Raw genomic sequence first — 72089 nt, 5'->3', positions numbered from 1 at the left:
TTTACAATAATATGACTATACTCTAAGTAATATAAATATTTTTAAATTAGAAAGATTGAAAATCATTGGAAATTAAAGTTGCATATACCCCGCCTAAAAAAAAAGATTTTTTTAGACGATTAATCACCGAATTAAGGTAATAGTTCTATTTACCATTAATTTCTGTCATTTAAGGATGTCGTCCTTTATCTTTGTTATTTGAATTGTCATGGGATCAAGATTACTTGAACATCACTACTTTTCTCCTATTGTTGATGTGTTCTCATATCCTTAAGATTATAGTTCTATGAGTTGCACATATAAAAAATAGAAGATGATGATGATGAAATGCGTATGGGTAATTGGGTATGGATTAAAAGAAATGAATGAAAACCGAATGATTACAACTAAACACCAATCTTTTTATTACTTTTCTTCTTTCACCCCTATCTAGATCTATATTCTATTTGTTTGATCTTCCTTAATACTTTATTACCATATGTCATCAAATATTTCTTGTATTTGATTTATAAAGAAACTATTGTTTACAAATGTTTTTTAATATATAATACTCCAAAGTAGAGATATATGTAAATGACGATCGTCCGATTCAGGCTAATTTAATGGCTTTTTGTGATGATTATTGTAGGTAATCAGCTTTATTTACGATTCATCGTCATCTTAAGGTAATATTATTGTTATTATTATTTTTTATTAGTAATCATATTAATGTATCTCGGTTTTATTGTTATCATATTAATATATTATTATCAATGATTTCCAAATCAATGGGTTTAGAGATCAATGCTATTTTTATATCATGATTTCTTTTAATTATGATTTTAATATTTGTTATTAGTATTATTGCCAAGAATATTAAAATTATCAGGTTTATAAACTTAAAATTCGATGATTTAGTTTTATAAAAAATTTACCTGCTTGATCACTCACACTTTGCACATATCACTGCAAACTGTGATTCTAGAATCATTGAAAATCTGCACTAGGTCTAGAAGTATTATCACTCACAATTAATACTAATGTGTGTCTACATTATTTCTTTTATAATTGACTGAGACTGTGTTTTTAAGACAACAAGATGTGTTAGTAATTGTCAAGAGATATAACAATATCCAATGAAAACCAATGAAATTATAGATGGTGAGATTATATATAGTAGCTTGTGCCGGTGACCACTTTTGTGAACAATGTTAGCAATACCAATGGTTTTTTGGTAAGATTATTCTTATTGTAATTCATTTACGATGGTCTATATAAGAAAACATAATAGCCCGCTGCAACGCACGGGTATCACTTAGTTAATATATATTAAGTTTGAGATTAACCTAACCTTTTGTAAGGATATATGATCATTAACATAACATTTAATCATTTATGTTAAGTTCAGCGAACGTGTGCTTATCCTTTGGGTAGAAATCTAATTTTAAATCTAATAAACGTGTATTACGCTGTATTAGAAAATTAGCTTTTTCATGACCGACAAGAGTACTTATCAATCCACACATTTCCAACGCATATTGGCCACTCACTTTACTTCAAACCACCTGCGTTATTAGCCTCTCCTTTGAAAGTCAAACATCCTCTCTACCTTTGACCAAAATTTAAGCTTACTTTTTTGGTGTTCTGACTTTGTTTGGTTATCAATACATATATCACTTTCGTCCTTATCCACCCTACTTATATATTCACGATCTTCAAACCTCATAATATTATTCACAACTACTTCACCAAAAGCTCCAAACTTTCTCTTCAATATACATTCAAGATTCACATAAGAACCTACAACTCTCAATCTTTTCTCATATATATTCATTTAGGAATATTGTATCTAAATACTTCATTTTATAATGGGTGATTCCGAAAATGGTGTAGAAGTCCCTTCATATTTCATATGCCCAATTTCCTTAGATATTATGAAAGACCCGGTGATTCTATCATCCGGGATTACATATGATCGTGAATCTATCGAAAAATGGTTATACACAAACAAAAATGTCACTTGTCCTGTAACAAAACAAGCCCTTACGGATTTAGAGCTCACCCCAAACCATACTCTTCGAAGATTAATCCAATCTTGGTGCACCATCAATGCACCATTTGGCATAGAAAGATTTCCAACTCCGCGACTTCCAGTCTCAAAATCGCAAATCTTGAAGCTCCTACAAGATTCAAAGTCTCCAAATATGCAAATGAAGTGTTTGAAAAGACTTAAAGCAATTGTAATGGAAAGTGATATGAATAAAAGATCAATGGAAGCAGTTGGAACAGCTGATTACCTAGCTTGCATCATAAGTAACCCGAGTAGTAGTATGACATCATCTTTACTTGTGGAAGAAGTTTCATCCGGAGCTGAAGAAGCACTAAGCATTGTTTACCACCTCCATTTATCAAAAACCGGACTCAAATCGTTACATAAAAAGACCGGTGAATTCGTTGAAGGATTGATACGTGTGATGCAACGTTCCACGAGCTTCGAGTCACGTACTTACGCAATCTTGTTACTAAAGTCAATGTTTGAGGTGGCTGAGCCAATTGACATGATGTCACTAAACCCTAACTTCTTCATCCAGCTTAATCAATGCCTAGTAAATCAAATATCAAGAAAAGCCACAAAAGCCGCGTTGAAAATCCTCATAGACGTTTGTCCATGGGGAAGGAATAGAATAAAAGCAGTAGAAGCAGGATTAGTTCATGCATTAATCAACATACTACTTGATTATGATGACGAAAAACGTATATCAGAGATGGTGTTGACTGTCTTAGACCAAATTTGCTTGTCTGCTGATGGCCGTGCCGAGTTACTAAAACATGGTGCGGGTTTAGCAGTTGTATCCAAGAAAATATTTCGTGTTTCGCAAGTAGCAAACGCGAGAGCAGTGAGGATACTCTACTCCGTGGCTAAATTTTCGGGCAATACGAGTGTGGTACAAGAGATGTTGCAGCTTGGCATTGTGGGGAAACTATGTTTTGTGTTACAAGTAGATTGTGGGAGTAAGACTAGTGAAAGAACTAAAGAGATTCTTAAAATGCATGCTAGAGTTTGGAAGAATTCTTCTTGTATACCTTGTAATTTGATTTCTTCGTATCCATCTTGAATTAGGACGTAAAAAAGTTAATTATGTATCAATAGTCAAGAGACAGACTGTTTAATTGTACAAAAAAATTTTGAAATATACAAAATAAGTGTTTTGCATAATACCAATATTGGATTTAACGAATTGATCAAAGATTTGTATGATTTGCTCCGATTTTTTGTTATTGTCAATTATATTGTCCAATATTGGATTTTTTGTTATGATTCCGGGTGTAAATCGAGTCTAGCGGGTTAAAAATATTCAACCCAAATTCAACATGAAATAAAAATTAGGTTTGAAACTCAACCCGAATCTGCAATCTTGATAACCAGATTCCAACTGACCAACCCTAAAAAATCAAGTTGGCTGGTTGGTTTCAGGTTGGCAGGTCATATAGTTAACGGGTTGGCGGATGACTTGAGGCAAACAAGTCATATGAATTATGGGTTGACGGGTTGACTTTAGGTTAAACAAATTAAGTGGGTTGTTTGGTTGTTGGATGAGTTTTGGGTCATATGAGTTGATGGGTCAACCTTTTAATTAATTATAAAAAAAATTAAATTAGTTTCAGGTTGTTGGGTTGATTTGTTCACCTGAATGGCCAAGCCAAACCTAAAAGCAATCGGGTTGGCGGGTTAGCTACACAACCCATATTTGGTTTTTTCACGTCTATTTCATATCAGGTTTGATGTTAAGTTGAGCATTGACAACGCTATCCATAATATCTCTATGCTTTGACCCCTCTTTATATTTAAATCCATATTTTTATAATTATATTCATATTAATAATCAAACATGGATACGTGGAAGAGATGCTAGCTAGTATGCTATACTCACGAGCTTCATGAAATTTTTTCTCTTTTTAGGAGAATCAAAGATGCCAAAATAAATATAAGGTTGTGATCGCATGCAAGTATGCAACTTACAATAGTCCAACTTGCTGTAGCAGCCACCTACTGTTGTTTTAAGTATCTATATTATTCGATTTTAGATGTCGCTAGATGTAATATACTAATATAGAACTCAAGTGAATTATTAACTCTTTTGGGTGCTTTCGATTTTGACCGATTATATAAACCTAAAGTAACTTCCAATGCTACTTTTTATGGTCATAAAAAGAGTGAGATGTATGCAAGTTTACTCCTACCAAAGCAAGCTAGAAAGACTATTTTTGATTTGACTTAATTGTGGAAAATACTTCCGCCCTTGTAAGAAGTAAAGACTGCATGGTTGATCTTTATCTTCGGGTGTTATTTAATTAAACAAAACTATAAGTTAGCCTAAAATGAACATCTAAAAAGGGATTGATGAAGTGTTATGTTAGTAGGAAGAAAAAAAAACAAGTATAATTAAACTGGCCATATAGGGATGCCAATTATATATTCAAGACTGAAAAATGACTGATTTTTTTTTGGTCCAATCTGATGTTTGCTTGAGCATATATTCTTACTTTCACACTTGAGAAGGAAACATGCGCATAGAGTTAAGTAAATAGTAAAAACACAAGGTCACGACTCAAAACAGGTTCCGTCTTCGATTCAATGTAACAATTAACATGCATTATTGAACAAGAGAATCAGAGATTTGAACTTTCAAGCTGATGCACGCTTATCGGCCCTATCATTGAATGTCATGTTCTATATGCAACCCAAATACTGATCAGAGGTATCTTCGCTAGCCTTATATTAGTGTAAAGTAACGATAACGAACAGAATGTTACGTTTTTTGGAGAGTTTTAAAGTGTTTTTTGGCTAATGTTAACGATTTTAACAGTTTGTGACACTTGTTTTATTTCTCATTCAATTATTCAAGCATGTCTTCATAAATTTTTTTGATGGTATCTTAATTATTTTCATATTTATCCGCAACACCAATAAATATTAATAGACCGCGAACCATTTAATTTCACTAATGTGCATTAATTAACTACTTTGTTGTCATTTTGTATCTGTAAACATTGATTTTACATTCTTAATTTCTTATAGCATGCGTACATAAACTGAAAAATAGGATATTTTTGATTCAATAGTATATTAGTTCATCAGTATTAGATAAATGAACATAATCCAACTAACTCCATTGTTTTCATTCGAAGAAAGGGATGGGTTTTTGAATATATTATACCTAAGCATCAATATACGTAAATTGACCATGTTTCATATATCATGTTATAATATACGTACACTACAAGAAAAATCACCTTTTGCAACGAATTTTTTCATTGCAGAAAACATCATTTTCGTGCAAATTATTTTTTGCAACGAAATTTGCGACGAAAATATTCGTTTTTAAAAAGTGGTTGCAAAAAAGAATTTGTGACGAAAATTGCTGACGAATTTTATGTGGGTCCCACTTTTTAAAAGAAAATAGAAAAGAAAATAAAAAAAATTTGCGACGAAAATTTGCAACGAATTTTTTAGAATCTGCAACGAGTTTTTGTCGCAAAACTTTTTCCAAAAAGTTTTTTTGTTTTTTTGTAAAAAAATTTTTTTGTCGCAAATATTATTTGCAACGAAAATTCGTTGTAGAAATTTATACCAAAAATCTTTTTTGCAACGAAAATTCGTTGTAAATTTTTATGCTTTTTTTATTTTATAAATTGCCTGTTTTTCAGAAATCCACCCAGATTTTTCTAGGCAATATACATACCAAAAACCTGTCAAAACCTGTTGCTCACACTTTTATATCAATATCACGCCAACTAAAATCACAACACTAATTAAAAGCTAGAACTAAGATAACCAATCAAAAGTTATCATCGCATACAACTACACCTACAACTAGTGCATAAGTTCAACAACAACAATAATCCTAAGTTACCATCTTACAATACCGAAGTTTACTATCCTTCTAACAAAATATAAATCAAAAGTGTTCAAATACTAACAAATGTCAAGTTTATGGGTTAGACGACCCACCTTCATCACCATCTTTTTGTCTGGAGGTACTAGCATCATTCTGTTGGGAGGTACTAGAGCTCTTTAAGGCGTCTTGAACTTGAGATTGTATTTGATCTTGCATCTGGGACTGCATCTGAGACATCATTCTAGTAATCATTTGTTCCTCCCATCGTGATCGCTCAGCTGCAAGTCTTGTTGCTACAATATCTTCAACTTCGGCCTGTGAAACCATGTTCCCCTGATTTGGAGGTGGAGTTGGGGCTACATACTGCGAAACCAAGGTAGGAATTGGCCCGATGCTACGTTCCCAAGTTGGGGTCTCCCCCAAAGCCTTTCGCATGATCTCCTTCTTTGATAGATCAGGCCGTTCACTTTGAAGCCTTTTCATTTGATCCTATATAGTTTGCAAAAATCATAAACAATGTTAAAACAAGTGAATACATGAACCCGATAATATAATTGATTACACCACATAAAAATATTGCTTCATGGGTATACGAAATGATGATATAAAATCTATCAACAAATGCTCATCTTCAGTGTCTATTGAATCTCATCAAATGTGAACATGATATTAATTATTCGTATATGATTGAAAGATGATGTAACTTACAATTTATCTTCTGCTACAAGGATACCCCTAACATATTAAAGTGTTATCCAAAACCAAAACATGAATATATAAAAGAAATGTAATCAGCAGCAATATTGTATTGATTTGATCTAATCTCGTAGATCAATCTGAATCATTCATTGGAAAACTTATGTATAATTTGGAGTGTTCTTTGAAAACTAAATCATAGGAAGGTGACCTGGGTATTTTTTCTAATAAGGAATGTAAACTGACTCCATAATCTTGGAGATATTGACGGTGACTTAAAAAAAAAAGTCGATTCTTTATTTGATTAAGTGCAGGCAATAATTTAGGAGTAGTTAACAAGCTACACTCAAGAGTAGCTAATATATTCCCATATATATATATATATATAAATATATATATATAGGTAGATATTATAATTTACTTCATGTTTTTAAGTAAAACAAGTGTACACTACTTACATAGGCTGCAGCAACTTCGGGCTCATAGAAAGTGCCTTTGTCATCGGTATAGTAGTCCTTAAACCCTAGGATGGCACTAAACGGATCTGTCCGCTGTAAACACATTAGATAGATATACAATTACATAATTATTAAGTCTGAAAAAAGGCGGGTATGCTTTATAAAGTGAAACTTATACTTTAAATATTAAAACAACTTACAAACTTGTAACGACACTGAGCTAGAGATGTCCGCCCCCCGTGGGCCGTGACCTTCTGCTTCTTTTTGTTCTTTATGTTTGTGGCTGACCGGGCCTTGACCTTAGTTGAAGTGTAGTATTCACATGATCCTCCCATTCAGATTCACTCAAGTGCGGTGGCACGACATCTAATATATCGGGCCGGTCTTCTCCACCTTTCTTGATAAAGAACTTCTGCTTGAATCGGTGCTTGTGGCCTCGATACAAAGTCCCAACATATCTCATGATACTTGGTCTGAGATGCTCGTGCTCGTCCATCTTGAAATAACTCTGCAAATTATGAAAGTAGTTAGGTTAGTTTATATTATATATACTTAAACAACTTTACAATATTAAAATGAATGATCAAATACTTAACCCTTAACCCAGGCCAGATGGTCGCCTTCTGTTCCTGTGGTAGTTTTCCCCATGTTGCATGTAATTGGGGAAATTCACCAATGATGGTGCCAATGAGTGAAGCAAATTGGGCCGAATTTGTACCTATGGGCTTTTGTGTGTTATACGGACCCTGCTCGAACTCAATTGTCAACAATTCTCCAGGGGCATGTCTCTTGCGCAGCCCCAACATCGTTGTCTTTCCTCGTTCTCCTTGGCCTGCAAATTCAAGTGGGCAAATATATTTCACAAGTAACATATACAGATTTACAAAAATTACAAAAACTAGACAGAATTATAAACATAAATAGAAAAAGTTAGTCATACCTCTCACGCTGCCGCTACTGCTGCTGCCGTCCTCGGACTCGCACTGGCTAGGAAGCTGACGGGGTCGATCTCCATCAGGAGGACCACCGCCTCCACCAGAACCAGAGGTATCACCACCATGACTTTGACCTAGAACGTCTGTCATCTGTAACAGAAGATTATACAAGTATACGATACAACAAATAACGTTAATATTTATTTACAATATTTTGAATCATTCACTTAACGCACACAAATAATATAACAATTCAATAAACATAATAGTTCATACATAAATTCGAACTACGCAACGTTTAGAAATTAAGATCAATCGTCTTCATCAGTTTGATAAGTCGCCACTCCACTTTCATTGTTAGATTCGAGTAAATCGTCATCTGAATCATCATCACTAGTATCCATCGCATTCTCTTCATCTTTGTCTTCACTATCTTCTGTATCTTCATATGCCTCGTTATCCAATTCATCAACTTTCATTGGTTTGTCTATACTTAAACCGCCATAAGACAAATTTTCCAAGTCAGCAGACAATGAAAAATCAGACGAAGTGTTGCCATGTATTATATCATTATCGTTACTTTCCATGATAATATCTCGGTCCCAAATCTTCCGATGATTCACCTCTTGGACGACCTTCCAATATTTGTTTGATTGACCTCTTTGTCCGCCTTTAGAGGGTTCGTCAAGATAAAAGACTTGCTCTGCTTGTGTTGCAAGTATGTATTGGTCATTTGTAAACCATTCACTTTGAGTAGAAATACTCGTTATGTTATTCTTAGTGACACAAAGTTTGATGTTATTAGTTTTGAACCATTTACAACGAAACAACTAATGTGCAAAATCGAGCTTTAAATTTATTAAACTAAAACTACCTAAAAACTCTCTACTACGCACTCACGGGCAGTGGACCCGATCGTTTGTAATATAATTAAGAGATAAGTCTGAGTTCGTTCTCAGAGATTGGAAATGATTAGTTGCTTATGAAATGGTTTGGAAAACGGATGTTGCTTTGAAATTCCTCTTGACAATTAAAGTAAATAGGTTTGCAAAATAATTGCATAAACTTAAAAAGACTTTAGACAATATAATTAAAAGTCATCCACCTTGACTTCCCTCAACTTCAAATGTGATTGCATTTAATGAAGAACAAATTCTCTAGAGTTTAAAGATAATCGTGACAAGATTAAGATACTCACGTGGTACCACCAACCGTGAACAAAATACCGAATCACCTAACTGTTAGTTAAATTACCCAAGCCGGTACCACCAAAACTAAGACAATTCTTCTAACAATCAGTTTTATTGACTATCAAACTATCAATTGACCCTATGTGACAATAGCGTGGTACCACCAATCGATATCGATCACGTTGACAAATTTAATCTTTTCTTAAAATGATATGCATCATCATACCATGAACTAGTGATAATTACTTATAGACAAGTAACCGTTTTAAAATCACATACACATTCAACTGGTACCACCAACGAAAAATTATATGCAACCAATATCAAAATTAACTAATAAAAAGAATTAACATGATCAAGATCACAGAACAACGATAATTACATAAACTCTTTTGAATTAAAAATATTGCAATCACATTATCCGTCTCGTTTCATCAAGGTGGATGATTAAACATTTAGCCACTCATGATCAATCCACAATAATAAATAAATAAGAAGAGAAACATGATGTACCCATCATTTGATGAAAAATAAATTGCAAGACAATAAGTAGATACGATCTAGATGGGTGCCCGTGAATCTTCAACGAATCCGCCTAAGAAATAATCTTGATTGGAGGAAGAAGAAACCTTGTAGAACAGCTCCTAGAAAGAGTTTTGATGCCTTATTTTTGACCTAGGGTTTTGTTTATATACCCCTCCAAATTCTGATGCAAAAACAAGGAAAGACCTGTCCTCCCGTGCACCCACTGTGGCGCAGTGGGGTTGAGCCTTCCCTCACTGCGGCGCAGTGGGGTGATCTTGACTTTGACTTCATGGTGACTGCGGCGCAGTACGTTTCCACGACCTCCTTTCTTCTTTACTTGACTGCGGCGCAGTCAACTCCTAGCCATCCCCACTTCGGCGCAGTGGGGGTTTGTCCATTAATTTCCGTGGATCAGGATTGTGGCGCAGTGGGCATGGCAACCTCCACTGCGGCGTAGTCACGAGCTTGTACAGAGCCAACTTATTTCGATCTCGATTACTTGCCAAACTCTGCCGTCTTTTCCACTCAAATCAACTCTCATCATAATAACGCACTTCCTGGCCAATAATCATCCGAAAATGTACCAAATGAACGCGTATCCTGTTTAGAGCTTGTAAACACTAACAAACACCATAAATGCGCCAAATGCATACGAAATCGACTTAAAACATATAGTAAAATGGCCAATAACGATGTGGGTAATGGTTATAAATTAGTCACATCGAATCCCCCCACACTTGAGCATTGCTTGTCCTCAAGCAAATCCGGAATTTAAGAAAAAGTAATCCTTGACAATCAAACTATCAAACAAGTGACAAGTATCAAAAAGAAGCAACACCATGAATGTCAAATGACAAAGATCGGGTGAAGCAGTTTTAATCCTAAATGAAAACTCGAAATGTTTGACAATACCTGAACAATCCGCAAGCCACGATAATCAACTAAGCATAAATGAAAACAAACGATCCTATCCATATCATTCTACTCCAACAAACTTGCTTTCGGGGTTGAATATATGAAGAATCACTCATAGCTCAGTCGTGATGTATACTCTTTTACCATAGGCTTGAACCAGGATCGTCACTCCACCATTAAGGCGCAAGGATCAAGTACATCGTCAAAATAGGCATTAGGGGTGGTTGTTTAGTTAACTAAGGCTATGTATAATAGATATGTACGATAGAATATGGGAAATTTATTGGATGAAGGTGAAAGGTAAGAATTTATAGTATAAGTTATATTGAATATGAACAAAATAGTCTAATCAACCCATACCATTGATTGCCAACAAACCACTAACCCATAAGATGCTATTCCGCGAACACCTCCAAAGTACCAAGCAAGCCCGACACCATTGTGGAGTATCAACTTCAAATAACTTACAGTCAACTAAATCTTCCAAAATTAATGATACAACAACTTTCTAGACATTTTAAAGATGAGAAATACCTACTAGTAGCCCAAGTTCTTTCTTACTTTTTTTTTTTATCTGTTTTTCAAATCTTTTTATTCTTTTTGAACCGTTTTTACTCTACTAGTAGATACCCTCTAACAATGATAAACATGCCTATAGCACTTCACTTTCTTTGTTTGAACAATCTAAGACAGTCTTCAATAACTTAACCCATTTACATATTCTCATAGACAAGAATATTCCACAAATCAACACACTGAAACTCTCCCAAACCATCCAAACAAACCAATGACAATAAATGGTCCCCCAGATTAGACTAACGGTATAATTAGATGAAGTTTACATGAATAGGTGGATTTATACAATGGAAAGGTAAGTTATAGTGGTGTATATGTATATATATTGCTAAGGTATGAAAGAAAAGAAAATTGTGTGAATATAGACAAGTATATGTATAAGGTTGTATACTAGGGATATGGATATACAAAAGAAAAATAAAAAGAAGGAATTAAAAAGTATGGTCAAACCTAAATGCCAATTCGTCATCCAATGTACTCGTCACGATCACCAGGCCAAGTTCTAGAATCAACACATCACCGGTATACTCTTATCAAGAAAAGAACCCGGAAATGGCTTAGAAATACCTCAAACACGCACATCTTAGTTCAGGGCATCAAATGAAATTCCTTACTCCTGAATAAATCCAAGAGCCTACCTGACACACTATATATGAAATGATGAAATCTCACAATCGGGTGTTTTGGATATATATGAGTATACAAGTAATGTTATCAATCCCGAAGGACTAGCCAAATAACCGTTCAGGACACACTTCGCCAATTAAAATTTTTTGTCAAGGAAACATTTTGTAGTAAAATTGCTTAATAAGTAATCAATTAAGTGTCAAAAGCAATTTACCACAAGGACAAGTTCAACTCAAGTTTTAAAATTCGTATCAACTTCTATTATTCCGCCAAATTAATATCACCAGTTTTAAACATGCACATCACAGTTAAGAGTTCAAAATAGAAACTCATACCCCTAGATAGAATCCAAAGGCCTACGAGAGGGACACATCAACGAAACTGATAAAAATCTCAATGGCAAAACAACAAAAATGATAAACCCGGTAGCTTAAACCTATTTGCCACCCCCCACACTTAAGATGGACAATGCCCTCAATGTCCATATTTGGTGAAACAAAAGTAAATAGGGGTAAGCGACATAGAAAAATAAAAGCACATACCGGAATAAGGACACATTCCATTTTGAAACAAGTTATCGAACCCGTGTCACAAATGGCACTTTCGAAATAGGAAGGACACTTTGGTTGGTGGGATAAACAACTTGTACCAAAACAGAAGGTGCGAGAGTTGTGTGCATCAAACATAGCAATAACAAATATGGCGCTGAACTTACTGCCAGCATACGCACACCATCACACAATCAACACACTGATGCCATAGAATAGATGAGAAGAGAATCCAAGGGGTTCCCCCCACAATTGAGTTGCGCTATAGCCATCAAATGTAATAACCTGCTCTTATTTCATTAAAGCAAACCATCATAGATCAAAGCAATACTTATACCTACTGTTCATGCAATAAACTAAAAGAAAAAGAAAAAGAAAAAAAAATACAATGTTTCATCACCCCGTAGGGTGGATACCAACAAAAATAAAGAAAAAAGATAAGAAATAATGTATCGAATACAGTGATCCATCAACCAGATTGAATGAATATCAATCAAGATATGACCCTATCCCACGGTACCGGATGGAGGTCATCTTCATCATCACTGCTGCTGCCCATGATAGCCGTAAGGAGCACCGGGTGGGCCAAAGAGATCGTCCACCCAGCTAGTGACCTGCTCTAGCGTGCCTCTTGAACCTGAACCGCCATATCCGCCACCCGGCTGATCATCTGCCTGTCCAGAACCACCAGCGGCAAATCCTCCTGAGCCTCCAGCAAAATCAGCAAATCCAGAGCTGGCACCTGCAAAGAAACTAGGCATGGAGGAGGAAATCCCAGCATCGCCACCTGTGTATCGACCAAACTGAACTGGCCCTCGGGGAGATCCTCCCATGTCATGGGGCCGTGGGGACATCTGGGAAGGCGTGAAGAAGTAAGAACCACCATCCTGTCGATACGGTGGAACACGGATAGGTGGAGGGCTGAAGGGTGGAATCAGGTCAGGCCTCATAAACTCCGTCCCTGTAAACTGGGCCTGCCACATCGGCTGGTAATAATCAAGAGTGTAGTTAGTATGGGCCTGTTGCGACCCTAACCATGTCACCTCCTGATCTATACGCCGCTGATAGTCATCAAAAGCCTGGCGGCTGGCCTGCTGCCCCTCGTAGATCTGCTGGAGCTGAGTGCTCAAAGGGGTCAAGTCTATACCAGTAGGAGCCCGCCTCCTAGGTTGCTCCTGTGGAGCATCCCTCATCTCCACATCCTCAGCTTCCTCCACATCGGGAGGCGGTGCGATAAACCTAATCATCCAGCAGTCTAGAGTTCACCGTCTGTGTCATCTTCTTCACAATCTTGGCCCTAACCAACTCGGCCTCAGTCAATGTCTCCTGAAAAATCGGGCAGAAAGATCGGTCTGGCACTCATCCGTGTCAAAAATGCCCATTCCCCGATAAATCATCGTAACGAAATGCCCCAATACCAACTCCGAGTCGGAGTGGTTTCACATCCGATTAAGAACAACAATGGGTGCCAAAGCGAACCTCCTAGGCGCCCCCTCTACAAACAACTTCATCAACCAAAGATCAGTCTGGTACGCCTTGTCCCAGTGAGTGGACCGCTGTACTAGAAATGTGACAATCATACGATGGAGCATCCTCAACCGAACACTCCTGATCTTTGAAACACTACCCGACCCCCAGACGGCCAAGCTTCACCACCAGTAATCCGAGTCCAATATTGAGGAATGGACTCATCATCAAAAGCCTGCTTAACAAACAACCCTTGCCTCAACAAACTCCTAAACTCACTACTCTTCAACTGATCCAAAGTGTACATACCAGTATAATAGCCGAACTGGGGTATAGAAATCTTCCTAGCAACAACTCCACAGTAGAAGGTCACACATCGCTCCTCAAAAATATCCTTGACTTTATTCAACTATTTTGTAACCTACAGAGTTGAATAGAACTCCAAACACAGCTCCCTATACACAGGCTCCCGGTTATTGAACACATTATGCCACATGTCACTAACAACCAATCTATCACCTACTTGCGCCTCTATCCTGAATCATCCATTAATATTGGCTTGAATGCCGAAATGTTGAGCTGCAGTGGGAGCAAGATACCTGGGAGGGCAAACCACCTCCTTATGGATGGAGTACAACTCGTTGAGGAAGTTGTTCTTGTGGGGTTGTTTCACCCTGCTGAACTCCAGCCACATGTGTTTCTCGTTTAATTGTCCGGAGCAGAACTTAAGTGTAGGCGCCTCAACCGCCTCCCTTGTTGCTTTGGCCTGCTTTTGAGCCGACCCGCTTCCTTGGCCCTCTTCAACCTGCTTCCTCTTGTCAGTTCCTGAAGCATCCTACAATCACAAATCATAAAAACAAACAAACATGTTAAACGCGGAATACAAACCAGGAACCGTATTGAAAGCGAATAAAATCTGGGCAGGAAGGTGCCCAACTGTGGCGCAGTGGGCATCAACACCCCCTCACTGCGGCACAGTGAGGATAAGTCAGAACTGGTCGAGGATTACCACTGCGGCGCAGTGGTATGAGCAAACCCTCACTGCGGCGCAGTGAAGTTCTAAACACGTGCGGGTCACAAGCCACCCACTGCGGCGCAGTGAGCTAGACCCTTCACCACTGTGGCGCAATGGGATGGTGTTTCTAGTCATGTTCTTGGTGTTCATCACGAATTTCCAGATTAAGGGGATGCATTAAACCAACTAAATAGCAATCTTTCAACAATTTAACACTACAAATTCTTCCATTAACCTCCCCCACACTTGTTCATCAAAAAGCCCTAATTTTTTTTTGAAACCCTAGGTTTGATTTCGACTCAAATCTGGATGAACAAGTGTTAGATTCGTGAAATTGAACACTACATTATCATCTATACCCCTTAATTGACAAAACCTACCAAACAATTCAACAATTACACCCTAAAAATCAAGAAATCAAAATTAGAAGATTAAGATGAAAAAAAAACAAGGAAACTTACATTCTTTCCCATGGTAGTGATTGAAAGATGAATAATCTAAGAAGAAAAAGAAAAAGAATGCAAGATTTTGGTGGATAAGGGAGTGATTTTCGGAATCAAAGGTGTTCTTGGGGGTGATTTTCGGAATCAAAGGTGTTCTTTCCTTTTTTACTTAAACACCCGCTCCCCTCTTGACCAGTCAATATGCCCACTGCGGCGCAGTGGGCTAAGGCCTCCCTCACTGCGGCGCAGTGAGGCTTAATGCAACTGGTGCCGAGCATTTGGACTGCGGTGCAATCGTCTCTTCACACCCCCACTGCGGCGCAGTGGGGTGATGGTCAATTCAGGACGAGGAAATGGACTGCGGCACAGTCTAGGTGACCACCCCCACTGCGGCGCAGTAGGGGACTTTTCCAGAAAATTTACTTTTTTGCTTTTTTCGTTTTTAAACACAAACTTACCTCAATCCGCTTCACACCACATTTGAACCTGCACATTCTTGACAAAACAAATTAAAACTATCTAACAAAATGAAAATCAATTTTGACAAAACAAAATTAAACACGGGTTGCCTCCCGAGAAGCGCTTAATTTATTTACGAGTCGTGAGCTAGACTCGATCATCATATTCAAGTTTCTGAATCAAAAATGGGGATTTCTTCAACCATCCCCTCCTCCTGCTCTTCTTCCAAATACTCACTCCGTCCCATTTTAATTGTCACGTTGACCAACTTTGACCGTAAATAACTTTGTTTGTACAATATGTTAGTTGATGAAACTTATATGGAAGAAAAATACATTAAAAACCCAATCCATTCATATATTTTATACCAAGTGTTACATACCAACAAACAAAGTTATTTACGGTCAAAGTTGGTCAACGTGACAATTAAAATGGGATGGAGGGAGTACAACTTAAGCCTATGACCATTGACAATGAAAGACCCATTACCATCCCTTTTAAAAAGTTCAACATAACTGGACGGATACTCATTTTTAATCACAAAAGGACCTATCCACCTAGAAGTTAACTTTGGTTGTTTAATTTTAAATTTCGATAAAAATAGCAAAACTTTTGCTCCAACCTTAAAATCCTTTCTACGGATCCTTTTGTCATGGTAAACTTTGGTTTTCTCCTTATAAAGTCTTGAATTTTCATATGCACCTAACCTAAGCTCATCGAGCTCATGAAGTTGCAACAACCTAAGTTCACCGGCCTCCATCATGTCTAGGTTCAAATTTCTCAACGCCCAATACGCCTTATGCTCTAATTCAATCGGTAAATGACAAGTCTTACCATAGAGCAACTTGTATGGCGTAGTGCCAATCGGCATCTTAAAGGCGGTCCTAAATGCCCACAAGGCGTCATCTAGCTTTTTCGACCAAACCTTGGGGTTATCCCCGACTGTTTTCTCTAAAATTCTTTTCAATGCCCTATTGGTGTTTTCCACTTGACCACTGGTTTGTGGGTGATAAGAAGTTGAAAAATAATGACAAACACCATACTTCTTAAGAACCTTATCTAGTTGATGATTAGCAAAATGTGTTCCACGGTCACTAATTAAGGCTCTAGGGCAACCAAATCTACTAAACAACTGCTTCAAAAATTCAATGACTACCCTCGCGTCGTTTGTAGGCAAAGCCTTGGCTTCAGCCCACTTAGACACGTAGTCAACAACAACTAAAATATACTGAAACTTGTTAGACGGTGGGAATGGTCCCATGAAGTCTATGCCCCAAATATCGAATACTTCACATACCTGAATTCCTTGCTGCGGCATTTCATCCCGTCTTGTGATGCTTCCTTTTCTTTGACAAATGTCATAGGTTTCGACCAACGTTTGAGCCTCTTTGAAAATTGTAGGCCAATAGAAGCCTGCATCAAAACCCTTTTTACCTGTAACCGACGGACCATAGTGACCTCCAGTTGGCCCGTAATGGCAAGCATCCAATATCTCCCTAGTTTCAGCTCCCGCGACACATTTTCTCACCATACCATCTGCACAAGTACGAAACAGATATGGGTTATCCCAGAAATAGTGCTTAGCATCTGATATGAGCTTCTTCTTCTGTTGACCCGAGAAATCATTTGGTATTTCACCTGCAACCAAATAATTAGCAATATCAGCAAACCAAGGACCTTCATCAGAGTTAGAAATGACATTTAAATATTCATCGGGGAAGTTATCCTTAATCTCCCCATCTTGAAGCTCCTCCCGGTTTGGGTCCTCCAACCGGCTCAAGTGATCAGCTGCTAAATTCTCGACACCTTTCTTATCTTTGATTTCGATATCAAATTCTTGCAACAACAAAATCCATCGAATAAGTCTAGGCTTTGCATCTTTCTTAGAAAACAAATACTTCAAAGCAGAATGGTCAGTGAAAACAACAGTTTTACTCAATACTAGATATGAGCTAAACTTATCAAATGCAAAGACTACCGCAAGCAACTCCTTCTCTGTAGTAGTGTAATTTTGTTGGGCGGGATTCAAGGTTTTACTAACATAGTAAATTGGCTTGAAATGCTTGTCATCCCTTTGCCCAAGCACGGCTCCAACGACATAGTCACTTGCATCGCACATCAACTCAAATGGTGAATTCCAATCCGGTCCAACCATAATGGGAGAATTAGTCAACTTCTCCTTCAACACCTGAAAAGCACTTAAACAAGATTCATCAAAAACAAAAGGAACGTCCTTCTTCAACAAGTGGGTCATCGGACGAGTAATCTTAGAAAAATCCTTAATGAATCTACGGTAGAAACCGGCATGGCCAAGGAAACTACGTGCCCCTTTCACATTGGAAGGCGGGGGTAACTTAGCTATTACATCAATTTTGGCCCTATCAACTTCTATCCCGGCCCTAGACACTTTATGACCTAGAACTATCCCCTCGGTCACCATGAAGTGACACTTCTCCCAATTCAAAACAAGACGAGCCCTTTCACACCTTGTCAACATCTTATCTAAATTATGCAAGCAAGACCTAAAAGAATCCCCGAATACCGAGAAATCATCCATGAAAACCTCCATTGTGGTTTCAAGCATGTCCTGGAAAATGGCTATCATGCACCTTTGGAAGGTGCCCGGGGCATTACACAAGCCAAAAGGCATTCGCCGGTAGGCGAAAGTACTAAAGGGGCATGTAAAAGTGGTCTTTTACTGGTCTTTAGGATCAATGGGTATTGAAAGTACCCTGAAAATCCATCCAAGAAACAAAAATATTCATTGCCTGCTAATCTTTCTAACATTTGATCAATGAATGGGAGGGAAAATGATCCTTACGGGTGGCATCATTAAGCTTACGGTAATCAATACAATTCCGCCAACCCGTAACTGTCCTAGTAGCCAAAAGTTCATTGTTTTCATTTTCAATTACCGTCATGTCCCCCTTTTTGGGAACACAGTGGACGAGACTTACCCAAGAACTATCGGCAATCGGGAAAATGATCCCTGCATCTAACAGTTTAATTACTTCTTTCTTAACTACCTCCTTCATGTTCGGATTAAGCCTTCTTTGTCGCTGGACAACGGACTTAACATCATCAACAAAATCTATCTTATGCATGCAAAAATCAGAACTTATACCTGGAATATCGGTAGTTTTCCAAGCAAAAGCCCGTTTATGAGCTTTGAGCACGGCCAAAACAAGATTTTTCTCGTCACTCGAGAGTGAAGACGAGATAACAACTGGTAGAGAGGATTTACCTGCCAAGTAAGCATACTCCAAGTGGGCAGGCAATGGCTTAAGCTCCAGATCAGTAGGGGGTACATCAACAGAATTTGGTACCCTTGAGCTTCCATCAGCAACCACTTTTTCAAAGCTCTCATCTTTTGGAGGTGTCTCATCCAAACTCAATGCCATAACCTCTGCAAACAACTCATCATCATCAATATAACTAGCTCCTAAACAAGTGAGCTCTTCGAGAAAATTAAAGTGGTTATGATATTATGATATTATTAGTTTACATAGTCGTTTTACATATACATGAATTTACCTTTTGTTTAAACCAGTTAGGAAAATTTGTTTGCAAGTTAGTCCCAGGCGACATTTGAATGGTAAATTCAATATAAATAATGTTACTTGCATTAAATATAATCATTGAAAAGATAAATATATAAAATGACAACCCGAAATGGAAAAATACTTACTCCTTGTATCCTTCGATCTCAGAGCTATTGTTAAGCATATACCAATTAAGATTTGTCCAAAGCTCACGATCCAACTTTCTATCAACCCCTTGCTAATCGGTGTGCATTGTGATTGAAAGACATAAAACTCTCGTGTAGGAATTGGGGCATCCTGGTTTCTATCCGGTCGATTAAACCTAGTCAGTAGACCTTTAAGATACCTTGAACAGAAAGTTACAGCTTCATCTGCAACATACCCCTCAGCGATAGAACCCTCAGGCCTAGCCTTATTTCTGACATAAGTCTTTAGCTTTTTCATGTATCTTTGAAATGGATACATCCACCTCATGTAAACAGGCCCACCTTGAATGGCCTCCTCGGGCAAATGCATAACCAAATGAATCATTATGTCAAAAAATGACGGAGGAAATATTTGCTCGAAAGCACACAAGATTTTAATCAACTTATGCTTTGCAAGTTCCATGTCAGACGACATCAAGTTCCGAGCACAAAGTTGCTTAAAAAACTGGCACAACTCGATTATTGGCGTTGAAATGTTTTTGTCCAAGTATGCACAAGCACCAATCGGAAGCAATCGCTGCATCATGATATGATGATCATGAGACTTCATCCCCATTATTTGGGTATCATTATCAATTACCCTATGCTTAAAGTTTGAGCCAAAACCATCGGGTAGTTTTATTCCCTTGATGAATTGACCTAAAAGACTTCTGTCGTCATTTGTGAAAGAAAACTTGGGATAAGGCTTTGAGAGCTTACCACGATCGTTATTTACAAGCCATAACTCAGGTTGAATGTTCTATTTTTGTAACACCATTCTTGCCTTATCGGTGTCTTTGGATTTATCCTTGTGCATCATCATCGCATTCAACAAACTCTCGCAAACATTTTTTTCAATATGTATGACATCCAAATTATGTTTTAGTTGAACAGAAGACCAATATTCAAGCTCGTAGAAAATAGAGCGTTTGGACATATTAAATTCAACCTTTGGGTCACGTTTTCTCTTCTTACCAACAAGTTTACCAGGAATACGAGAAGGCAAATTACTAAGTTGTTCCCATATTCGATCGTTGGTTATTCTTTCAGGAGTATCTCTAGTCTCCCACTTACCATTGAATGACTTGTCCTTTCTCCATTTATGATTATTGTCTGAAAAATTCCTATGACCAACATAGGCAATTTTTCCAATGACAGGTTCAGATGGAGTGTCTTTATTACATGTTGGGCATGCCATGTAACCTTGGCCACTCCAACCAGACAAACTACTACGAGCAAGGAAATCATTGATGGTCCATAAAAGCATTGCACGCATTGTGAAGAAACTGTTAGTGACGGCGTCTTTTGTTACGACTTCGTCCGACCAAAGAGTTTTCAATTCATCAACCAATGGCCTCAAAAACACATCAATATCTGTCCCAGGTGATTTAGGACCGGGAATCAACAATGTCAACATGAATGAAGTCTCTTTCATACATAACCAAGGCGGCATATTGTATATTGTCAATATGACCGGCCACATGCTATAAGAAGTACTCATGTTGCCAAATGGATTAAAACCGTCGGCAGCTAACCCTAATCTAACATTTCGAGGTTCAGTAGCAAAAGCAGGATACATTGAATCGAAGTCTTTCCATGATGTACCATACACTGGGTGACGTAGCTTACCATCTTCCGTGCAACGTCCTGTAGCATGCCATGTCATATCTTTTGCAGTGTATCTTGAGCTATAAATACGCTTTAGTCTGGGAATTAATGGAAAGTAATGCATAACTTTGTTGGCAACTTTCTTCCCCTTAGTGTTTGCATCCTTCCATCTACTTGCTTTACATTCGGGACAATGTTGCAGATCTTGGTTATCTTCCTTCCAAAATAAACAACAGTCGTTCTTACAAACATGAATCGATTCGTATCCTAGCCCAACCTTTTTCATTATCTTCTTGGTTTCATAGGTTGAAGGTGGGAGTTTAGCAAGCGGAAATGCACCTTTAAGCAATTCTAGCAATTGATCGAGTGACGTATCAGTCCATTTATTAACTGCCTTCACATTACTCAGTTTAGCCAAGAAATCTAACACGAACATCCCTTCATAACCATGGTGTAGGTCGGTGTCTGCAAGTTTCAGTAGTTCAGCAAGTTCATCATTTGCAGCATTAGGCGCATGTGAAGTACTAGGTGCATCTGTTGTGTCCATTGGCTCATCGTTAGAGTTGTCCTCTTGGGGGACATTCTCCTGATGAACGTTCTCCTGACGAACATCGGCGATGAAATCATGCATGGGGTCTGTCGTTTGAGGTATGACTGGAACTACTGGTGACTCAACAACTAATTCACCGTGATACTTCCACGTTTTGTAACGTGTAGAAAAAGCATGAGTATGTATGTGACTTTCTATTGTTCCAAGAGGAAACCAATGACCATTATTACAATGATTACACGGACATCGAGCCCTATTTTGCCTATTTGTATGATTCTTACACCTTTCCATGAATCTCCTAAGACCAATTAAATACTGTTTAGAATACTTATTGGTTAAAGTTTTCCAACTCTTATCGATCGTCATAACTGCGTCTACAAACAATATTATCATCACATTAAAACAATGGAATTTAACTCAACAAACTCTATTTAGCATACATTACATACACTCAATACTACTAAGGAAATACGAATGGATATATAGGCACTGGTTTGTAGCAGGGTGGCATCCTAACCCACTTTTTGAATGTTTTGTCTCATATATGAACGAGTATAACTGATTTACTATTTAAGAAAAATTCAACAGCATTTCCCCTTAGCTCCCCAAATATGTGTATTAAACACATATTTGTGAGAGCAAAGGAAAAATGCTTGTCGAATATTTCTTAAATAGTAAACCAGTTAGACACATCCATATCCTAAATGAGACAAAACATTCAAAAAGCAGTCCCCAAATGGGGGACTGTCCGAAATTAAATTCTATAATTTAATTTCAGACGGGTGACCTACGGTATAAAACGGGGAAGAATCACATTATAACACATTACAAACATACATTGCATATATACATACATTACATAGAAGACGAACAAAGAAAACTTACCGGTATATAGAGAAAAGAAACTAAGATAGAAAGAGAGAAAGAAAGAAATTGTGAACGTCTACATCAACAACAATCTATCACGCAAAACATACATACATCATATATATATATAAATCTGAAAAATGTATAAATCTAAAAATAATTCAAATATATATATAAACAAATCTGAAAATAATTCATATATATATAAATCTCAAAATAATTCAAATATATGTATAAATAAATCTGAAAATAACTCATATATATATAAATATAAATCTGAAACTTTACCAAGTAATAATTGTGGTGGTGGCCAGCGGCAGAAGTGGTGGTGGACAGCGGCAAAAGTAGCTATAGTCTAAAGAGAGAAAAAAAATTCATAATCCAAAGATATAAAACTGAACATATATATATAAATACGAAAATAATTCAAATATATATATTTATATAAAAACCCGAAAATAAATCAAATCTATATATATAAATATATGTATAATCTGAAATTTTACCAAGTCAGGGTTGTGGTGGTGGACTACGAGGCAGAAGGGGTGGTAGACGGCGGCAGAATTATCTGTAAGGAAAGAAAAGAAGTGGCCGGTAAGGAAAGAAAATAAGGACCAAAAGAAATGAAAAGAAAGTAGGTTCCGGCAGCGGCCGGTGTTGCCAAAGTAAAGAAAAAACCGGTAGCGGCAGGTGTTGCAAAAGAAAAGAAAAAAAACCGGCAGCGGCGGCGGTTTGATGAGCTTTCAAAGGCTACAAAAACAAAATCCATAACAGCATCATATAAATTCATAGTAAAGATGGTTGGAAAGTAGAGAAAAGAATTAAATCATGGTTAAAACCTTTTCCGGCGAGAGAATTCGGCTATATGTGTGTGTGTTTTTTTTTGGGGTTTGAGTGGAAATGAGAAGTTAGATCTAGAATTATATTAACTATTTTTATTTTATTTTATTTTTTTTGCAACGAATATTGGTCACAAATCTTTTTTGCAACGAATTATATTAACTATTTTATTATTTATACAACTTTACTGATTTTAATATATATTTTTCTTTTTTTCTGTTAGAAATAAAAAAATAATGATAAATTATAATTTTAGTTAGTGGACTTTGTTGTTGTTAAGACATGGTGAAATGATTTTTAAGGTTGAGGGACTAGGAGTGTAAATTAGCTTAATTGTAGATTTAGACTATAAATACCCTCAACTCCTTAGAAATCATAAGCCTTTTGATCCATTTTTACATACAACTTAATTCAGATTCTCTCTCTCTCTCTCTCTCTCTAGAAATCACACACACTAAACACACCAAGAACACACACACTTGAACTGCCATTGTTGAGATCGAATCAAGAGCAGAAATCGTGTTATTACATGTGGTATCAGAGCAAACATCACTTTGATATCGATCCATAACTGATTTTGATCTCAATTTTCATCCAAATTCATCTCAAAAACCGTTTTTCATACTGTCACTGTTTCATCATTTTTCACCAGAAAAATCACATAAAATCATCGTTTTTTGTTCACCATTAGATTCCTAATAGTTTTAAACATAATCCTGTCAAATTTCAAGTTCCAAATCAATTTAGAACTCGAAATTGAATTTTGATTTTTTGGCGCTCAAATTTCGGGATTTGATTCTGTTGTGTTTTTAGTTGAATTTTGTTCAAGGATTTGTTGCGGACGTAATTACAAACGTTTTGCAAGTGGTTTCAGGTTCTAACTCCAAGTAAATCGAAAGATATTGAAGCTTTAAAAGTCATCAATGGAGTTTGTTAATACTAGTTTGATGAAGAAGACAACCTCAGAACGATCTTCACTAGGACAATCTCTTCTAGATCGTCTCAGTGCTTGATCTTCACTTGATTACTCTCATTCATACTTTCTGTGTTGTGGCTTGTAGGACGATCCTCACAAGATCGTTCTAGCAAGTGTTGAGTGTTGGAAAGTGTTGGTTTTGGCTAACTAATCCTTTTTGGATTGGTTTTGGTCAAAATCAAAGTTTTATACTTTGAAAATTTTGGCAGAATACTAAGACGATTTTGCTTAGATCATCTCAGTTACTTGACTCTAGGACGATCTTGATCAAGACCGTCTCAGTGTTTGTTGTAAGTTGGTGTGGTTTGGTTGATACTTTGAAGTTGTTGTGATTGGGAATCACACACTTCCTGGGTAATCGATCATTATTGATTGGTTTTGCTCAAATTAATTCCTTCCAATTCAAAACAAAATTCTGTCAAAATTTCTCAAAAATACTTAGAAAATTTTCCAGTCTCCCAAGACGATCTTAATCAAAACCGTTTCATTTTTCTTCTTCAAAATTCCAAGACGATCTTCCACAAGATCGTTTCATTTCCAATTCTTTCAGTTTTGAAATTTTAACTTTCAATCACTTTCATTCAATTTCAGTTTCCAATTCCAAAGACAAAATCATCATTCAATTTCACTTTTCATTCCATACTTAATCAAATTTCATCCAAGGTTTTTCAAGACGATCTTCCTTGCATAGTCTCATTTTTTTTAAAAACCTAAGACGATCTGTTTCAATTCGTCTTACTTCATTCTTCTAGGACGATCTTATCCTAGGACGATCTTCTTCAAGATCATTTCAACTTCTGATATTTTCAACTTTCATTCTAATTCAAGTTCCAAATCAAATCTCTTTCAAATGGCTTCGCGTGAAGCTTTGGCATTAGGTTCTGACACAAGACCTCCAGTTCCTAACGGTGGTTCTTATGGACTATGGAAGAAAAGATTCATGGATTATGTGGAATGTCAACCAAATGGTCACCTTGTTAAAGATTCCATTCTTAATGCACTTGCAGTTCATCGTCATCCCACTACTGGTGCAATACTCACTCTTGATTTTTTGAATGTTGAACAAAAAGATCGAACAGCTGCAGATAACAGAGCTAGATCATGCTTATACAAAGCACTGCCAGATGAAATCTATGGTTCTATTGATTCTTATGATACAGCCAAGGAGATATGGGATGAGGTGGCAAGACAAATGGAAGGATCTGACCTAACTTCAACAATTAGATTGACAAATGTGTTGACTGAGTTTGACAACTTCAGCAAATTGTCAAATGAATCTCTAGAGGCTGTCTACTGTAGATTCTGCAATGTCATAAATGAACTTAGGAAGAACAATGTCATGAAATCAGAGATTGAGTTAAACATCAAATTCATCAAAGCTCTTGGTCCTGAGTGGGAAGATTATGGAACTCAGATTAAGCAACATCAAAATCTGGCCAAGTTCTCCATCCATAATCTTCATGAATCCTTCAAACTCAATGAACATCAAGTCATAAACAAAGCTTCATCGAACAAAATGCCAGAAGTTGTATCTTCTGATCCTTTGGCATTAATTGTTGAAAAAAAGGTTTTTGAAGCTCTTAAAAGGCAAATGGTAGTTGTTTCTTCGTCTGATGAGGAGGGAGATGATATGTTGGCTCCAAGAGATGGTGTTTCTGACGAATTATATCAAGCTCTTGCCACAGTTACCAAGCACTTCAAGAAAAAGTACTACAAAGCGAGACCAACAAACAATAATCTCCGCACTTCTTCCACAAGTGCATTTCCCAAGAAGGAACACTATCATTCCAAGAATAATGGTCAAGGTGAATCAAGTGGATTTAAGCATGTTGAAAAGAAAGTTGAAGGTTATGACAAACAAGTTGTTGAAAAGGGTAAAGCAACTGATAAAAAGTGCTACAATTGTGGTAATCCTGGTCATTTTGCAATTGATTGCAAGCAACCTCGTAAGCGGAACTATGAGTACTACAAGAAGAAGATGTGGTTGGCAAAGCAAATGGAAGCCGGTCATGCATTGCTTGCTGAAGATGACAAATGGCTGTTGCTCTCGGATGATGAAGATGAAGATCGCTCTGCAAATGTGTGCTTCATGGCGAGGTTGGCCAAGGACAAAGCTTTTGAGGCTGAAAACACTGATGATGAGTACCCGGATGATGAGGTAAATCTACACTCTGCTTTTTCAATAGCTGAAGATAAAGAGTCATTTGATTTAGCTTTATCAAATTTGACAACTCATATCACGTCCTTAACCAACAAAAATAAGAAGTTGAAAAATAGTATTTTATTTTCTAAAAGTGAATTTTCAAAACTCTTTGAAGAATATTCAAAATTACTTTTTGATTATAATACTATTAAACAAGATTTCAAACATACAAAGATCAAATGTTGGTTAAAGAATGTGAGTTGAATGTCTCTCCTGATTCTAAGTTATTACATAAATGTCACAATCTTGAAAAGACCATTCATGATCTTGAAAAAGCCAATCAAGATCTTGAAATTCAGAAGACCAATGAGTGGCTTCGGGCAAATGCTAGACAAATGGATGTTGATATTCTTAATAAAAAGCTTCAAGAATCCAAACCAAACAATATTAACCTAGAAAGAAAGATTTCTGATTTAAATCATACTTGTTTTTTGAAAGATGTTGAGATTGAAAATCTTAAAAACCAAATTGAGGAATTAAAAAAGAATATACTTTTCTATTAAGAGAAGTTATATAAAGTTGAACAAAACCCTTTTTTGGATTTTACCGCCTATTTCAACAAGTCGAAAATTGACAAATCGGAACTTCTTCATGGGTTGGGATTTGAGAATATCACTCCATTACAAAAGGCAAAAGACCAAATTGAACCTCTGTATAATGAAAAATTTCTTCGCCTTGGTATGGTACAACAATTTATTCGTCCACTGGATGACGAATTTGAGAATGATGATGTTGAGAAAATACCTCAAACTGAATTTTTGGTTAACTATGATGCTATAAATGCTTCCTGTAATTTTAAAGAATCTTCAATTTTCAAATTAGAAGAAATAGCATCAAATTTTCAAAACCAAGAGTCAATCGGTATTTCACCTAAACTTACTAAAATGTATATTCCATCCACAATTTTGGAAAAACAAATAGAAGGTTTACAACAAAAGGTGAATTCTCAACAACAAGTCATTGATCATCTTAAGTCTCAAAATCAAAGTTCAAAGAATGAATTAATTGATGTAGACACCAAGAAAGTTTGTGCGAATGTTTCTACTCAAACTTATCTAAGTGCTGAAGTAGACCATTCCACTCAGACTACTTGTGTTTCATCTACTGATTCCTCTACCCAGACCTTGACTGATTCTCTTGAGTGTTCATGTCAAACTGCTGCTACTATAGCTGATGATTATGTGCAATCTGATTTATCTAATGACGAACTTGCACATAGTTTAGTTTTGATATGGTACTACTATAGGTTTTTCACTTATGATTCTCTTGAAGAGTTAGTTGTTCACCCTAAGCTTAGTGCTAGTATAGGTGTTGATACTTCTACTCTAATTTCTTGTGAAACCAAAGATGTGTCAGTTCAAGTTGATCTAATTCCTGAGATTACTCATAATGTAAAGTTGGATACCAAGATTCCTGATTTTTCAAAAATCTCTCCGGTTGAACCTTTCACAAAAGATGATTTTGATAAATTCATGGAGGGAGAATATGCTTTTGATTCTGAAACTGAGAAAAAGATTGAATCTACCAAAATCAAAGTTGAATCAAAAGAGGAATCTCCAAAATTGTTTTCCAAAGATCCAACTTAAGAAACAAGTTATTCCAAAACTTGTCAAGACTGAACCAAAGACTGTCAAAAAACCAAGAATCAATAAGTTAAAAACAAAGTGTCCTACCTCTAAAAAGCATGTCAAAACCAAACAAGTTGAGACCATTCCCAAAATCAAATACGACAAAGAGAAACTTCTGGAAATCAATTCAAATGTTTCTTCATCTAACTCTCAATCTTGTTCATTACCTAAAGTATCTAAATCTAGCTCAGTTTTACTAACTAGGGATGCTTCAAATGGTGTAACTAGGTATAGGGATAGATATGGCTGGTTTTCTCATGATAAACCTAAGAAACAAGAAGTTTCCGCACCCTCAAAAGAGTCTAAAAAGATAAAAGTGCTTCAAAACTCTTGTTCTAATCTTCTTAGTGTCAATCCAACAGGTGGAAAGAGCTTGATTAGTGAGTCTAAATGGGTAGCTAAGTCTTTAGTATCTAAGATCACTAAAGTTGATAAAAGGAGAAAAGCGGGTAGAAAGAAGAAGCTTGTTTCTGATGTGTCAAACAATTTATCTTTTAAATCCTCTTTGAAAAACAATCTTAATGGTGCCAAGGCTAAGCCTTGTGATGTTGTAAACAATGTTAATTCTTCTGTGTATGGTTTGAATGGTGGTAGACATGTTACTTTTGATTCGTGTGTTAATGTTCGTTGGTTTAATCCAAATGTGCTTGTTGATAATGTGCTTGTTAATGCCTATATTGATACTAAAGCATGTTTGTATGCATATCCTAAGTTATATACCCTGCCTATTTTAACTAACCACAAAGGACCCGTCTTCAAGTGGGTACCTAAAGTCGGTTAATTGTATTTGATTGCAGGAAATAACCATCTGTGTTTGGATACTCGATTCCGGGTGTTCAAAACATATGACTGGCAATAAAGCATTGCTCAAGAACTTTATCGAACGATTCATGGGAACTGTTCGATTTGGTAACAACAATTTCGCTCCTATCTTAGGCTATGGTGATATTGAACGCAATGGAATTGTCATTAAGAAAGTTCACTATGTTGAAGGATTAAGTCATAACTTGTTCAGTGTTGGACAATTCTGTGACAACAATCTTCAAGTTCTTTTTCGACAATCTCTTTGCAAAGTTCAAACTTTAGATGGAGTTGACATTTTGTGTGGCGACCGCGATGATAACCTTTTTACCGTTAATCTCGATGATAACCAACCAACTAATAATATTTGTCTCATTTCGAAAGCTACATCAAAGAATTCTTGGTTGTGGCATAGAAGGCTTTCTCACCTAAATTTTCCTACCATCAATACTTTGGTCAACAAGCATCTTGTTGAAGGCTTGCCAGACTATAAGTATGAAAGTGAGTATGTGTGTCCTTCTTGTGCTGTTGGGAAGATTAAACGAGTTTCTCATAAACCAAAGAAATCTCCTAATTCATTAGCACCTCTTCATTTGATTCACATGGATCTTTGTGGGCCGATGAAAGTACAAAGCCAAAATGGGAAGAGATACATCTTGGTTATTGTTGATGATTATTCAAGATATACTTGGGTCAAGTTTCTTGCCTCTAAAGATGAAACAACTCAAACTTTGATCGATTTCATCACTTCTACTCAAGTAAATCTTCAATTTCCAGTCCGTTACATCCGTTCGGATCACGGAACTGAGTTCAAAAATGCCGTGTTTAATGAATTTTGTAAATCCAAGGGCATTATTCACCAATTCTCTGCGGTTCGTACCCCAGAGCAAAATGGTGTCGTTGAAAGGAGAAATCGAATGCTTGTGGAAGCTGCAAGAACCATGCTTGCTTATTCTAAGTTACCTTCCAATATGTGGGCTGAAGCTGTTGACACTGCTTGTCATACTCAGAATTGGTCCATTGTTAATCAGCGTTTTGAGAAGACTCCTTATGAGGTTGTTAACAAACGGAAACCCAACATCAACTATTTTCATATCTTTAGGTGTGTTAGTTATACTCTGAATGATCGGAAAAATCTTGGAAAGTTCGAGAAGAAAGGTGATGAAGGTTACTTTGTTGGTTATTCCAAGACATCGATTGCCTACCGAATCTACAATCGCCGAACAAATACAATTCAAGAAACAATGAATGTTTGGTTTGATGAAATGTCGGGCATGATATTTGAGCAAGAAAGTTTGCTACTAACAAGTAATGATCCAGGTGATTCAAGTACTTCATCAAGGACTTTTACTTTGGCATCTAAGTTCAAGAAGTTTTTAGCTCCAACAATGATGAGTTAGATATTCTTTTTGAAGAATTCTACAATTCTAAACCAATTCATGATGAAGAACCTCAAGTCATCGTTGAACCAGTTTCGAACCATGATCCAGTTCCTGACAATCATCATGAATCATCATCAAGTTCTTCTGAGCAAAATGCTACTTCTTCAAGTAGTAGTTCTTCATCCTCTTCTAATGATTCTTCTTCTCAATCCTTTCCTGATAAATCTTCTCCAGTGAATTTTCAAGAACAACCTACCCAATTTACCCAGACTACCAATCCGATAAACACTCCAAATGTATATGTGCCTCTTGATTTCGATCATCCATCCTACGAGGAAGCTGTTCTACCAGGCTATGATTCCATCTCTCAGCAAAACTCTGGTTTTAATGATGATGATGTTGATGTCAATCAACAAGATCCTCTTCCTCATGATCGCAAATGGTCACGTATGCGAAAAGATCATCCTATAGATCAAATCATTGGAGATCCACAAGCCAGAGTAACTACTCGTACTTCAGTGAATGAGTGTCTTGTTGCACTTTCTCTTAGCAACATTGAAGCCCAAACTGTTTCTGAACCTCTTCGAGATCCAGAATGGGTCAAAGCTATGCAAGACGAACTCGCTCAGTTTGAAAGACTGAAAGTATGGAGATTAGTTCCAAATCCAAGAAAAAGATGAACCGATTGGCACAAAGTGGAATTTCAAGAACAAGAAAGATGAGAATGGAGTGGTAGTAAGGAACAAAGCTCGATTAGTTGCAAAGGGTTATTGCCAACAACCTGGTGTTGACTTTGACGAAACTTTTGCTCCAGTTGCAAGAATGGAAGCCATTCGGATTTTCTTAGCTTATGTCGTATTCAGAAACTTCACTGTGTTTCAAATGGATGTTAAGACAGCTTTCTTGAATGGTGATCTCAAAGAAGAAGTTTACGTTGAACAACCAGAAGGTTTTGTTGATCCCAAAAGGCCAAACCATGTCTACAGGTTAGATAAGGCTCTCTACTGTCTTAAGCAAGCACCCCGAGCATGGTATGATTCCTTATCTACTTTCTTGATTAGAGGTGGCTTTACCAAAGGCACAATTGACCCTACCCTATTTATTCGCAAACAAGGTAAGCATGTTCTTCTTGTCCAAATATATGTTGATGACATTATTTTTGGGTCAACCAGTCAAACTTTTTGCCGAAACTTTTCATCTCTAATGGTTAATCATTTTGAAATGAGCATGATTGGGGAAATGAACTACTTTTTGGGTCTTCAAATCAAACAACTACCAAATGGTATTTTCATATCACAAGGTAAGTATATTCATGACATGTTGAAAAAGTTTGATATGACTACTTGTTCTTCGATTTCAACTCCAATGGCTGCTCGTACAAGTATTAATGCTGATAAAAATGGAAAACCATTTGACCAAAAGAGATATAGAAGTATGATTGGTTCATTGTTGTATCTTACGGCATCTCGCCCAGATATAATGTTTGCAACATGTATGTGTGCTAGGTATCAAGCTGCTCTAACTGATTTACATTTTCAAGCTGTGAAACGAATATTTCGTTATCTGAAAGGTACACCCAATTTAGGTCTCTGGTATCCAAGGGATACTGGGTTCAATTTAACTGCCTATTCAGATGCAGATCATGCAGGTTGTAAGCTTGATCGAAAGAGCACTTCTGGTACTTTACAATTTTTAGGTGATAAAATTGTGAGTTGGTCTTCCAAGAAACAGAATTGTGTGTCACTATCAACAGCTGAAGCTGAATATGTGGCTGCGGCTAGTTGTTGTGCTTAAGTGTTATGGATGAAGACGCAACTAACTGATTATGGTCTGAAATATGATCATATCCCTATCTATTGTGACTCTCAAAGTGCCATTGCTATTGCAGTCAACTCAGTAAACCACTCTCAATCAAAGCATATAGATGTGAGATATCATTTTCTCAAAGATCATATTGAGAAAGGTGACATCGAACTCTATTTTGTGGGAACTGACTATCAGCTTGCAGATTTGTTCACTAAACCACTGGATGAGAAAAGGTTTAACTTTCTTATCTCTAAGCTTGGCATGTTAAATCTTGAACCTTAACTTATTTTGTTCTTGATACATTCTTGAAAACAAAATACAAAATTTGAAAAGACAAAAATCAAATACAAAAATATAAAATTTTGAAAAATAACAAAAAGATTTTTCTTTATTTTTTTTCTTTTCTTCCTTTATATCTTAGTGGCTTACATATACTATGTATATAACCCGGGCTTCATAGTTTAGAAAATTGCTTTGTGTATATTTCAATGATACATACGAAATCCGAAAAATGTCATACATTTCTATCGGTCATTTCATTAATCTTTTTGATTTTTGAACATGTTAACGTGTAAGTCCCAACTATTACTAGATGGGTGCTGAAGACACCTCTATGTTAATGGTGAGTGAACTTTGCAACACAATCAATTAATCTGGATATGACCAGTTTAGATTGATTGTGTACCAGATTAACTGGAGTTAATATATTAAGGTGACAGAATGTGTAAGTCAATGCAATGCAATAATATAAATGGAAAGTATATAAATTGGTGAGACAATATGTAATTTTCAAGTGTATTTTATTTATTAATTGTTTAAATAAAATACAAGGTTGTTGCGGAACCAAGATAATACAAGAATGTAAATATCCTAACAACCCATGAAATACAATTGATCTAAACTTGGAAATTCTCCTAAACAATCGAAACACTTAAAGTTGTGAAATGTTCCTTTTTGCGATTGAGAGAATATTGCACAAGTTCACCAATATTGCAGAATGTATGTATTTGCAAAGTTGTGAAAATGCTTGTGCAAGGACCTCTATTTATAGTCGAAGATTGAGCATTGGGATCTCAACTTCGACGTACAAATATGGTTGACAGCACACAAAAGTATTGTTAAATAATCCTTTGTGTGTATGCTAAATAAAGTAAGACAAAAGGTTACTTTATTCAACCACTCTACATCTTTGCACTTTTATCCAGAGACAAGATTATTGTCCGGTTAAAAGGATGTAGTGTAAAAGGTCCTCCTCGTAATCAGTGTAAAGCTTTGTAAGAGCATTTACACTGGAAGATTCTCCAGTTGATTGATCTGGTAGATTGTCAACTGGGCTTCGCTGCCATTGCCAATCTCTGTCTTCCATTTGTTGTCTTCGACTTCAACTGGAAGGTCTTCCGATTCTAGTCTTCAGATCTCAACTGGAGGAAGTCATCAATTGCTAAAACTGTACAATGCAACTGGACTTCTAATATTTCGGACAATTCTGCATGCTCTCTAGATATCGCTGGAGAGCTCCAGTTTATATCATCCTTATCCGGTTTTTCCATTTCTCATCTCACAAACACAAAAACCACCAACATCATTCTATAACATTTGTATCAACAACTTCAACCTTACATTTTAGTTACCCTTAGGATTCTTTGGGTTAGGACTATTGAATTGGGTTGATGTGTTGATGTTTGATACTTCTTCATGCAAAATCAAGTTTTAACTTGTGATATTTTCTTTTCGTATTCGATCAATCAATGTTTGCATAATGACATTGGTTACCAACTTTGTCATTATGAGGGGGAGAAAAAGATTATGATTGATTGAGAAAGAAAATCTTTGAGCTTGATTTGTGCAAACATGGAGTTAGTAAAAAGGTTGTAGTAAGTGTATGGAGGTAACAGATAAGAGAGAATATTTAGTAAATGGGATTGATGGGAAAACTTGCAATTAATGGAATTTCAGTCAATTGAGCTCAGATCTTCATATTTGAGTTGTTCATTTTCAGAATTGAGTTCTTGATTTGAAAAAAGGATATGATGTTCAAAGATACTCCAAAATGCTTACGTTCATGAATTGAGGGGGAGCATGATTAATTCAAGTCTTGTTCAAAAGTTTACTCTCCAAAGTGTTTAAGTCAAAATAACAAAGATCGAAGCTACAAAAGTTGAAAGATTGATTGAAAGATTCAAGACAAAGAAGTAAAGCTTCGAAAGTGTCTTCATCAACAAATTTCATTCAAGATCTTCAAAGTCATATAATAATACTTGATCAAGAAGCTTCAAAGCATATATCAAGGGGGAGAGTTTAAGTTTTTGATACTTCATTCCAAGGAAACAAATTTTTATTCAAGAATCGAAGATTGAAGAACCAAAGCCAAGTTTATACCTTCCGCAAAGACAACTCTGATTCATGGTTTAACAATTTTTCAAAGATTCTAGACTCATTCATTTTATTCTCTGTTCAAAAAGAACATTGAGAATTTCATCATGTTTTAACTACAAGAAGTCCAAGACCAAGATTGATTCAAGTTCTCCAGAGACAATGAGAAAGCTTTGAAGACTTGTTTCATCACACCAATAGTCTTCACCATCGGGCTCATCAACTTAATTCCTACAAGACAAAAATAACACGTACTTCATTCAGTACAATATATCACTAAGGGGGAGAATGTTAGAAATCCAAAAATAGTGATAAATTGTAATTTTAGTTAGTGGACTTTGTTGTTGTTAAGACATGGTGAAATGATTTCTAAGGTTGAGGGACTAGGAGTGTACAGTAGCTTAATTGTAGATTTAGACTATAAATACCCTCAACTCCTTAGAAATCATAAGCCTTTTGATCCATTTTTACATACAACTTAATTCAGATTCTCTCTCTCTCTCTAGAAATCACACACACTAAACACACCAAGAACACACACACTTGAACTGTCATTGTTGAGATCGAATCAAGAACAGAAATCGTGTTATTACATTTTCGGCCACGAAAATTCGTCAGAAATTATTTTTTGCAACGAATTTCATTGATTATTTTTATTATATTAATATTTACACAATTATTATTTATTTATAATAAAATATTATTATTTTTTGTATTTATTCTTTTATTTATTTTATTCTACTACATACGTATTTATATATTTATTGTACTAGTTTTAATACATGTACGATCGTACGAGATACAGATTGACTATAAACATTATATGATCATTCTTTAAGGGGTTGAAGAAATTGTTTCTATGTGTGTATGTATGCACGTATGATTATATATCTATCTTTCCTAATTTCGAGAAGTTTTGTTTATGATGTTCGTCTAACATTGAGCCTAATAAACCCGGTACATTTCTTAATCATTCTTTTTGAATATAACTCATGTAATTGGTCTATTGGGTCAAATACAAGTGTATATGCATGTAAATGTATGCATGTATGTCTGCATATGTGTCTTTCCTAACTTTCGAGTAATTTTGTTTCTGGTGTTCATATAATCATTGGGCCTAATAAGCCCGATACACTTTTTAATCATTCGTTTTGTATATAACTCATGTATTTGGTCTATTTGGACAAATATAAGTGTGTGTGTGTGTGCGCGCGCACATGTATGATTGGATACTTGTCTTTCCTAGCTTCGAGAAGTTTCGTTTATGAAGTTCGTATAACCATTGGGCCTAATAAGCCCGATACACTTCTTAATCATTCGTTTTGCATATAACTCATGTATTTGGTCTATTAGGTCAAATATAAGTGTCTATGTATGTATATGTATGCATGTATGTTTGGATATATGTCTTTCCTAACTTTACATATCATCAACATATAACACATTTCACTTCATCTCAAGACATTACATAGCATTTCATAGCATATCATTACATCGCATGCATTGTTACATAACGTACATCATCATGTATATGTATGCATGTATGCTTAATAAATGAAATGATATATGATATGAGATAATAGATGTTTTGCAACAATATATGACATGAGATGATAGATGATATGAAATGATATATATATATATATATATATGATACGAAAGATGATATGAAATGATGTACGATCTATGATGATAAATGATATGCAATGTTGTAATGATATACGATATGCAATGATATATGATGATGTACGTTATGTAACAATGCATGCGATGTAATGATATGCTATGAAATGCTATGTAATGTCTTGAGATGAAGTGAAATGTGTTATATGTTGATGATATGTAAAGTGTGCATGACTACATGGCTTGTTCATCTAGTTCACTCGACTTGTTAAGTTGCCATGACACGTTTAAGGGCCCAAATGTAAAAAGATGATATGTGATGATGTATAGGTAACGTGGACACCTAAACTATATGTGATGTAAACCGAGCTCGTATATGATATGAAAGTGTTAAGCTTAACCCGTACTTGCCCTTGCCCAGCAGGTGCGTATATGGTTGGTTGGGTGGCTCCTTGCAACATAATTACGTGGTTTGAGTATCTCTGGGTGGCATGATTAACCACCAATGTCTTTGAACATACGGACTACTCCTGGATTGGCTTGTCATTCCTTAATGACATTGATGGACAACCGTAAGGCTTATCCATCTAGTCGGGAGTGAGGTTCCTTGTTAGGTCTTATGACCGCCTACATACAAACTTACACCTTATATGTGATGAGTGACTTATGTCACGCCTAATGTAAGTGACTTATGTCACACTATACGATGATGCTTATATGTTATATGTAAAGTAAAAGATGATTAGGCACAGTTAGGTGATTCGACCTATGATGATGATGATGTTTGATGTGATGATATGTTATGGATGATGTGATGCATCGATGTGATATGTGCCTTGACGATGTAATTATGAGTTTTATATAATTTTTTAAATGGGTAAACGTTTTATAAACTATGTGTTATCTTACTTAGCTAATTCGTTAGCTAACATTTGCTCTTTTAAAATGTGTTGTGCCCTCAGGTCCAACAATAGTGAGCAGGTAGATGTGAGAAGATGTGAGGCATGGGTAGATGATCTTGAAGTTGGCTGTAGTTTACCCATAGTGGCTGCTCACATTAGACATTCATTTATGTTTAGATATTTCACTACTAGAAAATCTCCGATTGTCAACGGATTTTCGACGGTCAATAATTCCGTCCCTCATTTACGACAGTTTTTCAACGGGTTTGAGACAGATAACCATATGAATCCGTTTAAAAAGATTTACAAGGGATTAGGGACGGATTACCTACGACAAGTGATTCCGTCAGTAATCCGTCCCTAAATAAATAATTTGCCGACGGATTTTCAACGACACCTTTTAATGATAAAAATAAAACTAATAAAATAATCAAAATAACTTCTCCGTCCTAAATCCGTCCCTAAATAAAATATTTACCGACGGATTAGCAACGACTTCTTATAATAACAAAAATAAAACTTATAAAATAATTAAAATAGTACCTCCGTCTCAACTCCGTCCCTAGATTTAATTTTACCCACGGATTTACGATGACCTTAATATTAAATAAAAAAAAGATTTTCCGACGCTAATCCGTCGGAAAATAGTTTATTTAGGGATGGATTAGGGACGGCTCGTTATGTAAATCTGCGATTTCTTGAGCATACAAGTGTTAGTATACCCATATAAGTATCAATTATGTGTTTTTATGCATATAGTATGTTGAGGGTACGATATAAACCAATAAACAATATGTTCGTTGCGTTTATATATGTTTACCCGAGTTTGGGTATATGTAGTTTCATAGTAGAACGACAATGTTTGCATATAAACTTGTTCAAGTGCAAGAATTTTAATACTTTTAATTTGAAATATGTTTATCTAGTGATAAAGTTATATTAGGGAATGGGTGGTTATTCATTTTTATGGAAAATCGTGATATTAATAAACATAAAAACTGCAAGCCGTTGCTAATCCGTCGGAAATGTTAAAATTTAGGGACGGATTAGAGACGGGTCGCTATGTAAATTTGCGATTTCTTGAGCGTACGAGTGTTAGTATACCCATATAAGTACCGATTATGTGTTCTTATTCATATAGTGTCGAGGGTACGATATAAACCAATAAACAATATGTTTGTTGCGTTTATATATGTTTACCCGAGTTTGTGTATATGTACTTTCATAGTAGAACGACAATGTTTGCACATAAACTCGTCCGAATGCAAGAGTTTAATACTTTTTAATTTGAAATATGTTTATCTAGTGATAAAGTTATATTAGGGAATGGGTGGTTATTCATTTTTATGGATAATTGTAAATTTAGAAAATATAAAAACTACAAGCCGTTGCTAATCCGTCGGAAGAATTAAAATTTAGGGACGGATTAGAGACGGTTGACTATGTAAATTTGCGATTTCTCAAGTTTGCTGGCATTGGTATGCACATATAAGTACCATTAAGTGTTTTATACATATAGTATGTTGATAGTACGATATACACTAATAATCAATAGTATCTTTGACATCGCATTCGTATATATTCTTCTTTAACAGATGTTGGCAAGTTTTTACATGTCTATACGTGTGTTCACATTATACATTATTTTTACACTTTTAGAATGTGTTTACTCATATAAATGTAGTTCGAAATGACTATATATGCGCTTTCACAATAATCGTCATTTTAAAAAAATACATAGAAAATTCGGTTGCAAATCCGTTGGTAAAGTTAAATTATAGGGACGGATTTTCGATGGTAAGTGATAGCAAAATTATATAAACAGAATTCCGTCCATAATCCGTCCCTAAATAATGGAGGCAAAATGGAAATTCTTCGCTGAAAATCAAATCGTATTCGCGGTGAAACTTATTGGCAAATCTAAAAATCCGCTTTTCAAAATTTTAGAAAAATAATAATATAATGTTAAAATGTTTACGGCTGTTTGACACTGGGATTTTTTTTTCATATTTTTCTAAGTTTTTTTTTTAAAGACTTCTCTCTTTTAAAACTCTTTTTAGTATCATTGGGATCCTTTTATTTAATTTTTAAAGAGCTTGCCCTAATATCCATCTTAGTACACGATGGCTGCAACAACCAATCAACCCGCTGCCTACTGCTCTCCATCGTTTCTTGCTATCTGTTCCTTCATCCTCCCATTGCTAACCACTAATTAATTTGGGGTACGATGCTCATCCCTTTCGCTAAAAAAAGTTATCTTTGTTTGTATGCTTTTTTTATTATTATTATTATTATTTTATCTACTTGTTGCTCTCCATCAGTTTCATGCTCATCTATTCCTTCAATATTTTTAATAGTTTTTCAAAATTGATGTTTTATCTACTTGTAATAGGCTTCATGTAGTTTTAATATTTATTTATTACTTGGCTGTGTTTTTTGTATCTTCATGATGTGGATTGCTAGATATTTGTACTACTTGGCTCATGTAGTTTTAATATTTATATATTTATATTTGTTTACAAATCTACTTGGTTGCGTTTTTCTTTATATTTTATATAGGGTTCATATGTCTTTTTCTTCCATTTTCTGATGTGGCTGCTTCTTTGTTTAGTTGTATGTATTGGAATCTTTTCTTAAGTTGGTAATATTAATTGTAAAAAATTGATGCAATGCTAAGATTTTTACATCAATAATGCTATATACATGAGTAATATTAGGAATTTTACTTTAGTAATGTTATTTGTGTATGTACTGTTACGATTTTTACATTTTTATTGCTATATGTCGACTTTCTAGGTTCTGGTCATTTACAATGTCGAGTAGTGATCGAGAATGACTGTATCGAATGACAAATAATAGCAATTTCCTATCTTTAAGTTACATTAACAAAGTGGACATGTTCTTAGACTTTGCTTATTCTAATGACATAATTGTTGAAACCAACATAAGGCCAACAGGAGAAGTAGTCCTTCAAATTAAATGTCCATGTACCATTTGCAAAAATAATCACTATAGGCCTAGAGATGTTCTTAAAGAACACTTGCTCACTAAAGGATTCATTCGTAACTACACAAGATGGGTTGAACACGGTGAAACAGAAATCGAAGATGCGGTGGAATCTTCTACTCCAATGGAAGTTGATGATGATCATGACGATGGTATGAACCGGATGGTATGGGAGAACATACGAGCTGCTTGTTTTCAATCAAATCCTGAATCAGTTTCGCAAGAAGAAGATATACCGAATGAAAGAGCAAAACAATTTTATGACATGTTAGAAGATGACAACGAGCGTTTATATTATGGGTGTGATGAATGGTCAAAACTAGAAGCTGCCACGACTTTGTTGAATTGGAAATCAACTTGTAATGTAACCGAGTCTACCTTTAATCACATACTTCCCATTTTTAAAAGTATGTTACCTACTGCTAATAAGCTACCATCGAACTTGTATGAGACCCAAGCCATCTTAAAGGAACTCCGTCTTCCGAAAAAGAGGTATGATGCTTGCAAAAACCATTGCATGCTATTCTACAAACAAGAAGATTTGTCGCTGACTCATTGTCAATACTGCAAGGAGCCTCGTTATAAATTTAACAAAGTGCCTTATTTAGTAATGACGTACATGCCGATTGGAGAGAGACTTAAGAGGTTGTATATGTCGGAGAAGACGGCCAAAGATATGATATGGCATTCGGTTCACAAAACAAAAGAGGGTAGCATGTCACATCCAAGTGATGGTGAGGCGTGGAAACATTTTGATGAAACACATCCATCATTAGTAGAAGACAAACGAAACGTTTGGCTTGGGTTGTGCACGGATGGTTTTAGCCCGAATAACACAATTTCTAATCCTTATTCATTATGGCCCGTTTTTCTGACAATTTACAACTTACCTCCTTGGATGTGCACGAAAGACTCATACATTAAATTGTCTTTGGTTATTCCAGGAAGAAAAAGTCCTGGTCAAAACTTAGATGTGTTTCTTCAACCATTAATAGACAAGCTAAAAGATTTATGGTATCATGGTGTTGAAGTGTATGATGCTTATCACAAACAGAATTTTACGATGAAAGCAATGCTTTTGTGGACAGTCAGTGACTTTCCTGCTTATGCAATGCTCTCGGGTTGGAGCACACATGGTAGGTTGGCTTGCCCTCATTGCATGGGTAACACAAATTCATTTCAGTTAAATTCCGGAGGGAAACCTACTTGGTTCGACTGCCACCGAATACATTTACCAGAAAGACACGCATTTTGGCGTGACAAGAAAGGATTCAAGAAAGGAGTTTCCCAATTGTCATCTACTGTACCACTAGAATTGACAGGTGAACAAATTTTAAGCGAAGTTTCAAACTTTCCAACTGTTTATGAAGGCCGACCATACTCGGCAAAGAATGCAAAAGACCCAAATTTTGGCAAAACCCATAATTGGGTAAAGAAAAGTATATTCTGGGAGTTGCCATATTGGCATTCTTTGTTAATCCGACACAACCTTGATGTGATGCACATCGAGAAGAATGTTTTTGAGAATCTATTTAACACTATCATGGACACTCCCAAAACAAAGGACAATATCAAAGCAAGGAAGGATATTGAATTGTATTGTGATCGGTTGAGCTTGCATACTTTTGTTGGAAACAATAATAAAGTTGTGAAACCAAAAGCTTCATACACTATAACAAAACCAGAATTGAAGAAGGTTTGTGAATGGTTGAAGAAAGTGAAATTTCCTGATGGCTATGCTTCAAATATAGGGGCATGTGTGAATGCTCAAGAGTGTAGCTTTTATAGTTTCAAGCGTCATGAATGTCACGTGTTTATGCAACGGTTATTGCCTATATCTTTAAGAGGCATGCTACCTGATGCAATATGGGACGCAGTAACTGAGTTGTGCACCTTCTTTGGTGTAATATGCTCAAAGGTGTTACACATTGAGGACTTGCAAAAACTTGAAAAAAGTATTGTAGTAACTATATGCAAGTTAGAAAAAATCTTTCCACCTGGATTTTTTGACTCAATGGAACACCTTGTTATCCATCTAACACGTGAAGCGATTCGTGGTGGTCCAGTTCAATATAGATGGATGTATCCGTATGAAAGGTTATATAAATATATATATATATATATATATATATATTTGAGACATTATAATTTAAATTTGTTAGACATTATAAGTTTTATAAAATCTTTCTAATATCCTTTTAGGAAATTGGGGATATTGAAAAGAACTGTTAGAAATAAAGCAAAGGTAGAAGGGTCTATTGTTGAGACATATATCGCAAATGAACTCTCTACATATTGTTCCTTACATCTTAACTCAAAAATTCCAACTCGGTTGAATCGCGAGCCTCGTAATTTTGCTCCTGAGAATCCTATCTCTTCAACCATCGATTCTCGGTTAAGCATATTCAAAGTTCCATCTCGAAGATTATTTGAGAAGGGGGGAGTAAATAGAGTATGGACTGGAAGTGAGCATCATAAGGCTCATACTTATATCCTGCTTAACACGGAAGAGGTTCATGAATACATATGGAAGTTTGATGATTGGATTATCGAACAGGATCCAAATCTTGAAGCCGGAGATCGTGATAAAAGAAGACAGAAAGATTTTGCACACTGGTTTGAAATCTATGTAAGCTTGAAATATTAAAAATGTATTTCTACTGCCTAAAACTGAACTCTCAAATACCATATTAAAAATACACCATTCTAATTGTAGGTTACAACTTCCCCAACATGCATGAATGAACATCTGAGAGACTTAGCATTCGGTCCCCTAAATAAAGTCAAATTACATAATGGGTACTTTATCAATGGTTACAAGTTTCACACTTTAAAACAATCTAACGGGCGGGTTACACAAAATTGTGGTGTATGTGTGAAAGGTGCTTGTTATGACAACCATGAAAGTGACTATTATGGATTGGTAGAAGAAGTTATAGAAGTTGAATACCACACTAGTTCAGTACCTTGTGTGGTTGTGTTGTTCAAATGCCAATGGTTTGATATTTATCTTAGCATCACAAGCAGAACAAGTTTATTATGTATCATATCCTTCGACGACAAGAGATTTGAAAGATTGGTCAGCTGTTGTCAAAGTAAAACCAAGGGGTATATATCAACTTGCAGAAGATGTCAGTGAAGCAGTGGATGATGATGGTGATGACAGCGATGAGGATGCTGATTGTTTCTATCAAGAGAATGAGAGGTTACCTTGTCTAGCTAGTACAAATGAGGATGTTGGGCCAATCTTTTTTGAACAGAGAGAAGTAGATAATGTTGTGAACAACATAGCGGTTGAAAGTAATAGTGAAGAAGAAGAGTCATTTGATGATTTAGAAGAGGGTTCAGATAGTGAGGATATAGACGTTTACTTTTCTGATCATTCTTCAAATTGATTGGTATATATTTAAAAGTCTGATCATTATTTTGATTGATTGTTATCTATTTATATGATGCTTGTTTTAACATGTTCACTTGTTTTAAAACTTTGTTACTATTAATGTTTATACTTTAATCAACCATTCTTTGTTGTAGTTATCATGTCAGGGCGTAGCTCGGCTGGGCGTGGTCTTACCAGTCGAGGTAGAGGTAGAGGTAGAGGTCGGCACAATTCCATATCTAGAGGTAACAATGGGAGCAACAACAATGCATCTCCTAATTTATCTCATGCTAACACAAACAATGATACTGGTAGAGGTCGGCACAATTCCATGGCTAGAGGTAACAATGGCAGAAACAATGGATCTCCTAATGTATCTCATGATGGCACAAACAATGATACTGGTAGAGGTCAACACAATTCCATAGCTAGAGGTAACAATGATAGTAACAGCAATGCATCTCCTCATGTTTCTGATGACACAAACAGTGAGCATATGGACCAGTTTGATGAATTACCTTCATATAATCGGGAGATTGGATCACCCTCATCTCAAGCAGAAGGTTCAAATGCACCACACCATTTTGTCGCAGATCCAAATAAGATTCAGATTTCCATTACCCCTGACCAGGCACAGTAAGTAGGCTGATCACGTAACTCTTGCATAAAACATTTTAGTATTCTTCGTATGCCTTAGAAAAGCTTTCTAAAATGCATTTATTTTAGCAAACTGTCTCTTTTTTCAATTGTGTAGTTTTACTAGAAGTAACGATCAAGCCGATAATGGTCAGATTACCCGCTATATCATTGATTGTATGCAGATGTGTTATTGAGGAGCTTGGCCAACATATAAAAGTGTCCCTATTGAGGAGAAAGATAAGATGTTTGCTCGTTTCAAGGTTTCTCTTAACATGGTTCTGTGAAGTACTAAATATGTTGTGAAGTAGTATGCTTAAGTTAATATGTGTTTATTACAGGTCAAGTATTGTTGGATTTCGGCGATCGATACATTAGTTCGGGACATATTTGATGTGGCTATTGCAAGAAGATTGTCTGAGCTTTGAAACTTAGATCGTGACCTAGCATATGAGAAGGCTGAAGAAAATGGTAACCCAGTCACCGAAGATGATATATCTGCCATTATCCCCTATAAACCATCATGGATGAAGCAGGAGTATTGGACGGAACTTGTCACAGATCATTGGAATAAAGAGGGCTGGCTAAAAACTTCAAAGGCAAACAAAGCAAATAGGGCTAAATTTGTATCTAGTTACCACTGTACAGGCTCTTGTGGATATGTTGCATTTCGAGAACGACTTGTAAGATATTTGAAGTTTTATGATTAATGTATATCCTTAAATTTTTCTTTTCTTTCTAATTACTCCTAATATAACTTCTGTAGGTAAAAAAAAAAGGTCGCCCACAATCGTCTTTGGACTTTCTAATTGCATCACATACGAAAAAGGTGAGGGTGAGGATGAGGTTGAGGTTGAGGGTGAGGGTGGGAATGACACTTCAGCAGAGCCGTTGGTTAGCTCCATTGACCCAACAAAGTTAATCGATGATAGGGCACGCCAAGCTGTGGTATGTTTTGCTTAGGTTTTTGTTAGTTTGATCAGGTTATTGTTTTGCTTGTTAGTTAGTTTGATCAGGTAGTTGTGAGCTCGTTTCTTAGTTTGATCAGCTTGTTTTGCTAGGTTGCTCAGTTTTGGCATATACACCTAGATAAAAGCTAATATATATATATATATATATATATATATATATATATATAAACATTCAAAATAAATTCCTTTATAATTTATAGCCTTGATAGAATTTTTAACATTTGGGTTTGCTACTATATATTAATAGGAACGTCTATCAGAGTACATGCGTGATAAGTACGGACCAGATCTCTCACAGCACCCAAAGCATGATCAAGAGTTATATGAACGAGCTACTGGATCAAGGAAGAAAGGAAGATTGTACGGTTGTGGCTCATCTTCAGATCCAAGTTTCGTATTGACAGGCACACCTTCTGGTAATAGTGGTAACTCATATGTTCCACCCGGGGAAGATGTACGTCTATTTTTCTTTATGAATTACTTATTGAGCCATTGTAACATAATATATCTACAATATATATAACTCATACAAATCTTTTAATAAATGTCAGTTTAAGCATATATATGTAATTGAATCCCCGTTTAATATCTTCCAGAAATAAACCTCCTATAAACTGAACTCTTCAACTAATCTCATAGATTGATACAAATGCACACACAAGAATGTAAGTGTTATATTTTTGACATGGTTGTTTCTGTTGGGTTAATTGGGTTTATTCACGGGTCAGCGGGTCATAAGATTTAATTAACACGGGTCATGAAGCAGCAACAAATGGGTAGAGTGGTAAAGATTGACCTGTTCTCTTGGCATGAGCATGTATTAGTTAAGTTAGTAGCAGTTAGTTTGACAAGTTATTTAGTATGGTAAAATAAAGTGGTCATAGTTTTGTGCTGGTAATTAGGAGTAGTGGTGCATGTTTTCATTAGGTTTTTAGCTAAGAATTAGGATTTAATTACTTTGTTTTGTTTGCAAGTTGGAGTTTCTTATTCATATTTCACATACATATTGAGTGACTTTGTAAGTATATTTGGGGCCTGTATCCTACAGTTTGTTTTTTTTTTATTGTGTTCTAGTGTTAGATAATGGAGTACAAAGTAGCCCAAGTTATCTCTAAAGTCTAAGACGTTTGTTTCTTTGTGTTTCTATACCTTTTAGGTAGAAAAATTACAACAAAAGTTGGACGAGGTGTTGGAAGCACAGGAGAAAGCAAGACGTGATATGGAAGAGCGCGAGGCAAGGATGGTTGAGGCTCATGAAAAAGCACAAAGGGAGATGGCAGAACGGGAGGAGCGTCTTAAGAGAGAGTTGGAAGAGAGGTTAGCTGAGATCTTGAAGAATATACCAAACTTGCCGAAATGATGATGCCAAACTTCTACTTGAATGATATATGCTTGTCTAGTCCATAAACTTGCAATTTGCTTCTTTGTTTTGGATGCTACTTTGCTTTTAGATGCTACTGTGCTTTTGGATAAGAATGTGGATTATGTATTAATATTTTGGATGTTTAACGTAATTTGGTGCTTTAAGGAATTTTGTTTTAATTAGCGGATAATGACGTACGATGCAAAAGCTATAAACAGGGTGGATGAACAAATTTTGAGAAAATTGAATTAAAAAAATTAAATATAATAGCAACGGATTTGGGACAACATTTTCTGTTGCTGAACATTCATTAGTACGCAATAAATAAAATGAAAGTCGTCGAAATTCCGTTGAAAACTTTTCCATCGGAAAATAAGCCATCCCAAAATCTGTTGATAAACTGGTCCGTCGCTAACATGTCCGTCCCAAATCAGTTGTAAAATATCCGATGTAAATCCGTCGCAAAAGTTCATTTTCAGTAGCTCTTTTGCATAACATTTTCGACAGTGACTTTCATCGCAAATCTATTGCTAAAAATTATGTCCGTCCCAAAAGCCGTTGCTAAATTTTATCAAGGGCGTTTTTAGGATCCGACCATATCCGTTGTAAATCCGTCGAAAATCACTATTAGAGACGGATTTGGGACGGATTTGGCTGTTGGCAATTTCAAGTTTTCTTGTAGTGTTTATGATTTGTATTTAGTATAATGTCGGTTGTTTAATATTGGGCAACCAATGGATTTCCATTTAGACTTATTTTGATGATATGGCTAGTAACACCATTTTATGAATAAACCAAACAGATTTTGCTGGTTTGGACTTTTAAGGTTTAATTCTGCTTTCTTTTAATGCCGTTAGGCGAAAGTTTTTGGAAATCCATATTTTTAAACGAAGGGTGTTACATTTATCATGGCTTACAAGTCGAAATCATCAAATAGAAAACGGAAAAGTGTTGATGATGATTCCGGCAACTGTAATTTTGTTTCCGACAACTGTAAAAATTTATTCAAAATCATATATGATTTTACGTATAAAATTGAGACAAGGCAAATGAGTTCTATACAAATAAACATATTTAAAATCAATTTTGATTTTATGCATACAGTGTGAAAAACTTATAGAAAATCATATATGATTTTACGCATACATTGTGTATAAAATGTACAAAATCATTTATGATTTTGTATGGCACATTGTGTCAAACCAAATGGCTTCCATAAAGTATGAAAACCTATTCAAAATCAAAAATGATTTTACGCATACATTGGGGAAAAGCTATACAAAATCATATATGATTTTTTATAGCACATTGAGACAAAACCAAATGAGTTCCATACAAAGAAAACCATTTAAAATAAAAAATGATTTCAAGAATATAGTGTAAAAAAGCTATACAAAATCATATATATATGATTTTATTCTTACAACTAGACAAAAAAAAAAAGTGAGTTCGGTATCTATAAGCCTTTTCAAATCATATATGATTTAATATCAAATCACATTTTATTTAGTATTGCATAAGGTGTTTGATGAAATATCTAAATCAATGTTTGATAATATGATTTAATCAACTTTATGATTCTGAATTAAATTTTTTGGTGTATAGGTTTGTGGATATAAACTCCATTTGTTTTCTGGAAATGTATGAGTAACATCAAATTCGATTTGTTATCTGTTATTGTTTACTTTTATGTTCATCATCATATTTAATTATGTATAGAGATTATAAAGATTTCTGTTATTATAACTGTATGTGTAAAATCATATTTGATTTTGTATATAGATTCTATAAATTTGTGTTTTGTAACTTTGTTTTGTAGAATCAAGTTTGATTTTGTATTGAGGTTTTAGTTACTTGTGTTCTTATACCTAGAATCATATTTGATTTTACTCTAACAGTGTGAAAATCCTATATATAATCAACTATTCAAAATCAAAAATGATTTTACGCATACATTAAGGAAAACCTATACAAAATCATATATGACTTTTTATAACACATTGAGACAAAACCAAATGATTTCCATAAAAAGAAAACCATTTGAAGTAAAAAATGATTTTACATAGATTTTCCCGGGTTTTTACATTGTAGCTTAAAGTTTAGGGTTTGATGTTGTAGGGTTAGCGACTTCAAACCCTAAACCCTTAAGCGTACCGTATACATCCATTTTCCCACTGTAGGCTTAAGCATTTTAGGGTTTAGATTTTATGGTTTAGATTTTCCCGGGTTTTTACATGGTAGCTTAGGGTTTAGGGTTTGAAGTTGTAGGGTTAGCCGTTAACCCTACAACTTTAAACCCTAAACCCTAAGCGTACCATGTAAATTCGTCCTCCAACTGTAGGCTTTAGCATTTTAGGGTTTAGCATTTAGGGTTTTAGAATGCAACTTTTCTAAAATGTATACATAAAATCAAAAATGATATTGCATAGATTTTCCCAGGTTTTTACATGCATTCCGTCAGCAAATACTCAAATATGAACATCCATCGACCGTTACCACTTCCTCTTACTTAAGCGTACCGTATACATCCATTCCCCAACTGGCTTTAGCATTTTAGGGTTTAGATTTTATGGTTTAGATTTTCCCGGGTTTTTACATGGTAGCTTAGGGTTTAGGGTTTGAAGTTGTACGACTTCAAACCTTAAACCCTAAGCGTACCGTATACATCCGTCCCCCAGCTATAGGGTTTAGCATTTAGGGTTTTAGAATGCAACCTTTTAAAATGTATACATAAAATCAAAAATTATTTTGCATAGGTTTTCCCGGGTTTTTACATGGTAGCTTAGGGTTTAGGGTTTGAAGTTGTAGGGTTAGCCGGCTAACCCTACGACTTCAAACCCTAAACCCTTAAGCGTACCGTACACATCCGTCCCCCCACTGTAGGCTTTAGCATTTAGGGTTTTAAAATGCAACTTTTCTAAAATGTATGCATAAAATCAAAATTGATTCTGCATAGATTTTTAACATTAAACATGTAAAATCATTTTTGATTAGAAATTAAGCTTTAGTTTAGGGTTTGAACGGCTAACCCTACGACTTCAAACCCTAAACTAAAGCGCGAGGTTGAAGGCCCTCGTGATCACACTTTCCCCTCGGATTTGATTTGGAATAGGTTTAGTGAAATTCCATATATCTACACAAACAAATGAAATTCCATCAAATTTGATTTTGAATAGGTTTAATGATACCGAACTCATTTCTTTTGTCTAGATGTATGAATAAAATCAAATATGATTTCGTGTGGGTATTTCACACTTTATGCTTAAAATTATTTTTGATTTTAAATGAGTTTCTTGGTATGTAACTCATTTTATTTTGTCTCAATGTGCTACACAAAATCATATGATTTTGTAATTTTGTATAGCTTTTCCCTAATGTATGCGTAAAATCATTTTTGATTTTGAATAGGTTTCAGACTTTATGCGTAAAATCAAAAATGATTTTGAATAATTTTTTTTAAGGAAGCCATTTGGTTTGACTTAATGTGCTACACAAAATCATATATGATTTTGTATATTTTCTTGACAATGTATGCATAAAATAATATATGATTTTGTATAATTTTTCACACTGTATGCGTAAAATCAAAATTGATTTTAAATAGGTTTATTTGTATAAAACTCATTTGTCTTGTCTCAAATTTATACGTAGAATCGTATATGATTTTGAATTTATTTTTCATAGTGTATGCTTAAAATCGATTTTGACTTTGATTAAGTTTATTTGTACGAAAGCATATACAAAATCATATATGATTTTGAATATGTTTAATGATACCAAACTCACTTTTTTGTCTAGATGTATGAATAAAATCATATATGATTTTGTATAGGGTTTTGACACTCTATGGATAAAATCATTTTTGATTTCAAATGGTTTTCTTTGTGTGGAACTCATTTGGTTTTGTCTCAATGTGTTATAAAAAATCATATATAATTTTGTATAGGTTTTCCACAATATATGCGTAAAATCATTTTTGATTTTGAATAGTTGATTTTGAATAGGTTTTTCACAATGTATGCGTAAAATCATTTTTGATTTTAAATAGTTCATTATATATAAGATTTTCACACTGTAAGAGAATCAAATATGATTATAGGCATAAGAACACAAGTAATTAAAACCTCAATACAAAATCAAATTTGATTGTACAAAACAAAGTTACAAAACACAAATCTATATAATCTATATACAAAATCAAATATGATTTTACACATATAGTTACAAAAAACAGAAATCTCTATACCCTCAATCAAATGTGATTGATTTTACACATACAGTTACAAACAAATGGTTTAGACATCATATTTGATTCAGAATCAACAAACCTATACACAATCAAATTTGATTCAGAATCATAAAGGTTATCAAACTTTGGTTTAGACATCTCATCAAACACCTTATATGCAATACTCAATCATATGTGATTTGATACTAAATCATATATAAGAAACTTTGGTTTATACATTTCATCAAACACCTTGTAGGCAATATTATACCAAACAATAAAGTCAATTAAATAACTAATAAAATTTAACAAATTCAAATGTTAGAAAGATCTAATCACATGTTATCTAATTACATTTTAATATTTAGAATTTACACAACAAAAAGTCATCTTCAAGATTAATTGATAATGAATGTTGGAGATGATGATGACAGATGCAACAGAAACGCGATGGTGACCTGAGCACAGTGGTGGTAATGGTGGTGGTGGTGTTGGTGGTGGTGGTGGTGCTACTAGTGGGGGGAGAGAGAGAGAGAGATCTGATCTGTGTATGTGTTTGAAACTGGAAAAAAATAATTGAGGTGTGAGATAATGTGCAAAATTACCAAAGTACCCCTCTACGTGTTTTTTTTCTTTTTTTAAGGGAACCGTCGATCTGTTTTGATCCAATAGCTGAGATTGAGCCTTTGGGTTTCATCAATTTTGGTGGTTTCACATGAATACAACTCATTAATGTATATATATATATATCATGCCCAGATCACACCAAACTGTTTAGGTGTAATAGGTTTATCCAACTTTATTTTAGAAATTGTCGATTCTCTCTATGAACCTTTTAGGTTTGGAAACCAAATTAAGTTATGAATTTGGAGTTTTTTACACAATTTTTACTTTACAAGAGTAAGTACCCGCGCGTTGCGGCGGTGAGATGGTGGGATAATAGGTCATAAAGTGTGATAGTCAAACGCTTTAACCGTACGGGTTCCGCCCTCGGATTTAAAAATTGGTCGAAAGTATATTGAATAACATCTCTAATGAAAGAGCATGAAATTTTAAGAACACCCATATAATTTTTATAATTTAGCGATGTACGGTTTGTGAGATAAAAGATTTTGAATGAATTGTAAGAGTAAATGATTTATGTAAGAGAGAGAAAAAAGATGAATGGTTAAGATTTGAGCGAAAGGGTATTTGGTAACATAGAATTGATAGAAGGGGCATTTTAAGGAAGTAAATATTGAAACTTAAAATTTTAGACAAAAGAAATCTGCTTTATAATATAGTATAAATTTTCACTTTAGGAGTCTCATAGAGTATTTTCAGCATGCGCGATAAAGTTTTTCGGTCTCTTTTAGCTGGCTAATTGATATATTATACACATCCATTTTTCTGTTGGGCCGAAATCACAAGCACAATGTTGGGCTGACTTTCTTTTTTATCTGGTCCAAGATATTTACATGACACAACAATTACAGTTGCAGCCTTGCAAGTCACATTTATTTTTCTTTTAAAGATTATTTCTAAGTCGGTTGGCTGAACGAAGACCCCCACTCGGCCCACGCTAAACCCAAATACAAAACTAAAATCTTATAATAACCCGATTCAGAATATTAAAAATTTAAACCCAAAAAGTAATCATACCAAACCCAAATCATCCAAAAAAACACCATCTCGAACTCACCAACAAATCAACATTTCTGTAAATCAAAACTCAGATCCATGTAGGGGACAAATTCAAAGTTATACATATAAGCATACACATACGAATACATAAATATATATATATACACCTGCAGATTGGGAGAGATGGGTCATGGTGGTAGACACGACATCGAGCGGTGTAAATAATTGATATAAATGGTTAATGAAGATATTTTAAAAGATAAAGAACTGATAGTATAATATATTATTAAAGGTATTTTAGAAATTTTTCTCCATTTAACTTTCAACATGGAGATTATTATTTTTGTAATACATATACAAGTAAAATAGAAGTATAGATATCAATTTATCAAATATATGGTATAAGGAAGGTTGACTTGATGTCTCCTTTAAATATATGGCCGCCGTATAGATTGCATGGAATAATATGATGTTGTAGCTAATTATATTGAAACGCATTTTGGCAACTCTTTTGATATACTCTATATGTTACTCCGATTTATATCTGAAATCGAATAGGTACGACGAACTAACCCTTCCTAGAACGCGAATTTGATTGACTAAATTCATTGTACCATGGCCTTTGAAAACATGGTTCTTGCTCCCCTCTCTCCTCCCCCCTTTGACCTCGTCAACCCATTCCAGTCCCACCTTCATTCGTCATTTGGATCACCCATTTCGCTCCATTCGATTCGCCTTTTCTTGATTATGATTCGTGAACCAACAGCGTACCAATTCGCGTTTGTACCCATTTTTGGATTGCTCGTACCAATTCGTAATTCGTGAGCAATTCCATAGTATTTTATTTTGTTTCATGCCATAACTTTCTGAGAAGGTGTACCTGAAGTTGTGCTTGTTTATTTAAGCCGTTCTTTTTTGTTCATATAACTCCAAATATTTTAAAGTCACGAAATGGAGCTACATACAAAATGCTTATGCAAGTATGCAACTAATAAGGGATGAAAATACATCAAATTGACTTAAAATAAACAAAAGATATTAGACAAAACCTAAATATATTTCTGCGAGACATGATATGTCTTAACCACTAGGTAATAGCCTAGTGGCCAGCCTCCACTTTTTAGAGGGATACTGGGTTTGAGTCTTATACTCTTATATCAAAAGCAAATTTGAGATAATCAGAGAATTATTAAGTTGTTGAGATTCACCTGGAACTTAGCATGACTGGGGGATTTATAGGTATCAAATTATACGTGGAATCAGGTAGTTTCTATCAATTACTCCAGCCATGATATGTCTTCAAGTTGTGACACTGAAATATGGAATGGGAACATACAAATGTTGTTTATCTAATCATTAGTATGTGACATACGTTAGTGTCACCATTCAGCCTTTAGATGCAGACCTCTAATTGTTAAACGTACAAAATCGTCTTTTAAATATTCTACACATTAATGCCCATTAATTAAACATTAACCATATTTCTCAATCACTTGACGTTTTTCTATTAATCTTCTTTGTCTTTTATCTATATGCGTAAATATAATTAGCTACAACATAAAAAACAAAAGCAAAACATCAACACTTTAAATTATAAACACCTCATCATATACTTAAATATCTCAAGGTCTGAAAATTGTATCTGAATTCACGGGCATATCAAACAAGTTCACTGAACAATCACCAGAAACATGAACATCTGGTTCAATCCTTGGATTTAAAGCATTATCAGGAAACTCAATATTCGATTCCGACCAACCCATCTCCTCCCCAGGCAATGGAGGCAAGCCGCAACTATTTATAACATTCGTACCGAAATAATGTTTGTCTTGAATCTCTTGATCTTCTTCATGATTATTAAAAATTGAATTATACCCACAAAAATGAGTTCCATTATTCCCTTCGCTTAAAAAACTATCCAAATTCGGCCCATAATCCATTTCCATATTTGGAATGCTTGGAAACCCAAATGAAGATATTGGATCAAGTTCATTATTCATAACTTGATCATGCATAATTTGTTCTTGATTTGTATTTTGTGGCCTTTGATTTAAAAAATTGGTATACACTTGTTGTATATCAATATTTGTAGGCTGCATGATCATAGATCCACCAGTACCGCCACCATTATGATTTTCGATATTCTCATGACCACCAAAACCGGTTGTTCCACGTGAAAGGAATTGTTGAGAGTTGATAGTATCAGATAAACGAACAGACTTAGCTCGTCTTGTTTTTCGACAACCACCACCAACAGGAATGTTTCTTAGTGAGCCACCTTTAGTCCAATACCTTCTACAACCTTTACAAAAGTACCTAGGTTGAGTCAAGCTATAATTATTGTAGTAACAAAACTTGGTATTCGATGAACCGCATCGAGGACACGGGGGACAAACTTCAACATTTGGCTTCCATCCTCTTTCCATATTGGAAAATGTATAAGTTCATATAGATTTATTGATTTGAATTCTCTTTCTTTCAACATCCAAAGCCACAGAGAAATATTGTGTGAAGTTGATGGAGGGAAATGTATATATGGGTTGATGTTATAAATTACAGGAAAGTTTTGTGCGTGAAATTTAGAGAGGAATCAATGTGTAAAAAGGTGATTTCTGTCAGAAATTGAGAAAGATGTGTGTGGTTATATTGGGATGAAAATATTGGCCCTCTTGGTATGCCTTGGATGTATAAAGATTTGTTGTGTTTTATTAATAAGATGCTCGTATTTCCACCATTAAATCAATAATTTAAGATTTTAGGTTAGACCGGGGATGTAACAAATGATCGAGTAAGAAGTTAATATCTATCATCATACATTAGAAATGTTACGAGTATATAGTACTCCATCCGACCATCCGTATCATTTAATTGTCCAAATTTAATTTATTAAATCGCATGTTTTCAACTTTTATAACAACTAATATAAAATATAAAAATGGATTGAGCTTTAAATATACATTTCATTAATATAAAACTTATCAACTAATATATAATAAAAACAAAGATATTTACGATCAAAGTTTAAAGGAAAAGACTTGAAAAGTCAAATTGAGATATTTAAAATGAGAGAGAGAGTAACACTAGATTAGTTTACACATATAGTATTGTACTCGCGCGATGCGGCGGCGGTTTGGTCATGAGGACGACTGCTGGTGGTGACGGCGGTCGTGGTGGTGACGAACTACTGTTGATGGTGGGTGTAAGTAATTGATGTAAAGATATAGTGGAGATATTTTAAAAGATAAAGGATTGATGATGTAAATTAATTAATCAAGGATAAAGTGGTCATTTTGCATCTAACACTTTATGATAGAGAATATATGAGAGAGAATATAATAGTTATTATAAGATGGGAAAAGTAAATATATGGCTATTATGTACCCAAGCTTAGGTCTAGATCCCCTCACATATCAATATTTTAATATTTGTTATAAAATTAATAAATCACATGGCCCCCATGATTTTAATGATATAAAAAAATAACATGTGAGGAGTTCTATACCCAAGCTTAATTACATGATAGCCACATATTCCCTTCCCTCTTATAAGATAAGATAAATATGACAAAACAATAAATAACACACATAGAATAATGTTAAAAAAAAATAATAATAATAAAATTAAAAACAGAATAGAATGAATAATATGTATGAAGAAAAATTAAACATTATCTGAGTGATATCTAAACTAAAAAAGTATTACGTACCTCCATCCTAATTTAAGTGTGCCTTAGTTTAAACTTCTTAGTTTGACAATTTGAGTATTTCTTATTTAACTTTTATTATAAATAATTTTTTTTTATTATATAATAGTTAATGTTAAATATATTAATGAATTGAATTTTAAATGTAAATTACATATAAAACAAACAAAAATGTATACGGTTAAAGTTGTAAAAGAAAAAATTGAAAAGTTAAACTAAAATATTTAAATTAGGAAGAAGTAGTATGATATGATATGAGTAATAGCTAGGTAAAAACTTGGATTCACATTCTTTCATTTTGTAGCTTAAACATCTAAGTCTTATTAATAATATGTTTATAACTTTAGTGATACGTCATAGCAACGATTTATGTGGTATAAGTAATACGTTCGACGTTCATATGTGATAAAATACTATAACGATTTATGAAAGTATTATGCATGTAAGTTGTATAAATTAGGAAGGGGTAATGGCACCGAAATGTAACCAACTATGACCAAAAGGTTATGTAATGTAACCAACTACTAGACTAGCTATGTAGTGTAACCACCTTTGCTTTTTGTGTTATGTAACGTAAGCAACCGGATAGAAAACAAGTTGTCGGTTACCACTTTCATTTTTATTCTTTTTTTATTGGGATAATGGCAACGGAATGTAACCAACTATGACCAAAAGGTTATGTAATGTAACTAACTACTCGTCTAGCTATGTAGTGTAACCACCTTTGCGTTTTGGGTTATGTAATGTAAGCAACCGGATGGGAAACAAGTTGTCGGTTACCACTTTCATTATTATTCTTTTTTTATTTAAAAAGGAGAGCCACGTGTCACATATATTAAGAATATATATATATATATATATATTCTAATTATTTATATATAAACATATATAGAATATACACCTCTTCTCTCTATCTCTTTCTTTTTTCACTTTCACCTCCGGTCACAACCACCACCCTTCAGCCACCATTACCACCGGTTTTGATTTTGAAGATTCGATTCGGCGGTTTTGATTTTGAAGATTCAGACAACCAGCGACCTTTCCTTTCTATCAATTTGAGTTTGAAGATTTGTGGGTTTTATTGAGAAATCAGATTTGTGTGTAAATGGTTAGATTAATAGATGGATATTTATCGAGTAGATAGTGAATGACAATAGCGAAGAACAACACTAGATTCTGTCGATAGTGAAGAACAACATCATATTCCGACGACAAATTCCGGCAATAGTGATTAATAGCAATAGATTTCAGCAACAGCAGCAGTAGCAGATCCCACCAACCAGCAACAGATTCTGGCAACACTGAACAACGTCAGCGGATTCCGTGGACATGATCAGACTTTTTTGAGCTTTTGCATCATTCGTTGAGCCATTGCCATTCGGATCTTTGACAATAGTTGTGGAATCAAATAAAGCAAAACCCATTGAGATATCTGATCATGGTATAGTGTGGTGATTAATATTATAGAATGAATCGGCGTGGTGAAACCATTTGTCTACGACGGCGAAGGAGAAATTTATATAGATATAGATATATAGTGATAGATAGAAGATGATATATTGATTGATGACATGATAAATCAGGTGAGTTAATATATTTGGGTTTAGATTCTCATTTTGGGTTGTGTTGCATAGTCCGTGTGATGAAATGAAAAATTTAAAAGAAGCAAAAGAAATGAATAATTTTATTTCTGTTAGTGGAATTACAAAGGTGATTACACTACATATCTATTTGAGTAGTTGGTTACATTACATAACCCTTTGGTTATAGTTGGTTACATTCCGGTGCCATTTTTCCTAACTATATTTTTGGCTTAACTGGATGGAAACTTGCAGTAGCAGGTAACTTACATGACATAACCAAAAAAATAAAGGTGGTTACACTATATATCTAGTTAAATAGTTGGTTACATTACATAAACTTTTGGTTATAATTGGTTATACTCCGATGCCATAATCCCAATTAGGAATAATAAATTAGCTAGCTTATCTATTATATCTTCGGTTCCAATATTCACCTTCATTTTTTATTTATTGAAAAAGACTACTTTGGTGTGTGAAAATATCTTATTGATTGGGGTAGAGATCTCTAAGTAAGTAAACTGAGGGATCAACGAAGTATTTTAATCATAGATGAAAATCAAAAGTCAAAATTTAAAGATAATCTTTGAATTTTAGCCCTTAATATTTATTCAAGTATCAAATTTTTTTTAACTTGACTCAAATTAGGAAATCAACCTGAAAGAATATTTACCTGATGGATATGATGGACAGTTAGATATTCATATAACTATACGTATTTGTTTTTTCAAATAGAGAAAAAAGAAGCGGAGTATATGACATTCGAATGCGTAATTGAACTAAGATTTGTCATATTATTTCATAAAGATACGAATTAATTTCTTGAGTTATAAGGTATCTGATATCGATGTTAGAAATTTTGTGTTAAATGAGTGTAAAGAGGGGCAGCCATGCATGCACGTGTGGGTGATGAGTTTGGGAAGGCAATAGGTACGGGACCCGCCAATGTGATTGTAGCATAGGTGGCGAATCACACGGTGGATGTCGGCGTTTTAAGTGTGTGTCATCATATTATTGGTTGAGTATGATTATGAAGGGGATGTAGGAAACAAGTTTCTTGATTACTTCAAATTTGTTTTGCTTCCAAATTGGCTTCCTCAAGTGGAACTTGCACTTCAATTTTTTTTTTTTTTTTTTTTTTTTTTGTCATTCTTTTTTGTTTTGAAGCACAAATTAAAATTAGAATATAGACACAGAAGATTAAAAACACACTAACTATTTTCTATCTATTAAATACCTTAACAATATTAGTTGTTTTACACAAGGTTTTGACATTGATATTTAAGAATGTCAAACCTTAGAGGTTTTTTCGACTTATGGTCAATATCTCGTTGTCTAATGTACGTGCAAGACTTCAACATTATATGGTAAATTTTTCCCGATTTCGTATACTAACTAAATGTTCGGAAAAAAAAAATACATGTAATACAATTCACAATAAAAAAAATTTTTAATCTTGCTTCATTGCTTGTTGCTGAAAAGATGGACAATTCTTCTTGGTACGTAAAAAAAATGACATATTTATGGTATGTACAAGATTACAAATTTATATACCCAAATACGAGTTAAAAGTTTAAAAATGTTAATATTACATATTGTATATAGAGTACTTCTAAAGAAAAAGATAATTAATTTGTAGATGTGTAAAGGTTGGATTTGGTGATCCCAAAGGCTAGGAATGTCCCTTGGAGAGTCACGCTTGGGTTTAAAAAGGTGCCTTGGATCATGGGCTTCTTGGATCACGCTTTCTTTCTAAAATATGAAATATATGTCTCGAATTGTGTTGGCCATACTTAATCGATTTCAAATTTCATCCTCTCTTTCTTAACTTTTAGATCGATCTCTTCAACTCAATCTTCATTTATCAGCTAGCATTATACGCCAAAGATGTGGTAGGGAAACAAAAAATTATACTCCGTAATGATTTATGGTAATTTCATAAATCTTAGTAATTTTATCTTAATCTTAATCTTATCTTAATCTTAATCTTAATCTTAATCTTATCTTATCTTAATCTTATCTTAATCTTAATCTTAATATTAATATATATTATTATACAGTTGAACTAATGACTTATTAACCAATTAAATCGCCCAATTTGATCAAATTGATTCTTGCTTATGTCATCATTTAAATTAACTACAAAATAAAAATCTTAATAATCATTATCCAAATATATTATTATATTAGATATTCTAGAAAAAGTCTCATTAATCTACACTTTTTTTGTTTACATCAATAATTTACACTTTTTAGTCCTAAATACCTAATTTATATATATTTTTAGTCATCAACTTGAAAGAATTTTTAAAAATTTGCAATTATTAAATTATTCAAAAAATTTCAACATTCGAAATATTATCTATAAATATTTATTTCAAAACCTAACGACTTATTAACAAATATTATATTAGACTTTTATAAACTATAAATATTAATATTATAGTTTAATATTTAATATAAACAAAATTTGAACTCTAAATACATATCTCAAATATAATAATTGATGAAGATATAAAAGATCATTATCTTAAACACAATAGAAACACATAACAAAACATGATTTGCAATAGATGGTTACTTGAATATTAAATCCAAATCAATATGTGAACTCCACTCAAGATTAATTGTATCTCTCAATCAAAAAGGTACATATTTTTCTCCTTTTTTATTATATCAATTTTGCATGTTTAAATTACAGTTGCCAATCAAATTAATATTACTAATTGTTATCAAATAATAATAATAAAAAAAACAATCCTAATTGTTATATAATTATCATAGGACAAGTGATTGAAAATAAACCTATGCGTGTTATGGGTCCGCATCATGATCAAAAACATATACTTGAATATCAAGTACATGATCACAAGTATATTTATATTTTAATTATTAATTATCTTTCATAATAAGATCACATTATGAGTCCAATTAGGTTCAAAATATTCTATAATAGAGAAATTATTATAACATATGTCTTTTGCAATAACTACGCCAAATAATTCAATCAGTATGTCTCGGCTAATAATGACAGTGACGAACATATGGTTCTTATACTACAACTTGCAAAATATAACACTTAGAATCGTATATCTTCAAAATTATAAGTTTTTATGACTTAAATGTATGAATATTTAATATTGATAATATTGTAAACTCATGTCCAGTGTTGGACACGAGTCTAAAATTTATACAATATTAAATCTAGCCTAGCTACCATCTCATTATTTATGAGCAATTATTAATGACCCGTTTGCTTTTCAATAATCATGAAAATAAGATTTTTATATAGCTCAATTATATATTGGTAATAAACGATGTGCGACATGGGCGAATCGTAATCCGCCACGCAGGTGAATTACTATTCACATCAATTTACTTTAATATGGTATATAATAAGATTTTTATATAGCTCAATTATATATTGGTAATAAACGATGTGTGACATGGGCGAATCAAAACCCGCCACGCAAGCAGGTTACTACTTACACCCATTTACTTTAATGTGGTATATAATGTTGATGAGACAGAGAGACCATATGATCGTCTTCACAAAGGAGATTTTTCCAATTAAAGGAGTTTCCTCCAATTAAATTAGGTGTGTGTAAATTGTTCCCTCATAATTATTATTAAATTAACTTTCACTTATGTTATCATTATATTTAATTATATATTAAAAATTTAAATAATTATTATTTAAATAAATTATTATATTATATATTGTAGAAAAAGGTCTCATTAAATTACACTATTTTTGCTTTCAATCAATAATTTACACTTTTTAGTCATAAATAATTAATTTATATTTATTTTTAGCCTTCAATTTGAAAAGATTTTATTTAAAATTTTAATCATTTAATTAATCAAAAAAATCTCAAAATATGAATATTGTCTAAAAAAAATTATTTCAAAAGATAAAATACAATATATGTGTTCAATGTTCTAAAAGTATAATCTTTTAAATTTGTTTTTACTCCAACTTTTACATTTAAAAATATATATTTATTAACTTATCTTATCTTTAAAATATGAGAAAATTGCGGCAATAGCCAAATTTCATTGCGATTGTACGAAAATAGCCAAGTTTTTTTGAATTATCGTAAAATAGCCATATAAATCGCAATAATTCAGGAGAATCGCAATACGAGGCACAAAATTGCAATAAGATTCTTCAAAATCTCAATAAGAACCTGCCATAATCGCAAGATCACAATGCGATCAAGCAAGATCACATTGCGATCAAGCAAGATCGCAATGCGATTATTGCGATTCTGTTTTTTTTTTTTATTATATTTTTATTTTTTGAACATACTAGTTTAATACATAGTCTATAAATAAAAAGCTTCAAATACATAAGAAAACATACTGGAAACATAATACTAAAAATCCCCTAAGTTAACAGTCCCGAAAGGAGATGAGTGTGAAGTCGATGTTGATTTCCCTTTTGATTTTGATCTTGATGAAGAACCATACTCTTTTGATGGAGGAAAAGATGTTTGTGATGGCATGGGTGCACTACAAGTTAGTCTTGTATGACCACGTTCCTTACAACGACTGCATTGAACAAATTTCTTCTCTTCACCCTTAGATAGTTTACGATCACGGTTTTCAGGTCGGCCAGGTAGCCTTTTGTCCATGACTGGTGGCAGAACTACTTGTAAGTCATCTAGTATCTCCCATTCAGAAGGATGTGGTATGGGATAGACAATCTGTAACACCCCGACTACGGTGGAAAACTCGGGATGCAAGATAAAGCACACGCACACATGGATATTACATAAGAATAGCTAAATGAGTGCATAGATTAAGCATAAATAGTCGATTTCATAGTTCAAATAAGCAAAAGAGAAGTCATCACACATAGGTTCAACAAAACATTCAAATAAAATTTAAGATAAGTTCCCACGCAGGGGAAACGGTTAGGCATATTGCCAACTAGCACATAAGAAAGCATACAAGACTCCCAATCCTAAGCCTGAATTCTGCTACGAGTCCTATGCTACCAATCCTAGCCACGATTTGCTTGGTTACTTGAAAGGAATACTTAAAAGAGTCAACACAAAGGTTGGTGAGTTCGTAGGTTTGAAATCATGATTGAATGCTTGTAATCCTCATTTGAATCGCATATAGTTTACTTGAATAACCACTTGCAAGCATTAATAGATTGAATGAATGAGATTTATGCCGTCAATAGAATTCATGAATAACATAGTATGATGTGGCTATAGGCCTGCCTACGGCACATAAGTATGAGTATGTGTATAATCGTGCACTTACGGTACCTGGCTAGTATGTATCAATCGTGCACTCACAGTCATAAACATGACATAACTAGTATGTATCAATCGTGCACTCACAGGCATAAACATGACATGGCTAGTATGTATAGCATAAAGTAGTCTAATAGCCATAGGATAAACAATGAAAGCAGTTACGGCATATATAAAAGCATAATTTGTATTCCTTTCACTCCAAATCATAAGTAAAAAGGGGCTACGAAAACTCACAGTGATCTGGTACAAGCGTAGTTTATAAGCACAAAGATAGATAGGTTTTATCTATCGAAACCCAAGTACGTCTTGTTGGAAACCTATATACGAGTCATTGCCCATAGATAAGCACACGTATTAGTTCTTGTGATTAATTAACCATTGAAAAGCCCTGGATGAACTGATGATTTGGTCCTAAAAGATCCTTGAACGTTTTGACTAAAAAAGAATTTGAATGGACTTTAAGTACTTAAATTGGACTCGTTCTGAATGTCTTTGAACTCACACACATGAAATTATAATGTAAATTAGTTGATCGTGTCTTTAATAATGAACTTTAGCCTTAGGAACTTAATTTGATTGCTCATAGAACTTGCACTTAAATGATTACGATAAATCACAACTTTAATGTATTCGATTAGGGTTTGTACAATGTACGTAGTTCTAGATCGTTTTAGGAACTAGCTTTACTGTCAAAATATAGTCTTGAATGTGATTAATCAAGTGGTAACGATGTTAAGAATGGATTTGGTGATTAAGTACATGATTAGATCGTTATAAGTGTGATAGGTTATAGGTACTAGATCATTTTAGGGTTTCAGAGTCGTCCTAGGATTCCAGTGTCCAAGACCGTCCCATCTGCTAGCTCAAGATCGTCCCATTTGCTACCTCAAGATCGTCCCACCTGATGGCTCAAAATCGTCTCATATGCAGGCTCAAAATCGTCTTATACTCAAGATCGTTTCAAGGTTACTTGGTTCAAGGTCGTTTCATGTTCAAGCTAGGTCAAGATCGTCTTAGGTGTCAAGGCTTAAGACCGTTTCAGTAGACTTAAGAACAAGAACAAGATCATTTTCGATTCAAGTACACAGATTGAGCGAAAACGATCTTAGAAGATCAGTTACCCAGAGGTGTACCAAAACAACAACACATCACAACACAACATCCTACGAGATCTAACGAGCAAGCACGAAAGAATAAAAAAGGCTGCCCTAGGACGATCTTGGTGATCAAGATTGTCCCATTGCCAAAATCGTTATATCCTCAACAAGCACGAGCACACAAGGAAAGTCTAGGTCGATTTCAGGACTTGTTTGGACATAGCACTAGAACATATATACACAATAACACTATCCATAACACTTTTACTGATTTTAAGATCAAATATAACATAAACAAGTCGTGGCACTCAAGAACAAGTTGTGCCTTCATATTCAAAAATGGGTTTTGTGGATTAAAACATGTTATGACCCAAATTTGTTCATAAAAATGTTACTAAACACATTTAGACATAAACCCATTAACTATTAACACGATTTTCATTCAAAAATTGGACCAAATCATCAAGAAAATAAACTTAAAAAAGTACATTTTAAATTTGATTAAAAACCCATCAAATGTTGTTGTTACCTGTAAAATGATTCAAGAAGTGTGTTTGGATTATCACAAGGATGCTAAAAGTACAAACGATTTTGATTTAACAATCCAAAATCATGAGATGCTCTTGTGTGTGTTTTATGGTGGCTGAGTGTGTGTTTTAGAGAGACAGAGGAGAGGTAGAGAAGATGAAGAGAATGGGGTTTCTCTCTCTAGCTCTCTATTTATAGTTTTCCAATATTAAATGAACGTAATAAATGTAAGGGCCATTTGCGAACATTTTGAACTAGAACTTTTGTGAACACGAACTTTAATATTTTATCAATCTTAATCATAAGCTCGTCATATAAACCAAGATTTGAGATCAAGTTGACCTTCATATAGACACATAATTTGGTCTAGAGCACGTCAAGAACTTAAATAAATTGAACTGCCTAGCCGTTCTAATGGCGAAAGTGCGGTTCGAGGAACTTATTTAATACATTTCTAAGACGGTTGTTACACAATCTCGGCATAAGTCTGTCGATATACTTCTGATGCAGTCCATAGCGTATATAGTTGAATCATCTTGGTTTAGATGAAGAACAACTTTTATAACATGGCCACATGGAAAACCAGAAATTTGCAATTTCCACCAAGTAGACGTCTTTGCATTAAGATCGACAAGCCCATTTAGCTTATGATCTGTAACTTGAAACAATGTATTTGAACATGGTTCAACTCTCCATGATGTTGACTTCAGAACACGTTTTGCAATATTTTTTTTTCAGTCCATGGTGTAACACGATGTTCCAATGTTTCTGTACATTTATAGAAGTAATTTAGTTAGAATATATCAACATTTATAAACAGTAGTAATAATAAGCGAGATTGTTAGACAAATAATACCTGCAATATTTCTTTTCCTATAATACCATTCTTGAAGAGATGCTCGGAAAAACTCCATTAACATGGTAATGGGTAATTTTCTTGAATGACGACTTAGAGAGTTGATTGATTCTGCATTATAAGATGTCATGAAACCATACCTTGCTCCAAGTGCGTGTACTCTTGACCATCTTTCAAACCCAACCTCTTGTAGTGTTTGAGCACACTCGGGCACAACATTTCTCAAAAGATTTATATGCCTATTAAAGTCCTCTTCTCGATAAGCTTTCACCGCTTTTCAGTATGTCCACGAGTGATGTTTTATATTGGCAGACCTTGATTTTAGATTCCTAAGCAAATGAACATCACAAAGCCCGTAAAAAGCATCTGGAAAAATCACAATGCGTGGCTTCCGACTCGCAAAAAAAGTTTATGATTTTTATATCTACCTTGTTGATTCGCAAAATCACAATTAGCTGCTTCGCAAATTTGACAATCGCAAGCCCTTTGTGACGATTTTAAGAATCACATTGGGTTTTTAATTGTTATTTTGTTTAAAACTCCATAAAATTAAATAATATTCATATATTATAGATGATTTTTGGCTTTCTAAGTTATTTCTCTTAGTAAATAAAAACAGGAGGTAAAAACTTATTATATTAAAGCATAAAAGTTTTAGGATATACACAGTTGTTATTAAATCCACGATAAATCACAGATTATCAAAGTATATTAATAGCAAGAAACGATACAAACAAAGAATCAATCTTGTAAATATATAAGCTAAAATGGGCCATTCCCACTGGATTTTAATTTCTTCGCACCCTTGAAGTATATACAAAACCTTCTTCATGTTATTTATTTTTTAAAATGCTTTTACACTATAAATACTTGAATCCCAAACACATTCTTGTATGAGAGTTCAATTATAAATTCATCAAAATTTTATGACCAAAACATCCCCAAGAATTGGCAAGACCAAGATATGTTGAAGTTGAGATCACCTAAATTAAAATATTTCATGATACTTATGAAATGCCACCTTAACCACTAACCAGGTTCTCCATGCAACAATATCACAAGATGACAAGAACGCTTCAAACATCTATCGAATTTGTGTATAGCTAGGTGCATAATGGTCGGGCCAGAATGAGCTTTGACACGGGCCTAAAAATCAGGTGTTATGTGATTGATAAAAAGACCCATGCGCTCACCAAGTTATTTAAGTTTTTAAGGCCCAAATGGGCCCAAACAAGTTAAAGCCTAGGCCTGTATTGTGTTATCTTATCGTTTTTAATTCAATGAATAATACTAATTGTTGCACTTGCACCATGTACATTCTATTGATTAAAATACTTATCAAATTTTTAAATTTATTTATTTATTTATGTAAACATATATTTTGAACAGCGAGTTAGCAGTTAGCATTCGAGATACCACAGTTACGTTCAATTTGATAATATGCAGAACTCAAATCACGCATGTTTAAGATAAAACTCAGGATTCTCCAAAACCCTCGTAATAATCCAATCCTACAAATGTAAGAAGTGAAATTTGAACCATTCATATATATAGATCTTTTGTATTTGATTAAAGTAAAATTGTTAAATATTATTCAAAAATAGTTATCACCTTTTTAGAATATTTCAATATGGTGCTTAGAATTTCAACTTCGATAACTATATTCGAACAATACTATTAAGTTTTAAGCTATATTTGATAGTTTGATGGGAATAAAAACAAATTTTAAAAGTTCAATAAAAATCTTAATTAACAAAATATATGCGATGTAACTCCGTAACGTTGTTACTTTACGACTTAAAACTTGTATAGATTAGCAATAAAAGTTACGTAGTAGGTCTTTAACGTGGTGAGGTTCTGCCTTTATACAAAATATCTAGTATGATTGGAGAGAATTATTGTTATTTAATTTCATATTTCTAGAAATCGAATTGTTGAAACAAGTTTGCTTAGTCCACATGTGATGATTAAAAAAAATACCAGAAGTGTTTTAAATAATGACATATGGCCAAATTAGTCCCGCCATCACCATACGACTTATTCCCATTTCACTGCTTACAGCCAGCCATCTATGAAACCCCACCGCGTTTTTTAAATTTTAGTCTTATAAAATCTCCCTCATTTTCATTTCATATATTTTGTTTTTTAATCATTATTAGTGCATCAGGTGTGATTGCTGGATGCAGAACGACACAAAACGCCAGAACAATAACTTCTTAAAAACATTCTCATATATATCTGATTTTGGTTTTAGTTTAACATAATTAGGAGCCAGTTGGTCTAAAACTCGATCAATATGAACGACTTGCTTTCTCGATCTTTCTCTGGCGGCCGTGTTGCTGATATCGAGATGGGCAACGTGGCTTCAACAGGCGGTAATAACCTCGAGAAATTCTTTAAAGATGTGGATGAGATCAAACAAGAGTTGAAAGGTCTAGACCACCTTCACAATCAACTACAAGATTCAAATGAGCAAAGCAAAACCTTGTATAATGCAAGCTCGATCAAGACACTGCGTACCAAAATGGATAATGATGTTGCTTTATCTTTAAAAAAAGCGAAAATCATTAAAAACCGTCTAGAGGCATTAGATCGTTCTAATGAAACGAATCGCAACATCCCTGGCTGTGGCCCGGGTAGCTCTACTGATCGTACGCGTATCTCTGTTGTTAACGGGCTACGTAAACAACTTCAGTTGTCAATGAAGTCCTTCACTGAACTACGACAAAAGATGGCGTCAGAGCATCGTGAAACCATTCAACGAAGGTACTGTTACTATTTAGTCACGCTAATATGCACATATTTATAGATTTAATTTTTCTCAAAAATGTTAAAATACATAACCAAAAATAAATTATTCGAATGAATTTTGTTATTGTCCAACAAAGATAAATACCCAGCTATCCGCGGTTACCCAATGGCAAAAGGTAAAATACACGCCCTCCAGTAACAAACACCATGGGCTGTTTAGACATGGGGCAAAGTGGTTCAGCGTTCACGACCCAATTTTTGGGGCCCAAAATTTTAAAACTATATATGTTATATATAATATAATTCTCTACCTTTACCATAGTATGATTTGGCAATTCTTTTATAGTTCTAAACGATAATTTTGTTATGTATATTGATCGAACATTTATCGTTTTTTTTAAAGAAAGTTTATATAATTTAATTTTTTGCTAACCTAGTGGCCTTTTTATCTTGGCTCGTCCTGAGCCTATAAATCCTCACATTCGCCGAAGATAAACAGTACGGGGACATTAAGCGGACCAAAACCACCTATTTTGTCTAGAACAAAAGGCCCATTGCAGTAAAACTCGTCTTGGATTCTATTTGAACTTGATACCATCCATCTCCTAATTTTGATGCCAATTGAGCTAAAGCTAATTGACAATATTAAATTGAACTAATATGTTAGACGTAACTTTTTCATTAATTATCTTGAGGAATAGTTCTATGAGATTAAAAATGAGTTGACTATATAAATCTTAGGATGTATTTACTCTTATTGAATGATTCACTTGGTAAAGTTGATTCAAAACTTTTTGTAAATATTCAAAAGATTATGATCAAATCTTGAAAAACGAAGAATATATAAGAAAGAAGTGATGTAATGTAATTTTGTTACTTAACGTACAGGTACTACACCGTAACTGGGGAAAACGCAGACGATGCTAAAGTAGACGACTTGATCTCAACTGGACAAAGCGAGACATTTTTACAAAAAGCAATTCAACAACAAGGAAGAGGACAAGTGATGGAAACAATACTAGAAATACAAGAGCGACACGATGCAGTAACAGTCTTAGAGCGGAACTTAAAAGAACTGCATCAAGTTTTTATGGATATGGCGGTTTTGGTCGAGAATCAAGGAGAACAGTTGGACGATATCGAGAGCCATGTGAACAGAGCGAATTCGTTCGTGAGAGGTGGTACACAACAGTTGCAAGTAGCAAGAAGGACTCAATTGAACACTAGGAAATGGACTTGTTATGGTATTCTTTTGTTGTTGATTATTATTGGCATTGTTGTTATCTCAATTAGGCCATGGAATTAGAGAGTTTTTTCAAATGGGTCATTATGTTGGGCTTGTATTTGACTATTTGGTCTCTAATGGGACTCTGTTTTGAGTGATGTGTAAACCTTTTGTTTGAAATTATTTGTCAATACATTCTGTTTGAAGTTATTTGATTGTGTTAAAATTATTTGGTATGTTAGTTATATAACTAAATACAATATGGTTGTAATATGTAACAATCATAATAAAATGTTTGAATGTAGAATATTTTGTTGTTTCAGAATTTAAGTTTGTTATCGATCTTACAAGGTATCAAATTTATAGAAAGATAAATAATTAAATAAGGATTAGCAGTTAACCCAAACCAATTCAAAGTATTTCTAGTTATGATCCAAAAAAAAAAGAAAAAACGATAAAACCTGATGTCAACGGCATCAACTAAGTTGTCGACGGAGCCCAAAGACGAATCCAAGAATGTACAATGGGCAAAATTTAAAAGAATAAGATATAATAGGAAAAACTAGAAAAAAAAATAAATTTGTAGTCGGGAATGTTTACCCTGCTCAGTGGAGGAGCTATGTGGTGGCCACGGGTAGCCATGACAACTCCACAATTTCTATAAAACTCTATATTTATAATACTATTTCTAAGCATTTAACCAGTTTTAAGGTAATTGGCAACCACAGACTAGAGTAATTGAAAATTATAGTTTAACTTTACACTTATTAATATCATGAAAACTGTTTGACGATCATATATAAAAATCCTGGACTCCGTCTGCCCCTGATCCCCTGGTTGTTGACATTGGCAATGGGCCGGCCGGGAGAGTTGAACCAAGATAACTACATTTTGGTGCATGCTTCCAAATGTGACCCTAACAACGATTTTAATCAAAAATCTAAACTTTTATTTTTTTTGAAGGATCACAAAGACGGATTTTATACTTTACCCTTATATAGTATTTAAAATATATTATCTACGCGTAAAAAGTTTGTGGAGAGAGCACGTATAGGTCCTGCGTTGACTTGAAATTTGACGTTCAAAGTCAAAAGACATTTTTTTTGTCGTTTAGTGGCCTTTCATCTATGACAAATATTGACATCGCCCACACTTTTGTCGCCAAAGGCCGATTTTCTTATCTACTATACCTTCTGTGATTTCCATATGGCCTAATGTCGTAGGAGATGATGAATTTATACTGATCGATCAAAGTTGTGACTGAACATGATACGTACAACGAACAATAATCTAGTAAAACACCCAAAGTGTTTGTAGACATAAAACATTAATTTGGTGCTTATAATGCCGAAAGTCACAGCTACAAGAAGATTATGGGTTGGTTACATGGGTTTTCTTGCAGAGATCTTCAAGAACATCGTTTATGGAAGTCTAATTGTACGTAGTCCTACACCGCAAAAGCAATGCTAATTGAATAATTTATACAAAATCTTCTTTATTAAACATATCCAACGTACCAACAAAGAAATATGTTACACTTGTCTAGATACAATGGAATTAAGGGTAAATTAAACATACAAGAAAACTCAAATTACTGTTAATTGGAGTTCATCATATGGTTCAATATGTTAAAAATTTAGAAACATTATAAGAATATATATAGACCAACTAGTTATTTGTATGGGAAGGAATCAGTGTAGAAATTCCAAGACAGCATAGAATCCAACCAAAATTGGGAGAGTGACAATCATGCCAAAGATAACCCTGAAAATAGCATTACATGAAAAAAGATTATTAGTGGGACATAAATTCTTCATGAAACTTACGCTATATAAGTACTCGTATAACTTACTATATATATAGATGCTTTAGAGTTTTTTGAAATTGAATGTTACTATTAATCAGAATTTCCTGAAATAACTTGAAAACGAATATAATAGCTTACGCAGTACTAAGAACATCAGCGTGCAATCCATATTCTTTTGCGTATATGAATGAAGTGATGGACTGTGGCAAAGCAGACTGTTCAATGACATGATATATGATTAGAAACTTAATTAGCCGCGTACTATAATGTCAACTGGAATTAAACAGTCTGAAATTAAGGTGAAGAGTGTTCATCACCTGCATTATTGCAACACGTAAAACATCTCCATGCAGACCTACGGCGATGCAACTGACCGCCATAGCAGCTGGTCCGGCGAAAAACTTGAGAACAATTGCCATCACCGTTAGACTTGGTCCACATGCAATCAATTTATCCTGTTGTGCCATGAACAATCCTGCATAAATTTACCCAAACAATTAAAGCCTTTGTAGACAAAGTTCTTCAAAATAATAGTGGACTAATTAAGTTTAGCTTTAATTAATTAAGTACCCATGCTAAACATGGCAGTGCCTGTCCCAGCCCTTGACATGATCAATATTGATCCTTCAACCATGTCCGGCATCGGCCAATTAAACCTACAATAAAAACAAAGTTATTTCATTAGCATTTGTTCTTTTAATGTGTTGCAATATTTGAAAGGATCGAAATGCGCATCATGAATTACTAGCAACGTACAATCAATCTCGAGCAAACCAAGAAGTTACAATCCATTTGAGAGATTATTAGACTTTGTATTACTATTCTAATTAACCATTTTAGTTTTACAGGCGTTGATTTATAAATTTAAACAAAATCATCTATTATTGCACATCCCATTTATGGGAATACGGTTTACAAATAATAAGTAAATTTCTTTTAGTTTACACATAATAAATTGTTTTGTACGTTAAACCATTGAGTTAGTGATATGACACCAAAAGAGTATATGTGTTTCTAATATAAAAAATGTACATCTTGATACCT

General features: G+C 34.4%; 7 protein-coding genes across 7 annotated transcripts in view; 4 read left to right on the top strand and 3 right to left on the bottom strand.

Moving 5' to 3' along the window:
• The first annotated feature begins 1723 nt into the window (after window positions 1–1723).
• LOC122605173 (E3 ubiquitin-protein ligase PUB23-like) lies at window positions 1724–3238 on the top strand. Its single transcript, XM_043778068.1, has one exon. The coding sequence runs from the start codon at window positions 1848–1850 to the stop codon at window positions 3093–3095; it is 1248 nt and encodes a 415-aa protein (XP_043634003.1). The 5' UTR covers window positions 1724–1847; the 3' UTR covers window positions 3096–3238.
• A 16982-nt stretch (window positions 3239–20220) lies between these two features.
• LOC122604439 lies at window positions 20221–21984 on the bottom strand. Its single transcript, XM_043777333.1, has one exon. The coding sequence runs from the start codon at window positions 21982–21984 to the stop codon at window positions 20221–20223; it is 1764 nt and encodes a 587-aa protein (XP_043633268.1).
• A 17880-nt stretch (window positions 21985–39864) lies between these two features.
• Window positions 39865–43420, top strand: LOC122604438. Its single transcript, XM_043777332.1, has 4 exons — window positions 39865–42122; window positions 42228–42654; window positions 42742–42931; window positions 43041–43420. The coding sequence occupies exons 1-4, from the start codon at window positions 39865–39867 to the stop codon at window positions 43418–43420; spliced, it is 3255 nt and encodes a 1084-aa protein (XP_043633267.1).
• A 144-nt stretch (window positions 43421–43564) lies between these two features.
• On the top strand, window positions 43565–46371 carry LOC122604437 (putative uncharacterized protein DDB_G0277255). Its single transcript, XM_043777331.1, has 6 exons — window positions 43565–44040; window positions 44159–44217; window positions 44476–44682; window positions 44807–44988; window positions 45259–45465; window positions 46168–46371. Exons 1-6 carry the CDS (start codon window positions 43565–43567, stop codon window positions 46369–46371), a joined length of 1335 nt encoding a protein of 444 aa, XP_043633266.1.
• A 7476-nt stretch (window positions 46372–53847) lies between these two features.
• On the bottom strand, window positions 53848–54651 carry LOC122602669 (dof zinc finger protein DOF3.5-like). Its single transcript, XM_043775263.1, has one exon. The coding sequence runs from the start codon at window positions 54649–54651 to the stop codon at window positions 53848–53850; it is 804 nt and encodes a 267-aa protein (XP_043631198.1).
• A 12751-nt stretch (window positions 54652–67402) lies between these two features.
• Window positions 67403–69448, top strand: LOC122605922 (syntaxin-121-like). Its single transcript, XM_043778884.1, has 2 exons — window positions 67403–68028; window positions 68902–69448. Exons 1-2 carry the CDS (start codon window positions 67559–67561, stop codon window positions 69317–69319), a joined length of 888 nt encoding a protein of 295 aa, XP_043634819.1. The 5' UTR covers window positions 67403–67558; the 3' UTR covers window positions 69320–69448.
• A 1133-nt stretch (window positions 69449–70581) lies between these two features.
• LOC122605921 (auxin efflux carrier component 5) overlaps window positions 70582–72089 on the bottom strand; it is a 2273-nt gene continuing 765 nt past the window's right edge. The window contains exons 1-5 of the mRNA XM_043778883.1: window positions 72088–72089; window positions 71616–71701; window positions 71363–71520; window positions 71184–71260; window positions 70582–71002 (exon numbers count right to left, since the gene is read on the bottom strand). The exon at window positions 72088–72089 is cut by the window's right edge and continues 765 nt beyond it. Of these exons, the coding sequence (XP_043634818.1) occupies window positions 70930–71002; window positions 71184–71260; window positions 71363–71520; window positions 71616–71701; window positions 72088–72089 (396 nt within the window). The 3' untranslated portion in view covers window positions 70582–70929. The remainder of the gene's footprint in view (window positions 71003–71183; window positions 71261–71362; window positions 71521–71615; window positions 71702–72087) is intronic.

Source organism: Erigeron canadensis, chromosome 6, assembly GCF_010389155.1.
Source record: "Erigeron canadensis isolate Cc75 chromosome 6, C_canadensis_v1, whole genome shotgun sequence".
NCBI lineage: Eukaryota > Viridiplantae > Streptophyta > Magnoliopsida > Asterales > Asteraceae > Erigeron > Erigeron canadensis.
The sequence above is the reverse complement of the archived record's forward strand: the minus strand, read 5'-3'. Positions and strand labels throughout refer to the sequence as shown.

What these genes read in the sequence shown, in the direction of transcription:
- LOC122605922 (XM_043778884.1), top strand. Translation starts at nt 67,559, where the DNA reads ATGAACGACTTGCTTTCTCGATCTTTCTCTGGCGGCCGTGTTGCTGAT. An exon ending in CGTGAAACCATTCAACGAAG is followed by an intron (nt 68,029 to 68,901) that starts GTACTGTTACTA and finishes CTTAACGTACAG; the next exon opens with GTACTACACCGTAACTGGGG.
- LOC122604439 (XM_043777333.1), bottom strand. Translation starts at nt 21,984, where the DNA reads ATGACGATCGATAAGAGTTGGAAAACTTTAACCAATAAGTATTCTAAA.
- LOC122602669 (XM_043775263.1), bottom strand. Translation starts at nt 54,651, where the DNA reads ATGGAAAGAGGATGGAAGCCAAATGTTGAAGTTTGTCCCCCGTGTCCT.
- LOC122604438 (XM_043777332.1), top strand. Translation starts at nt 39,865, where the DNA reads ATGACAAATAATAGCAATTTCCTATCTTTAAGTTACATTAACAAAGTG. An exon ending in TGGATGTATCCGTATGAAAG is followed by an intron (nt 42,123 to 42,227) that starts GTTATATAAATA and finishes ATATCCTTTTAG; the next exon opens with GAAATTGGGGATATTGAAAA. An exon ending in CACACTGGTTTGAAATCTAT is followed by an intron (nt 42,655 to 42,741) that starts GTAAGCTTGAAA and finishes TTCTAATTGTAG; the next exon opens with GTTACAACTTCCCCAACATG.
- LOC122605173 (XM_043778068.1), top strand. Translation starts at nt 1,848, where the DNA reads ATGGGTGATTCCGAAAATGGTGTAGAAGTCCCTTCATATTTCATATGC.
- LOC122604437 (XM_043777331.1), top strand. Translation starts at nt 43,565, where the DNA reads ATGTCAGGGCGTAGCTCGGCTGGGCGTGGTCTTACCAGTCGAGGTAGA. An exon ending in ATTTGTATCTAGTTACCACT is followed by an intron (nt 44,683 to 44,806) that starts GTACAGGCTCTT and finishes TAACTTCTGTAG; the next exon opens with GTAAAAAAAAAAGGTCGCCC. An exon ending in ATAGGGCACGCCAAGCTGTG is followed by an intron (nt 44,989 to 45,258) that starts GTATGTTTTGCT and finishes ATATATTAATAG; the next exon opens with GAACGTCTATCAGAGTACAT.